We start from the raw sequence: 72,089 nt of genomic DNA, 5'->3' as shown, positions 1-72,089 counted from the left end.
CACCATCGTCCTAGGCTTGCTCATCAGGGACAATCATATAATTTTGATTCATACACATTTACATTTCATACAAACTTAATTCTTTTGATTGTGTAAAGCTGCTTTGTGATGATGTAAATCGTTAAAAGCGCTATACAAATAAAATTGAATTGAATTGAATCGAAAATTTTAAAGCAAACAATTTGCACACAGTAGTTACTATATTAAAGTCCTTACATTTATTTACCATACTGATTTTATTACTTGTGATCCATTTCAGATTAATGGGAGCAAAATGGCTCAGCTTTTACCAATTTACATGATTGTAGGACAGTCTATTTTAGTTGCACTTTTGGATGGTATGTAGTCAACAATCCAAGAGAGCCCCGCCTCTGATAAACCCCCCGTTATTTCTGCTGTTATACCCCTATCTCGCCTGTGCTGTTTGACTATGCGAGGACCGACGCGCAGAAAGATGGAAACCTAATTACAGCGTCAAAACTTGCGGTGATGACCAGCCACCGCATAGGTGAGATAGGGGTACTAGTAGTTAACAAATTATGGGCCAAACTTTGCTGAGTATTAATGGTAGAGTTATTATAAAGGTCGACTAAAACAACATGCATGAGAAATCACAAAGGAGTTTTCATTTTCTGCAATGGAAAAGTACTCTAACTAGTTACTTTTATCAGAAAGCAAATTTATCTGAATATGGCATAAACAAGTTAATTGATTCCATTCAGCTGAATAAAACCTGACCAACACATTTCATATACATTGATGTTATTAACATAGTGAATCTCCTTTAAACTCTTACAGATCTCATTTGTGATAAGATCAACTGATCAGTCAGTGCTTAACCAGCAGCCTAAAGTGGGGTCAAGGTCAAGGTCAAATTTATTTATATAGCACATTTACAACAGTTTGTGCTGCCCAAAGTGCTGTAAAAGCAGACAAATAAATAATAATAAAAAAAAACATGATCCACACAATAAAAATACAAAAATACAATCAAACTAGTTAAGAGACAATAAAACAATTTTGGAGAAAAATAAGCAATTAAGAGAAAGGAAAATAGTTAAAGTAAAATAAATAAAATAAGTAAAAACATCCAAGTCAACCTGTGCTAAAAGCCAGTCCATAAAAGTGTGTTTTTAATAATGATTTAAAATGCTCCAAAGTTTGTGCAGATCTGACCTTCAGAGGCAAACTGTTCCAAAGCCTGCCACAGCAAATGCTCTGTCCCCTCTGGTTTTTAGCTTTCTTCTTGAAGTGGTTAAAATGAGCTGAGTGCTGGATCTAATGGTTCTGGCTGGAGTATGCATAGACAACAGCTTAGAAAGATAAGAAAGAGCTAAACCATTCAAAGATTTAAACACAAGGAGCAGGACTTTAAGTTGGATCCTGTATGCAACAGGAAGCCAGTGAAGAGAGGCAAGCACCAGAGTTATATGCTCTTGCCGCTTGGTACAGTACCAGTCAGCAACCCAGCAGCTGCATTTTAAACAAGTTGGAGACGCTGTAATGACAACTGGTCTACGCTGTAATAAAGGAAGTTGCAGTAGTCCAGTCGACAGGTAACAAAGAGGTGAATAACCTGTTCAAAAACGTGAGCTGGAAGGTATGTCTTTACAGTGGCTAAGTTGAAAGAAACTTGACTGGACAACTGCACTCACTTGCTTATGAAATTTGACTTGTCAAAGAACACTCCCAGGTTTTTGACATGCGATTTGCAATACAAGGATAATATGCCCAAAGCACTATCCACTCCATTTGAAACCGCAGGATCACCAAAAAAGAAAGAAAATTAATGGACATCCACTGTTTAATTTCGGTAAGGCAGTCCATTAGGTTGCTAAAAGATCCTGTGTCTGATCTTAACGGCAAATAAATTTGTAGGTCATCAGCAAAGCAATGAAAAGTAATATTGTACTTGGAGAAGATTAACCCCAAGGGCAACAAATAAAGGCCAAAAAAGGTTGGGCCAAGGATTGAACCTTGTGGCACACCACAATTAAGGTGGGCTGCTTTAGAATTGTAAGGGCCCATATTGACAAAAAAATTATCTTTGGGAAAGGTATGAATGAAACCACTGAAGAGCGGTGCCCTTAAGGCCAACACACAGTAGTTCTAAGCGAGATAGAAGTATATTGTGGTCAACCGTATCAAAAGCTGCTGTTAGGTCTAACAAAAAAAGGGCAGCAGAATTGCCATAATCTGTAGCTAAAAGGAGATCGTTAAAAACTCTTAAAAGTGCAATCTCAGTCCTGTGCTATGATTTAAAACCAGATTTAAAAAAAAAAAAAAAAGATCTAAAATTTTTGAGAGCAAAGGCAGCTTCGAGATTGGTCTATAATTTGACATGACGGTCGGGTCTAGATTATGTTTTTTAATAAGTGATTGCACTGTGGCCTGTTTAAAGCAGGATGGAACAAAACCTGTAGCAATGGAAACATTAATTCATTTTAAAATATAGGGCCCAATAGTGTTAAAAGTGTTTTTTAAACAAGCTGGGTGGAAGACAGTCCAGTGGGCAATAAGAGGGTCTTAAGAAATGAATTAATTTAGATAATTCCCTCAGAGAAACAGGCTCAAACTGCTCCAAGACAGCTGTGCACACTGGAAGAGCACTGGGGTCTACAGCAGAAGTTAAAGAGAAAGAGGACCTAATTATTAAAACCGTATCTATAAAAAATGGCAAGAATTGTTCACACATACTAGGTAAGGGCACAGACCCAGCAGTATCACATGGATTAATAATATGATTAAATACATTAAAAAGAACTTTGGGCCTTAAGATATTAGCAGACACAATGTTAGACATAAACTGGATCTTAGCGGTCTTCACAGCATGTTAGTAGGTATATAAACACTCTCTTAATATTTGTAAAGACACATGCAACCTGTCCTTTTTTCATCTCCTCTCAGCGCGTCTACATTCGCGTCTAAGAGCGTGTGTACGCTTGTTCAACCAAGGCTCTGCCATTGGTTTAGAGAGCGCGGGCACGAGAGGAGCAATAGAGTTTAATATCAACACAGGTGAAATTAAAACGCTCAGCCAAGTCCTCAGCACTTTCACAGCCAGAATTGATTATTCGAGAGTCATTAAAAGCATCAGAGAACTTGGAAACGGTGAGGCATTCGTCTCCTGCGCGCAGGAGTACGCTGGTTATTCACCGGAGAGTGTAGCAAGGGTTTAGAGTCACAACAGAGATAAATATAAAAATCCCCAACAATTAAAAAGCGATCAAATTTAAGAGCAATGCCAGCCGTCAAATCATTAAACTCTTAAATATAATCTTTATTAAATTTGGAAGGTCAATAAACAAGTGCACACAGGACAGGAGTATTCAGGTACAGCTCAAAGAGCTGAAGTTCAAAACTGGAGACTGAATTCAGTTGGAATAATTGTTGACAGTGAAAACAAGAATTAAAAACTGTGGCCAAGCCTCCACCTTTTATCGAGGTCCGGTGAGAAGTATCAATGTGCAGTCTGGAGGAAGAAGTTCAGAAAAGGCTACAGACTCACCATCTTAAAGCCATTTTCAAAAACAGAAAATCCAACTGCCTCGATCTGAAGAATTCATTCAGTATAAAAGTCTTGTTTGCTATTGATCTAGCATTGAATAAAGCCATCCAAAGGGTACGGTCCTGAATGCGTAACATCCGTCCGTGGATTCGAGGCCGCTTGGGGAGGCCGACCGGAGGAAACTGATTGAGGCCTCCAGGGACAAAAGGCAGGATCCATGAGTGTAGTCCACTAACCCTACGTGACCAGAGGCACAAAGGTAAGCATTGGCTCTTACAGGCACACCGGCTTGCTTTCCACGCTTTCTCAAAAGGTGGGGGAGGAAAACTATACTCTTGTCCTCTAGCAACTTGTTTCAGAATTAGTTCATAAGATGCTTAGATGCTAAGACGTGGTGATCATACACAAGTAGTCCTGAGACATTTCCAAAAATTCCACATAGTAAAACAAACAATATCCAAATCCTGACAGACAGACGTGTCGCTGTAAACACTGTTAGCGCCATCTTGTCCGGGCAATCATTATATTTAGAATGTGATGGAGCCTGTTCATCAGGCATTATAAGATGGCTTAAAAAGGAAGTGCACCTCTTACATTAATCATCCAAGATGAACTTGGATCCATGGACAACGCAACTCTGTTTTTTATCTTGGATAAGTCACAAATTTCATATGGCAGATATGGTCAGATTATAAACATGGACTCCCTTTACAATTGGCTATATAATCTTGAGCCTGACTGGGCCAAACTGACCTGACGTAGGCATGCAAAGTGAGTACACCTGTGATGCAAAATGGGATGGATTGCACTGTGCTATAGGGCTTGCATGCAGGCTTTCCACAGGAAAGATTTTTCCTGAGGACCCAAGGATCCTTTGAAAGGATACATTGGACAAGTCCCCTGTATCACTCTGAACCTGTAAGTAGTTAATGTTGAGCATGTCTCCAAAGAAGTTACAGGAGATCATAACCAACAGAATGCTAGAGCCACTTGGTGGTTATTGGCAGACATACTGGTCCACATGTCAGCTGTATACAGTATAAATTATGTGTATACTATAGAATTATGTACAGTATATCATGGGAATGTGTTGTGTGTGTGGTTAAACACACAAAACCCCCAGTCTGAGCACAGTTTAAAGAGCATAGCTCCTGGAAAGGCTGTCGATGTTGCTGTCTTATGCCTCAGCTCTGTGTAGGAAGAAATAAGAATGGTCCTGTAGTGATAGAAACCAGCAGGTGATGCAAGGATTGGTATTTTTCACCCTCAACATTCCCTGCAGGGGGGCATGCTCTGTGACCAGGGACAAGTGCCATCCTGTTAGATAGAACCTGAGCTCATCAACCTGATAGCTACGGGTTCCTCGCTTGAGAGCAGCATACTTCTGCTCCAGCGAAATCAGGGTTGCGGAGGATGGAGGAGCTGCTAAGGTAGGTTTTTAACAGCTAAATTGAGTGCTCTGTCTCTTCCATCCACTACGAGTTGGTAATAACCAGCTAGGTCTAAGAATGTACACGCCTGTGCGTACAATACCGCTACCTTTTTTCCTGGGGATTGAGTAGACCGCTGCCAATTCGGTACCCTAGGTACTGCACTTCTGTCAGGCCAAGGTGGCATTTTTCGGGGGGTTCACTGTTAGCCCAGCTTTTCAGAGCTCTTCAAGGAAGGTGGTATAGATGATCTTCCCAGTTCCATAAAGTCAGAGAGGCCAGATTGAGGTGGTTTGGACATGTTCAGAAAGGTGATTGTGAGCATATTGGTTGAAACTTCCAGGCAGGAGGTCTAGAGGAAGACCAGAGAGGAGATTTATGGATGCAGTGAGAGAGGACATGGAGTTAGTTGAAGCGGAAGCAGAGGATAGGGTTACTGTAGGTGGCGGCAGATGATTCGCTGTGGCGACCCCTGAAGGGGATTAGTCAAAAGACAAAGAAGAAGTATACTGTATCAATCTGTGTCTCAGGTGTCTACAACTTTTAATTACACAAACTGTTAATTTCAGCGAGGTTGAAAGTACAGTGAAACCCCAGATTATAAGTAACGCAGTTTGTCTTGGTTTACGAGTACCGAATATCATGTATCACGCATGCGCTTGCGAGCGTCACGTGATCACAAATGAGCCAATGGTTTTTCTCCCTCTTGTGATGTGGAATTGTGGGTAATCGTATCCCCTGCTTAGTGCACGTCTCTTACAGGTATAATCAACATCCATGCATGCGTGTACTGTTTACTATAACACTGTGACCATGTGTGTGCACGTAAATCATATTTTATTTTGTGCCTGTATGCAAGTGTGTACATTCGCACGTGTAAAGCAAAAGCAAGTCTCATTAGAGAGGTTAAGATCCATTTTCTCTCTCTGCTTGAGGCTCAGCCTGCTCTTTGTGTCTGTGTGCGCACACTTCATTGAACACCATACCCCCACACAGACACACAGACACACACACACATACACCCCTCCTACTTTCGCCTACACAGACACACAGACACACACACACGCTTTCTCTCTGCTCTACACAGAAACACTGCTCTGTCATGATTCTTTTCAAAGGTGAAGTGCAGTTAAATTTGTTACATTTTTACTTTACAGCAGTGATTCCTTTAGTGTGTCACTCAATTGAGTGTCATTAGAGAGATTTCTTGTTTATTTTTCCAATAAAACAGTGTTTCCGTTGTGTGTCGGGATTTATTTTTACTTTTTTTTAAAGGTAAAGTGCAGTTTAATTTGTTTTATTTTTACTTGATATTTTGTATTCATTATTTTTATGTATTTATTTTTTTGGGCTGTGGAACGAACAATTAGAGTTTCCATTATTTTCCTATGGGAAAATCATATTTGGAATACGAGCCCGCTTCCGGAATGAATTATGCTCATAATCCAAGGTTCCAGTTTAGGTCTGTATGGTCCAGAATACTACTATTATTTACAATAATAGAGGACAGAGCATGCTGAAAACCACATTCAAAAGCAATCACAGAAGCACTTTAACCAAGACAAATCTGATAATTTATCAAATTGCAATTTGCTCTCCACCTCCGATCAATTATACTACTTTGGGTGTTTAAGACAATAGAATCTACAACCCTAATGCAGTAGCTTTTCATTAAACGCCATTTGGGATCCAACCACACAATATAGAAGTTAATAGAACTGATATTCTGAAATGGAATAAGTGGAACTATGAACATAAATTTAGAAGATTTACAGGACTGTCCCAAAATTCCATGTTTTATTCTCATCACCTAGGATTTTTCAGAATTTTACACTATTTTCATCCCTGTGAATTACACAAATTTTGGGTCACTGTCGGTCACCAGCTCTGCAAATCGGGGTTAATTTCGCCAGTCAGAACAGCCATGCTATATCCAGCAGTACACTACATTAAGTGTGATATTTCTTAACTATATACACTACTGTTCAAAAGTTTGGGGTCACTTTCTAACTCCATGATGGTTCCTGATTTTTATTTCTTTCTACATTGTAAAGGAATGCTGAAGGCGTCCAATGCTCTTTAAAGACTTCATAACGCCTCTAATCTGAGGTGCTATTAATTGGTAATTTGTCAGGCTGATAACTCTAAATGAACTTCTCGTCTGTGTCAGAGGTAGGTTTTGGTCTCGCCCTCCTGTGATGGTCTTCATGAGATCCAGTTTCATTATGGTGCTTGACGGATTTTGCAATTGCACTTGACGATACTGTTCTTGCAAGAACTATTACAGAAAGGCTGACCTCTGTGTCTTAAAATAACAACTAACTGTTGTCTTTGTTGTTACGTAATTACCTAATTCCATTTGTGTTATTTTATAGTTTTGAAATCCCCAGTATTGTTGTAGAATGTAGAAAATAAATCACTAAAAAAAAACAAAGACATTTGCAAGTGACCCCAAACTTTTGAACGGTAGTGTAAGTGTTGTTTATATTCCTTTTCCATCTATCATGAAGAACTTTAAGGGACAAGTTTTAGTCACATTTTCTCCTTTTGATTTTCAAGAAATCATATAATTTTTAATAAAAACAAATATTATAATAAAAATTATTAACTATAAGAAAATAGACAAACAAACCACTATCTTGTAATAAAATATGGTGTATAAGCTCTTTTTAAATACTTTATAGCCTAAACAAACAAAATATCACAGAAGTGTCATTAAACTGTCTCATCTCACTTCATTCTTCTTTTTTTTCTTCTTCTTATTATTATTAAATAAACAATATCAACAATGATCAGTATTATTTGCCATCAGCTACATTTTATGATTTTTATTGCAGACATCACACATACCTGCAACTCCATTTTGATTATTCCCTCTCGACTTTGTTTTTGGCCTAAATAACAGTAAAATATAGGTCAGATTTTACAGTAACACATATTTCAGTGCATTTCTTTCACAAGATAACGTTTGTGTGACATAGATTTTAAAAAGATTAGGTCATAACATTTTTATGAACGCATGTATTTAACTTAAATTTTAGTAAATTTCCATAAACAGGTCCTGCAGACATGGAATCTCCATTTCCATCGACAGTCCCGACAGTCTCCATTTCCACCGACAAAAAATAAACAACAGATCATTCTTTCACAGCTAAAAAACAGGCCTGGGATGTGGTGGCTTTTGTATATTTTGAGATTCCCACTAAATTATTTGCTAACATTCATTTTCCCTAATGAGATTAATTAAAATTGTGTATACCTGGTTACAAAAAAAAAAAACAAGAAATTTATCCAGATTTTTACTTCTTATGTATTATAACTACAAAAAAAAACCTTCTGGAAAATTTAGTAGCTAAAATATTACCAGAAAAGAATGTGAATTCAACCTGCCTGTACCCGCCTCTTCACCTCCTTTCCACACTATCTATTGCTCTGGACCGTTGACCCTAAGTACTTAAAGTCCTGCACCTTCTTTACCTCTGCTCCCTGTAGCCTTACCATTCCACTTAAGTTCCTCTCATACAGACACATGTATTCTGTCTTGCTACGGCTAACCTTCATTCCTCTGCTTTCCAGAGCGTACCTCAACCTCTCTAGATTTTCCTCCACAGATTGTCATCTGCAAACATCATTGTCCACGGAGACTTCTGTGTAACCTTATCTGTCATCCTGTCCATCACCATAGCAAACAAGGAGGGGCTCAGAGCCGATCCTTGATGCAGACCCACGTCCATCTTAAACTCTTCTGTCACACCTACAGCACATCTCACCACTGTCTTACAGCTCTCATACATGCCCTGCACCACTCCAACTTCTACTTCTCTGCCAATCCAAATTTCATACAATACCACAGCTCCTCTCTCTGCGCCCTGTCATATGCTTTCTCTAAATCTACAAAGCCACAATGAAACTCTTTATTACCTTCTCTGTACTTCTCCATCAGCATCCTCAAAGCAATTACTGTATCTGCTGTACTCTTTCTAGGCATGAAACCATATTGCTGCACACAAATACTTACATGCCCATAACCTAGCTTCCACTGCTCTTTCCCAAACCTTCATTGTATGGCACATCAGCTTTATTCCTCTGTAGTTGCCATGGCACTGCACATCCCCCTTGTTCATTGTATGCAAACACATCTAGACACGCTAAAAGGACATTTTGAGAGAGATACTCTTGCAAATAAGTTGTTTCTGAAAAAAAAAAATATTTTAGATGTGAAATGAAGGAAGGAGAAAATATAACTGATCATTTGAAATGAATGAAATAATTAACTGATCAGCTGAGCGCGATAGGTGCTGTGATTGAAGAGGAGGATCAGATTGTAACATTGCTGGGGAGTTTGCCATCAGGCTATGCTACAATTGTAACTGCGTTGGAAACTAAATTGGACAATTTAACGCTGCAGTTTGTTCAGCAAGCATTAATAAATGAAGAACAAAAGCGAGTGTCTGCTGATGGTAACTATGTCGGCACTGTGTCTAGTGGTACTGCGACCAGTAGTGTGTCGGCGATGTCAACGTAAGTTCGCGGTGATACACAGTCCAATTCCAAAACAGTGAGAACTGAAAGATCCAACTCGTGGAGATGTTACAAGTGTGGAAAAGAGGGACATATGAAGCGTGACTGTCCAAATAAGAAAGGCAAAACATTTAAAACCCACAAGGCCAAAAATGTAACATGTGAACATTCAGAAGACTCATCTGAGAGTGCTTTTATTGTTAAAGAGGCAAAGCAGGATAACTTGATGAAACAGATCGATTGGTTAGTCGACCCTGGAGCCTCAAAGCACATGACATGTCATTAAGAAATCCTCCAGAACTATCAGCAATTTCCAAAACCACAGTCTGTGAAACTTGGTGATGGCAGAGTGGTTGACGCCATTGGACTTGGTAATGTTAAACTAAGAATGACATTCGAAAAGGGTGGTGTCAAAAAGGTAAATATGCTAGATGTGCTGTATGTTCCCAAATTATCAGGGAATCTCTTCTCGGTGGGAGCTGCTGTCAGTCGAGGAAATACAGTGCAGTTCAAGAAGTCTCGCTGTTACATTCGCAGTAAAAACGGAAATCTCAAAGGAATAGGAACGGAAAGATCTGATGGTCTGTATCAGCTGGATGTTGAGGGAAGTCCACCAAACTGTCACTTTGTGTTAAGTGCTTAAGCAACAGCCAGCTTGTGGCATCAGCAACGAGGTCATACCACCGAATTATAGGAACTTAAACTAGTGATAAATGGAGTAGACTTTGCCATGGAGAAAGAGGTTTCTTTCTGTGGAGCCTGCATGGAAGGCAAGTTGTCTAGAAAGCCACACAAATCAGTGGGAGAAATCCGTTCCAAACGCAAGTTGCAGTTGGTCCATAGTGATGTCTGTGGCCTCATGCAGACAGAATCTATAGGTGGGTCAAAGTATTTTGTGACTTTCATTGATGACTATTCTAGATGTTGCAAAGTATACTTTATGAAACACAAAAGTGAAGTTCTTAGCAAATTCAAGGAATTTGAGAAAGCATTCTGTAGCCACTGCAGCTTATACACAGAACAGACTGCCCACATCTGCTCTGAACCAAGAGACACCTTATCAGAGATGGTGCAACAAAAAGCCAGATGTAAGTCATATGAAAGTGTTTGGTTGCATAGCTTATGCACATACTCCAGAAGTAGAGGGAAGAAAGCTGGAAAAAAAGTCTGTAAAGCTGTGATTCGAGGGTTATGCCAACAATGCAAAAGGCTATCGATTGTTTGAAAAAGAAAAAAGAAGGATACTAATTCGTCGAGATGTGATCTTCAATGAGTCAAATTTTGACTGGAAACAAGGAGAGGACACACCTTGTATGGAGAATGAAGTTGTCTTGAAAACTGATAAGCAAACATCTGTCGATGTCATTGACAATGAAAGTGCTAAAGAAAGTGTCAGAATCAGAAAACCACCCAAGAGGTATGGATATGATGAGTATGCTGACCTGGTGACTGCTCATTATGCTAGTGTTTGCTGTTACACAGAACCAAGCACTTTGAAGGAGGCAATGATGAGTGCTAATGCAAAAGAATGGCAGGAGGCGGCTAATTTGGAATATGAGTCACTGCTGGAAAATGAGACTTGGGATTTAGTGGAATTACCAAAAGATCGAAAGGCCATAGGGATGAGATGGGTGTTCAAAGTCAAACATTAGAATGTTTGACAAGTGGAAAGATACAAGTGCAGACTTGTCGCTAAGGGATATTCAGTACTGTATGGTACTGACCATAATAAGACTTTTTCACCTGTGGTAAGATTTAGCTCAAATCATACTTTGTTTTCCTTTGCTGTCCAGAATAACTTGCATGTGCATCAGATAGATGTTGTAACTGCTTTCCTAAATGGACATTTGGATGAGGAAATCTACATGGAACAGCCTGAGGGATTCGTCAAAACAGGAGAGGAAAATCTGGTGTGCAAACTGAAGAAGTCAATCTATGGACTAAAACAGTCTCCTTGCTGTTGGAACAAGGCTTTCACAGAGTTCATGAGAGACAATGGTTTTCAACAGAGTGCATCAGATCCATGTGTGTTCGTGAGATCTCAACAGGAGCTGGAGATATTGGCTGTATATGTTGATGATCTGATTTTAATTACAGGGTCAATGGAAAGCATGGAAGAACTTAAACTAGTTCTTAAAAAACGCTACAAGATGAAGGACATGGGAGAGTTGTCCTATATCTTGGGTATTTTGGTAATCCAAGACAAAGAGAAGAACTGTATATACCTTCATCAGAAGAATTATATTGAAGCCATTCTTCAAAAATACGGCATGCATGATGCCAATCCCATTGCAACTCCTGCTGATGCAAATGTAAAGCTGAGAAAGAATGACGGTGTCAGTAAGCCCGTGAACTCGAATACTAAACAGTCCATGGTAGGTAGTCTGCTGTATGCTGCAATGGCCACATGACCTGACATAGCACAAGCAGTGAGTGTTGTATCAAAGTTCAATGCAAACCCAAATGTATCAAAGTTCAATGCAAACCTTGCACTCAAGTATGAGCAGTCAGAGTCTGGAACCTTAATCGGTTTTTTAAAGGCTGACTGGGCTGGAGATCAGGACGATCGTCATTCAACAACAGGCAATGTGTTTTTACTGAGTGGACAAGCTGTGAGCTGGCTCAGCAAGAAGCAGTCAACTGTTGCTTTAGTCAAGCAGCTCAGAAGAGTACCTGGCTTAGGAGACTACTACATGATCTTGGAATGGATGTTACACCTGTGGTGATTCAGGAGGACAATCAAGGAGCAATTGCAATTGCAAAGAATCCTGTTGACCATTCACGAACCAAGCACATTGACATTCGTTACCATTACATTCGTGAATGTGTGTTGAATGGACAAATAGAACTGCAATACTGTTCTACAGTTGACATGAAGGCAGATATATTGACCAAACCACTGCTAAAATAGAAGTTTGAATATCTTAGAAGTCAGATTGGACTTTGTTTCATTTAATTTTGTGTTTAGCCTAATATTTAACAGGCTGGACTGTGTTTAGTGTTCAAGTGTTCAACTGTTCATTCTGAGCATTTAAAAATTAACATGGTAAAAGAACAAAGGAAAAGATTTTGTGGTAGTTCTATTTTTTTTTAACAGTAATGTGATTTACTATAACTAGGTTTAATGCTATTGGAAATTAAGTGGGAGTGTTGTAGTACTGTAATTTACCAATAGGTGTCATTGTCGTATTTTTTGTTTGTTACGACGGTTCTTTGGTTATTATTCCTTCTTCTTCTTCTCTCTGTTGTGTAAAAAAAATAAAAAACTCTAACAGTTTTTATTATAGTCCAAGATAATTATTGGCTTTTTGTCACTTGCTGATGACACAACTGCATCTTTGTGACAAGTGGACATAAGTATCACACTCTGGTGTTTTTTTGGACAATATGAAACAACCGTGGTGGTGTCTGTAAAAGCAAATTTTGAAGAATATCCTGTCCTTCACCTGCAAAATTTTGGCAGGCAGCTCAGGTATATATATTTTTTTACTGTGCCCACCATGGTAAGTTTCCACCTGAGAAGTTCTGGTCCAAGGTCATAGCTGGTAAAGAAATTGTCACATGTAATATTGTGACCCCGCAGTCCAGTAGTCATATCAAGGACGTTTTCCCTGATTTTTCTCAGAAATGCCACTTGCATGTTTGCCTGTGTAAATCTATAGATTCCATGCATAGCTGCCCCGTAAAACGGGTCGGTGCTGACCCTAACACAAAAGGAAGATTATCGGAGATTATTTAAAAATTACTTAAATCTGGGATGTTACTGCTTTTTTATTTAATGCATAGAACAGAGCACAAAGTATAAATGGGTGTGATTCTGAATTTTAAAGTAAAAAAAAAAAAAAAAAAACAGGTGTGCTTTAGGAAACTATAATAATAATAATAATAATAATAATGAGAAGAAGAAATAAATAATCTCCACAAACTCATGCTGTAAAACTTTAAAGGAAAGTTAATTACCTTTATTAGCTGACTTTGATGTAAATTAATATTTACAAAAATATATATATAAAAAACTCATTAACATATTTGAGTTAAAGTTAAATATAAAACCTTATCATTATTAAAAAGGAGATCTTAAATGTTTGCACTTAATAAATATTTAAGTATTTTTACTTGTAACAAAGTGCTTTTAGGTTCTACTTTAAGTCATCGAATAAAAAAAAATATGATGCATGAACAACATTTTATGGAATTATTTCATTATCATACAGTATAAGCAAGTACAGTAAAAGCAGATCCGTGGCATATTATAAAATATTCATGGATATTTCTCATTACATGCTGGGTAAACACTATATACAGTAAAATATGGGACATCTCACCAAAATTTTAAGATACAGTTAAAATTACAAAGAGAATTACAATTTATAAAGCTCACAGCAAATTACTATATAAATGTTTTTAAAGCTGTATCTTCTGTGTACAAGGAAGTACATTTAATTCTAAACCATCAGATGCACATCCTTTAACACATCCTGTTCACCCTTTAATTTTTAATACAGAAATACTGTACTTAGGAAATACAAAATCTTCTTTACAGCTGTTAGTCAGAAATGTGGGAATGCATTGTACATTTTGTTATTTTTATATTTTAGTTTTTTATTTGTCGCCTAACCTGTGTAATTTAGTCAAATTTTAACCAAATATGCACTGTCTCTTCCATGTCCCTGTGTAATTTAGTCAATGTTTAACCAAATATGCACTTCCTCTTCCACATCCTCAGGGTCCTCTGAAAAACATTAATTCCTGTAACACATCCATAAAGTCATTGGAGTTAATGTGTTTTAAACTGAATTATAGGCAAAGAACTCAAAAAAAATATTTGTGAACCTTAATCCTGATCAACATTTACAAATCACACATGCACAAATCCTAGACTAGAATAGCTGAATTCTGGTTAAGGGAAAAAAAGATGTGTTTTTAAAACTACCAACATCACTAACAAGGAAGTAGGTAAGACCAAAGAGCATGGAACAGTAAACACACAACCGCTGTATGGTTATAAAATGCATTAATAATTAAACCTTATTAAGAGCAATCTAAGACATAAAAGGTCAAATGGAAATACTGCCTCCTGAGGACAGTGAAGGAATCAAAAAAGACCCAAAAGACCCCCATTTCAGTACTGTACAGATTGGATGAGTTTTGTGGTCTGTTGTGCTTTAAGTAGTTTGGAACTTCTTTATGAAAGAAGCTCATAAAATAAGTTCACCAAATACCTCCAAGCAACACTGACAATACAGATAGAACTGTGTGTTGTAAGTCTAAAAGAGTTCTTGTGAATAATGAATGATGCATTTCTGAAGAAAAGTTTAGTTTTTACAGTATATATGTAATATTATACCACACATTTTTTTATATGATTGAACTTAGTTTACACAACATTTAGTTCTGGTCTGCTAATTTAACTTGACAAGCGATACTAAAAGAGTGACACTATTTTATAAAACAGCTCTAGAGCATTTACGTTTTTATCACCCCACTCATTTTCAAATAATTTCCAATTTAACACTAGAAGCGCCGAGCAGCGGTCATTTGACCGCAAGGGGGTAAAAAAAAAATACTTCACACTCGATCAAATTCCAGGACCCTCCTTTCATGACTTTTCCTAGTTCTGTAAGCTTAATCACCCTGTATGCTTACATTTTCAAAATCGCACCAGTAAAAGCCAGTATAAAGCTATTTTGCTGTTATTTACGTGAAATCGCTGACAGCTGTGCGGTTTCATTCCATATATGCAGTTTATTTTATATATATATATATATATATATATATATATATATATATATATGCTTCCGTGAAATATCGACAATTCACCATTCATTCTGGCGTTGATAATCAGCGATATTTTATAAGGACATTTAGGGGATTTCGCTTTACTTAATTTTATAACGTTTTGAGAAAATTCATTAGTTTGTTCATTCTGTTAGAAGCTTCCGTGAAATTATCTCTAAAACAATGTAATGACCCCTCCTGAGGATATAAAGCCTCATTATTGTGTTTGAATAAATCAGATCTACCACAGCAGATAATAAACTATGCTATGTCATAACCGAAGCAAACACCACGATTATGCCTCGTTTCGTTCAGTGTTGCTAGGCAACGAACCACGCGCCTAATCGGCGGGAACGTGGTGATTTCACTGCTTATGCTCATGTAATAAAAGTGGGGGAAATGTGGAAGTAATGTGTGGCCACTCAATGAGAACTAAATCAAAGATTTCGATAACTACACTGAGTGTAACATCTGCATAGTGACACTATGGCATCCGTTTACCTCTGAGAAAAAAAAGCTGTATTTCGTTTGTTTATATTTAGAGTAACACCTTCCAACCACCTCTCATAGTCTATTGTTAGTTTTAGTTATTTGGCAGAAACTAATTATCACTACATAAGTACCCCAACACCATTGATCAGGAGGTTCAGCTGAAACTAATTCTATACATGCAACAGAAAATGTAGATGCAGATTCCAAATGTATAAAGATGCATGGTATACAGTGGTGTGAAAAACTATTTGCCCTCTTCCTGATTTCTTATTCTTTTGCATGTGTGTTACACTTAAATGTTTCTGATCATCAAACACATTTAACTATTAGTCAAAGTTAACACAAGTAAACACAAAATTTAAATGATGGTTTTTATTATTTAGGGAGAAAAATACTCCAAATCTACATGGCCCTGTGTGAAAAAGTGATTGCCCCCCTTGTTAAAAAATAACTTAACTGTGGTTTATCACACCTGAGTTCAATTTCTGTAGTCACCCCCAGGCCTGATTACTGCCACACCTGTTTCAATCAAGAAATCACTTAAATAGGAGCTACCTGACACAGAGAAGTGGACCAAAAGCACCTCAAAAGCTAGACATTTCACAATTCAAGAACAAATGAGAATAAAAGTAATTGAGATCTATCAGTCTGGTAAAGGTTATAAAGCCATTTCTAAAGCTTTGGGACTCCAGCGAACCACAGTGAGAGCCATTATTCACAAATGGCAAAAACATGGAACAGTGGTGAACCTTTCCAGGAGTGGCCGGCCGACCAAAATTACCCCAAGAGCGCAGAGACAACTCATCCGAGAGGCCACAAAAGACCCCAGGACAACATCTAAAGAACTGCAGGCCTCACTTGCCTCAATTAAGGTCCTAGGACTCCACCATAAGAAAGAGACTGGGCAAAAACGGCCTGCATGGCAGATTTCCAAGGCGCAAACCACTTTTAAGCAAAAAGAACATTAAGGCTCGTCTCAATTTTGCTAAAAAAAACATCTCAATGATTGCCAAGACTTTTGGGAAAATACCATTGTGGACCGACGAGACAAAAGTTGAACTTTTTGGAAGGTGCGTGTCCCGTTACACCTGGCGTAAAAGTAACACAGCATTTCAGAAAAAGAACATCATACCAACAGTAAAATATGGTGGTGGTAGTGTGATGGTCTGGCAATCAAATTGTTTTGCTGCTTCAGGACCTGGAAGGCTTGCTGTGATAGATGGAACCATGAATTCTACTGTCTACCAAAAAATCCTGAAGAAGAATGTCCGGCCATCTGTTCGTCAACTCAAGCTGAAGCGATCTTGGGTGCTGCAGTAGGACAAACACACACCAGCAAATCCACCTCTGAATGGCTGAAGAAAAACAAAATTAAGACTTTGGAGTGGCCATGTCAAAGTCCTGACCTAAATCCTATTGAGATGTTGTGGCATGACCTTAAAAAGGCGGTTCATGCTAGAAAACCCTCAAATAAAGCTAAATTACAACAATTCTGCAAAGATGAGTGGGCCAAAATTCCTCCAGAGCGCTGTAAAAGACTCGTTGCAAGTTATCACAAACGCTTGATTGCAGTTATTGCTGCTAAGGGTGGCCCAACCAGTTATTAGGTTCAGGGGGCAATTACTTTTTCACACAGGGCCATGTAGGTTTGGATTTTTTTTCTCCCTAAATAATAAAAACCATCATTTAAAAAACTGCATTTTGTGTTTACTTGTGTTATCTGTGACTAATAGTTAAATGTGTTTGATAATCAGAAACATTTTATGTGACAAACATGCAAAAGAATAAGAAATCAGGAAGGGGGCAATTAGTTTTTCACACCTCTGTATATATTTGGTCTGTATCCACACTCAGCGGTCACGGAGTGAAAAGACTTTAAAACAATTTATATATTAATCTAAGCTTGAACCTATCAACATTGTTTCGTTCAGATTCCGCTTCAGTGTATTTCTTAATCTTTTCCCATATATATATATATATATATATATATATATATATATATATATATATATGTAATACTTTTCAAATAAAATTACTTGACCCTGAAGTTTAGTTTAGCACGCAAAAAAATGAAAAGTACTTTCTGGTAAATCAACTGCATATGTAGTTTATTTACAGCAATTTATGAAAAAAATGAATATACATTGTACAGTACAAAGTAAACACAAGAAAGATTACAAAATGAAAAAACAAACAGTGTCTACTTTATAAACAGCTTAGTATACTGTGCGTCGAGATGCTGAAATCCCTTGCATGTTGCCCCTCAATTTTGTGCTTCCATTTCAAGTGGAGAGATATTTGACCAACAGCTTAGAACAAAAGAACTGTAGGTGTGATCACAACCCCCTCCGAACGACCGTGCCATCAATCACTGACCACCTCAGAAGTTCCCTCCAATGTATGCTGATGTTTTGCAAGTATTTTTGCAAAACTATGGCACTCTCTTGAGAGGTGGTTGGAATGTGTTATTCATTTATTTATTCTCTACAAGGGCATTAACTACACAGACCAAACTGTTACCTTCTTGTACTCTTATAACAATTCTAAATATAAACAAACAAAATACAGCTTTTTTTCTGTCATCGCTGTGCTTGTTGTAACTGAAAAAATACTGCAACTGCTTCAGGGGAGGTGTGTGTGTATGTGTGTGTGTGTGTGCGCGCGTGCGTGCGCTGCAGCCTGTGAATGAATACGCACAGCAGAGGGACAGAGACATGAGGGATATCTAATACCGTATTGTGTAGTCTCCCTTTTTCAGCGGATTTTTCTGCTACCGCAGATCAGTTTATCAACTTGTAATATATTAATTTTAGGAATATATTGTAAGGGCCATATTTCATTTTTGTGATTTGTTGTTATGTTTATCTTATTTTAGTTTATTAGTTAAGCATTAAGCATTAAGTATCATACTTATAATTTGTATTGTGACATCATTTCATGAGTTGTTCTGTAACATCATCCCACAGTTATGCAGTTTCATGTTTATCACGCACGTTAGTTGTTAGTTGTTGTTAAGACACGGAAGGATACAGAAAGGTGTGAAGCACACAAGCTTTTGACCGTGAGACAGTAAGCTAAAAGGAATACAGTAAAATAAGTTGTTGTAACTGTAATCTATCGAAGCTACAGAACACAGCAAGTGACTTGTCGTGACTACAGTGGATTAATGCAAGAAACTGTAACAACCGTTGTACTTTGATGTTGAAAATAAACAAGCGACAAAGAAATCAACGAAACGTCTGATGTCGTCAGTGACACTGTGTAACAAAAGACACGCGTCAGAACTTGTGAATAACATGCACCTACACATATTAACATGTGCAGACATTTAGTTGAGGGGGCGCTGCCCCTCTTGCCCCTGAATAGAGCCAGCCTCGATTACACACACACACACACACACACACACACACACACACACATATAGCATGCATCTTTATACATTTGGAATCTGCGTCTACATTTTCTGTTGCATGTATAGAATTAGTTTCAGCTGAACCTCCTGATCAATGGTGTTGGGGTACTTATGTAGTGATAATTAGTTTCTGCCAAATCACTAAAACTAACAATATACTATGAGAGGTGGTTGGAGAGTGTTACTTTGAATATAAACAAACAAAATACAGCTTTTTTCCTTAGAGGTAAACAGAAAAGTGAAGTTGTTCAGCTGTTTAGTGTCACTATGTCATAAACAGTGAAACAACGTGGACTCATCGCTGTGCTTGTTGTTCCCGCTGATTAGGCACGTGGTCCGTTGCCTAGCAACACTGAACGAAATCGCTTATTTTTTAGCGATAATTTCACGGAAGCGAGTTCAGAACTAAATCGCTGCTCCTGCACCACCCGAGACGTTCAGAAGCTTCAAATAGAATAAACAAACTAATAAATTTTCTCCATACGATATAAAATTAAGTAGAGCTTTCCTCTTTGTTATAGTACGAAGCCCCTAGATGGACAAAGGAGGAGAAAAAACGGCAGAAAAAAGTCATGCCAAAAACTTTGGGTTATAATGCAAAACAGAAAGGTTTTCTCAGTTGAATATGAAAAAAAGATACCGCTGATTATCAACGCGGGAATGAATGGCGCATTGTCCAAGTGCAAGTTGATCTTGGAGCTAAACTATTTGCTTTGGGTAAAAGCGCCATCTAGCAATCATTCTGTGTCAGCCGCAGCTTCCCATTCAAAACAATAGGCGGTCAAATGACCTGAACCGCGTTATAAGTAGGTGACACAGGCGCGGCGCTTCTAGTGTTAAGCAGTAGTTCATTACATTGAAACGTCTCGGGTTACTTTGCTGTAACCCTGTTCCCTGAAAAAGCGGGAACAAGATGCTGCGTGAAAACGCTCTGGGAACATCATTCTGTGTTGCCAGTTGTGAAGCATGTGTGTATTAAACACGCCAAATCTTGGCATATATAACCTCGGTTAGGTGACGTCATCTGATGAAGCGCACCTGCAGGTTATAAATAGAAGTGAACCGGAACATTCCTCAGATCAATTTTGTCTGAAAGCACGTCCAGTCACGCAAGCAGTGCAGCATTGGAGCGCAGCCTCGTTCCCACTTTTTCAGAGAACAGGGTTACAGCAAAGTAACCCGAGACGTTCCCTTTCAAAAGCTACACTCAATGCTGCGTGAAAACGCTATGGGAATGAGAATACCAACGCCGCCGCACTGCAAGTGTCTGGACCCCCAAGGTTGTGTAGCGTGTGCACACAAAGACCAAGGAGGTCTCAAAGCTAGCTCTGGGAGGCTGACTCGAGGACCCGTGAGCCTGAAGTAGCATGAACATCCAAACTATAGAATCTCAGAAATGTGTGCGGAGAGGACCAACCTGCCGCATACACACTTGCTGCAGGGGAACACCTCTTGCCAGCGCAATAAAAAATCGTACACTGAAACTAAACTTGAAAGGATCAGGAATCTCCCTACGAGACAATGTGTGTGCGTAGATGGCCAGGTGGGCAGACTGGTACGAGCTGATAAGAAAGAGACACAGAGTCAGTTTTATAAATAATATATTTTAATTAGAGTAAACACCGAATAAAAATGTGTATCTACATGGTAATAACAAGATACAACAGTATAAGAGGCCCAACGTTAAATACAAAACATAAGGGGCCAGGGTAAGCATCAACGGAAATAGAATTACATATCAAACCTTCTCTGAGCAAGGACAACACCAAGAGGAAGGTCAGTGAGGGGAATAAAAGCAGAAATGCCATGATTTAACAAAGGGACAGGGGCCTGAGGAAAATCTGTTTGAGTGCCAATGGAAGTAGTCTCAGTAGTCTGTGTACTAACAGACACTTTAAAATCAGTTTAAGTACTAACACTTACATGGCACCCAGGTCCTCTGACGGATGGAGCTGGGGTGCTGGACTCTGGCCTCACTGGCTGAAAAGAACAATGAGGACTCTCAAAATCCAAATGCCGTCTCTTAGAAGTACAGGTTTAGAATCATCCCCTTTAAAATAAGTTAGTCCTTTATCTCGTAGATACTGCATCAGAGATCCAGACAACTCAGAATCAGCTCGGACAGGACTCACGGCTCAGTCGGGTTGTAGTCCGCAGAAGGAACACGATCTGAACTGTTGTGGCTGTCCGAATCATCCCAAGGGATGAAGTCATCAATGGAGAAGTCGAAGTTAAAACATTTATTTTAAATTCCCGAATGTTGCCTCCGGCAAGTCACGGCACGCCGCACGCTAAATTGCGGCATCTTGCGGAAAACACGCGCAGTCTTAATGGCGATCTGTAGCTTCCACGCTGCCAGTTTCTTTGAAAGGGGGAAAAGGTCCACGGTCCTGGGGGAATGAGCCTCAAGACTTCTTCTTCGTGAAGAAGACAGTACGTAGGTCTGACTTCTTCGAGGCGGATTGCAAAGCGTCGCACACCGCACCCCAGTCTTACGAGGGGGTGCCTGGCTCATAACACTCTCTCTCTGTGCTTCACGCCTCGCGAGAGTCAGACCCGGTCGGGACTGGGTGGCCAACAATCCCCACTCTTAAACACGGCGGGGAAGGAATTTCCAGAAGGCTTGTTCATATAATTTCGCCTCCCCAACCAAGCGGCGACGCTAACGACGTCGCCAAACAGGCCGGAGGGCGAGATGGGGGGATGAAGGATAAACGCACGATCCTTATCCTTGATTCCTGTGAGATTTAGCCACAGGTAACTCTCCGCGGAGCACCATTGCAGCCATAAAAACAGCCGATAGCACGGGCCGTCTGACGGAATGTTCCGGTTCACTCCTATTTATAACCTGCAGGTGCGCTTCATCAGATGATGTCACCTGACCGAGGTTATATATGCTAAGATTTGGCGTGTTTGATACACACATGCCTCACAACCGTGTAGCTTTTGAAAGGGAACTGTTACTACACTGACTGCAGATGTCAGATAATGCATTGACAAACATTTGGTCATATTGCGTCTGAAATGTCAATTATTCAGTATTAATTTAATGTTCACAAAATTATTGTATAATCATCAATCTTGCTGCTGTAATAAATATTAGCACTCGGCCTGCAAGCTCAGGTCCAAAGTCAAATTACAATATCGTGCTAATATTCAGAATAAATGCAAAATTGCTTAACATGCTCATGAAATATTGATTTATTACAACTAGTTTTTGGTTATTGGGGAGGAGACTCCATATTAATGTTATTTCTGTATTTTTCCACCCAAATATTCAGAGTTAAGTTATTACCTACAGTAGTTCCAAATTAATTTGATAAGATATACCTTTATTCCTTTATTTGTCCAACAGTGGGGAAATTTACAGCAGCAAAGAACAATGTGCAAACATAAAGTAGTGTTTAATGATAATGCATTCATTGTTCCGTGTAAAAAGACAAAAATAGAAAAATAGACATAATTAAAAATAAATAAATTATTTATACACAGTACAAAGGAAGAAAAAAAAAAACAATACCATACAGTATTTACACTTTCAATCAAATCAAATTGCACTAGCTTTAATTGATGTAAAGCTGCTTACCTCATTATCCTCAAACAGGTGTATACGTCCCAAACCTGGACAGATATCTGCTCATCAGTTTTCATATATTGGTTCCTAGATAATGAGAAAACGAGAACTAATAGAATCGAAATGACTGTATTTGACAAAGTGTTAGTATAGCAATAGCTAACTTTATCAACATTGGGCTGAGATTAAACTAAAATTGGATTGCAAATAAACTAAATAGACTGCTTACATCATCAGGTTGAGCGGTGTGACCCATCTGGGTGTCCGTTCTACTCATAGTCATATTTACATAGTGTGAATCCTAATAATAAAATAAAGTGAATTGGTTAGTAATCAACACATTAGGGAATACATCCAATAAACTGCATTAAAAATGATGAATGCATCATTATGACTGATTAGCTGACTATTAGTTAGACTAATTATGGTAATTAGAACTTCTGCATGCTGTAGGGGAAATATAAAATTCTAAGGTAAATATCTCATTGTGTAGCAATAGTATAGAATAACTACAGTATGTCTTTCTGGGAAGAATTATGTAAATTCAATGAAAAAAGTGGGTCTTACTGAGAAGAGAGCAACTGTCTGCTGAAAATCACATTCAACCCACTTACAGAAGTACTTTCACCCAGAATCTGGTAACATTATGTTATCTTAAAAACACTTTGACATTGATACATCAGTGCAGAAGGGTGGCATTTCAGGTATGCCTGGCTGTGTGGAGCATACCGGTATAGTGACTATTGCCAGAGAGAACAAAGGCAACCTGTCAGTGTTATGGCTTTACCTAGCAAATAGCTCCATTCCACATAAGTTAGTCCAGCTTACTCTGATAAAGCATCATGTTCCAAACAGGTGCAGAGACCTCATATTTGACTACTATAACAACTTTAGGATGAGTGTCTCTTCTGGAACAACTACATCAGCTTGGCATAGGGTGGAGATAGGTATCTCTGTGACGCTGTTCTCCCTGGCCATGAATATGCTCACCAAGTCCGCTGAGCCAGAGTGCAGAGGGCCCCGAATGAATTCTGGACAATGGCAGCCATTTACCAGGGCGTTCACAGATGACTTAACAGTTACAACAGAAGCAGCGCCAAGCTGGCGTTGGATTCTGAAGGGACTTAAGAATCTAATGGAATGGGCCCGGATGCATTTCAAACCTTCCAAATTAAGATCTATGGTGCTAAAGAAAGGCAAGGTGGAGGAGAAGTTCTGGTTTTACATTTCACGTACAGCCATACCATTAATCTCAGAGAAGCCAGTCAAGAGCTTGGGCAAGGTTTTTGACAGCTCTCTGAGAGATTTATCATCTATCGAGTTAACTTGTGCTGAGTTGGATGACTGGATAAAATCTGTGGATAAGTATGGTCTACCTGGAAAGTTCAAAGCCTTGTTCTACCAGCATGGCATCCTTCCTAGAATCCTGTGGCCCCTCCTTATCTATGCTGTCCCAATCTCTATTGTTGAGATCTTAGAGAGGACAGTCAGCAACCACCTTCGGAGTTGGCTTGGGTTACCAAAAAGCCTGAGAAGCATCGCACTTTATGGGCGCAACAACATACTGCAGTACAAGCGTTGCCGTACGGGGACCCTAGTGATCCAAAGGTGGCTGAAGCTGGGAATCAAGTGAAGACAGGCAGGAAGTGGAGGGCAGAGGAGGCGGTTTAGGAGGCTGAGGCAAGGCTGCAGCATAGGAGCATGGTGGGAGTGGTCTCAAAAGAAAGAGCCGGCTTAGGAACCTTTCTAAGTTCTCGAATAAACATCAGAGGGAAGGGGAGGTGGCGCCTTGTTCAAGAGGAGGTAAGAGCAGCAGTGGAGGAGACGAGATCTTGCAAGGCTGTGTGACTAAGCCTACAAGGGGCCTGGACAAGATGGGAAAATGCAGTGGAGAGAAAAGTGAACTGGACTGAGATCTGGAAAGCGGAGTCTCACCGCATTAAATTTTTTATTCAGGCAGTGTATGATGTGCTTTCAAACCCATCTAACCTACACACATGGTGCATAGCAGAAACACCAGCATTCCCATTGTGTTCCAAGAGAGGCACCCTAGAGCACATCCTCAGCTGCTGCAGTATGGCACTCGGAGAAGGACGATACCGGTGGAGACATGACTAAGTCCTTAAGACTATCGCTGAAGTTATCAGCACGGGACTGGTGTGGGCAAAGCAGTTTTGTGCCTCCAAGAAAACAATCGCCTTTGTTAGAGCCGGGGAGCAGGTAGCCTAAGACAAAAGAACTACAGCAGGGATTCTGACCTCAGCTAGAGATTGGCAGCTTTTGGTGGACCTTGAACAACAACTGAAGTCCCCCAGCCACATTGCTGTCACCACCCTTCGACCAGACATGGTACTTGTGTCTGAGGCTACTAAGCAAGTTGTGTTGTTGGAGCTTACAGTCCCATGGGAAGATCGCTTGGATGAAGCCTTTGAGAGGAAGCTCACCAAGTACGCGGGACTGGTCAGTGACTGTCAGCAGGCTGGGTGGAGAGCGAAGTGCCTTCCAGTAGAGGTTGGATGCAGAGGTTTTGCAACCCATTCCTTAGCCCAAGCCCTAAGCAGTTTAGGCATCATTGGAGAGCGAAAGAGGAGAGCTATCTGCAGTACCAACGAAGCGGCAGAGAGGGCCTCAAGATGGCTGTGGCTTAAGTGAGGCCAACCATGGAGTCGTGGTAGCTAGTTAGCCATCCGGACACAAGCTGGGGTCTGATCAACCCCAGCTGGGTGATCTGGTTGAGGGTGTAAGATGTTAAAAAAAACATGCCTATATATACCCCACACCCATGTTTTATCAGTACAGAATGACCTTAAGTGTGATATTGCTTAAATATATTAGTTGTTTATGTTTTTTTTTCATTCATCAGGAAACCACTAAAGGTCGTTTTTAGTCACATTCTCTTCTTTTGATTTTGTTCAATTCATATTTTTTTAAAATAAAAAACATTATTATAATTATGTTTATTTATTATCATAAAGAACAGGACTTACTTGTTGTTGTGCATTGTGTGTTGCTTTATAGGAAAGAATAAAGACAAATTAACCAGAAGCTTGTAATACAATTTGGTGTATGAGATAACAAAATATCCCAGATGTGTCATTATACTGTCTCATCCTACTTACTTGTTATTATTCTCATATAGACAATATTAACAATGATGTCAGTATATTTTTTAAGCGATCCTCACACATACCTTTATTTTGCAGATTCCCGCTAGACTTTGTTTTTGGCCTAAATGACAGTAAAATGTATTAATAAATACTACTTATTTATATATTATTATATTATATTTATTTTGTATTATTATTTTAAGTAATACGTATATAAAACAGTAAGTAAATGAGAAATTAATGTTTACTTACATCTCTTTTGCTTTCATAAAATAGAAAATTAAACCAGCAGTTCCAGCGAGACCTAATAAAACTCCAATCACAATCCCAGCTACAGCTCCTGCAGACAGGGAATCCCCATTTCTACTTGCAGTTCCTTTTTCTGTTAGAAAATAAAAATACAAAAACCAGCAGATCATCCTTTTACAGCTAAAGAACAGGCTTGATATTTGGTAGCTTTAGTCGATTTTAAGATTTCCTCAAAATATTCTATTCACTTCAATTTTATTTGTATAGTGCTTTTATAAAAAAAAAAAGCACTTGTCACAAAGCAGCTTTACAGAATCACTCTCACTCACTTTGTCACTCATCTTCTATACCGCTTTATCCTGTATTTAGGGTCACGGGGACCTGGAGCCTATCCCAGGAGGCTTAGGGCACGAGGCAGGGTACACCCTGGACAGGGTGCCAATCCATTGCAGGGCACACACACACACTACGGGCAATTTGGGATCGCCAATTAGCCTAACCTGCATATCCTTGGACTATGGAAAGAAACCGGAGAACCCGGAGGAAACCCACCAAGCACAGAGATAACTTGCAAACTTTATGCATACTAAGCCTGGCCAGGAATCGAACCCGGACCCTGGAGGTGCAAAGCGACAGTGCTAACCACTACACCGCCTTTCAAAAGAATGGAAATGAGTATGGAATGTGTGAGAAAAATGATCAGTTTTTCCTCATGAGCAAGCCAAAGGCAACAGTGGCAAGGAAACCCTCCCTGAGATTTCAATAGGAAGAGGAAACAGCCTCAACAGGAAACCCATCCTCATTTGGGTGATAATAGATATCAGGAATTGTTTTGCAGTCACGCTGTGAGTTAGGCAGCTGGAAGTTCAGTAGAACAGTGTAGGGAATATTTGATTTTTAGTATGTTTCATTGTATTCTGTGTGCATGAGAACAGAGTGACTTTCTTCCTGTTCTCACGACATAAGCTGTGCTTTCAATAAACACATCCTATGGAAGTTTATGTCAAAGGTCGTAAAACTGTTAAACGCTCGTAAATGTAGAGCTACTCCTAAATTTATGTTCTTCCTTACCTTATCTGTTAAAAGCATTCCAGACTGGATGTAAACACTCCTGCATCCACCTTTTCTTTGGTTCTTTGTGTGTGTGCCTATATATACTCCTGTCTCCCACAATAAACTTTGAACGTCTCACTGAGCACTGACTTGTGTGTATCATTGAGGGGTTCCCTGGATCCAGGCGGGACAAGCAGAATACAGGCTGAGCACTGAGTAGACAAAAGGAGGTCTACCAAAATTCAAGAAATACTTACAATTTGGGGGCTCTGTCCGGGATACCTCTAATCAGGTGAGTGCTGCTTTTAAATTTTTTTCTCTATAAGCATAGAGCAAGCACGCTCCCTGGTTTTTGGTATCTGGACCATATACAGTACGGGGGAGGATTGTCTTGGGGCTTTTACGCCTGTTTAGCGCGCGCTCGCTTCTGAAAGGTTCCTTGAACTGAAGCATAGTGTGGAAGCTGTATTCTGTTGCCCGCTCTTTGTTATTGTCTTTGTTGAGCTCTTTGTTGTTGTCTTTGTTAAAGTATTGTGTGTTGTTTGTTGAAGATATTGGTTTTTTCTGTCGCGGGTTTATTCACATTTATAAAATGGGTAATAAGAACACAACTACTTATCCAAAGCCGGACCCAGAAGAGGTTCCGCGTGACTGGATGAATAGGTGTGGACTTACTTACTTTACCACACCTTGGCTTGATAATTTATCAGGGTGGACTGAACCACAATCTCAATTTTTAACCTATCCACGAGGAGGTACTTTTAAGCCTGAATATCTAGCCTCTGCTTACTCTCAGATATATGAGGGTATGGGTGATCCAGGTTGGGATTATCCTTACATGGGTTCATGTTATCAAAAATGGGTAGAAATGAAAGCTCTTTGGGATTAATATTTAGACATAAAAGAAACTAAAATACAGAAGAAAAAGATTCCAAAGGTTACATCTGAAACTAAATTCAAGCCGCCTGTTCACTCAACCTTTCCGATCCCTCCTCCATATCATGCTGACATAGTAACGTCAGCATCTAACCAACTAATTGTTGAGAAAATCTATCCTAATTTGAATCCCACTAATCCTTTTGTGAGCTGCCCATCTGTGCCTGTCTCCCCTGTACCCACAAAACCGTGCTCACCTTCGTCGGAAGTGTGTGCCTCAGGAAAGGGAAAGACTCCCAAGAAGGTGTCAGGACGAACTTCTGACAGCCCTCTATCGGATGATCCCGAGGATACTGATGGTGAGGATGATGATAATTCGGACGATGAAGGTCCGGATGAGAGGTCTCACCCCAAACCTCGACAAGAAAACACTGCGTCTGTTTTCTCTATGGGACCAAAGGGTCCAAAAATCCTTTCACCATCCGTAAGCACGCTGAAGGACATTATTAAGATGCTCCCTTCTCCCAACAAACCTTTGCATTTTGTTGATATGCTGATAAAGGCTTCTAGGCACTGTCAGCTCGTGGGTGCGGATTACTGCTTTATTTTGCAATCGGTTTTGGGAGATGGGTACGATGAGGCTGATTTGATAAAAACAGTAAAATGCTTAGATCCTGAAAAAGACACATGGACTGTAGTGGTGAAACAGGAAGATGTAGAGGGTGGGGGAAGACGGAAAAAGAAGGAATATGACTTTCATTGGGGTAATTCTAATGAGGCTATGAAACTTTTAAAAGATGAGCTAACTACTTATCTTCTTGCACGTCAACAAGCTAGTCAAGATCTGTCACAGGTAACTAATTGTAGACAAGAGAAGAGTGAGACTACATCCAGGTTTCTGGAGCGGTTTCGAGAGACCTGGACCCTTTTGGGTGGTATGCCCCTCCCTGAAGAAAACCCTAACCCACTTTTCCTTACAACGTTCTTGAATAATTGTCGACCAGAAATCGTGAAAATTGTAAAGTTTCAATTGTCAGATCGTTCTACAATGACTATTAAAAAATTAGGTGAGCGTGTGAGAACACTAGAAGGAGATGGTATTTTAGAGAATAAACAAGTGGCATGTTTGTTTGTGGAAAGTGAAGGATACAGAGATGAAAAGAAGGGAGGTAGAGGAGGCCGAAGAGGCCGTGGAAGAGGTAGAGGAGGTCTGCAGGGTCAGAGTGTACCCCGTAGATCTGGTTATTGTTATTATTGTTATAAAGAAGGTCATTGGGCTCGTGAATGTCACACGAAGGCCCGAGATGAGGGACGTAGTGGACAAAATGTGTATAATCAATTGAATGATGCTAAGGAGGTGTTTTCTCCTAATCCTTCCCAGCAGCCACCACAGCGAGTACAACAACAACAACAGCAATATAGACCCAATCCCTTCTCAGGGATGCAGGTAGGAGCATATGATGCATAGGGATGCCCGCAGAGTTCCAGCCCCGCAATGTTACTTTGTACTTTCGAGTCACCTCAGGTTAATGAGTTGCCCTTTATAGAATTATGTATAGATGGTTCCGTATTCTCTTTCTTGGTTGATACAGGAGCCACAATGTCGTCTTTGGGTCGTGATTACGAGGGGCCGCTCTCAAATAAAAGTATTAGCTCTGTGGGAATTGAAGGGGTTGCTCAACGGAATTATTTTACTCCCCAGTTAACTGTAACATGTCCTTTAGATAAGGGAATTCATCTTTATCATCGTTTTGTTTGCATGCCTGATTGTCCTTTTAATCTGTTAGGTCGTGATTTAATGAGCAGGCTACACATGTCCCTGACTTTTTCTGGAGCGAAACTCACTGTTGAAGTGCCTGATTCAGTTTCTTTCTCCCACCTTACAAATATGCGTGTAAATAATTGTTTCCTTTCTTCACAGAACAGCTCTCTTCCTGCTGCCCTTGAATGTGTGCCAAGCAGTCTGTGGGCTGAACATAAGGATGAGGTGGGGTTAGTTCACTGTGTGCCTTATAAAGCTAAATTAAAACACTTGCAACCTGTGTACATCAAACAATATCCACTCTCTGAGGCCAAGGCTTCAGGAATAGATAAGATTTTAAGCTCACTGCTCAAGCAGGGTGTTGTTAAACCATGTGTAAGTTCTTATAACACACCTGTTAACCCAGTCTTGAAACCTGATGGTACGTGGAGATTTACACAAGATCTAAGAAAAATAAATGACATAATTATCCCTGTAGCACCTGTTGTGCCTGATGTGCTGTCCATTGTTTCTTCTATACCTTGTCATCATTCACATTTTTCTGTTATTGACCTTTGCTCTGCCTTCTTCAGTGTTCCTGTGGAAGAGCAGACACAGCCCTTGTTCGCCTTCACCCACAGGGGGCGTCAGTTCACCTGGTCTCGTCTTCCTCAAGGCTGTGTTGATTCTCCGGCTGTTTTTTCGGCTGTAGTAAGAGATGCACTTGGTGATCTAACTCTCCCCACTGATTCTGTTGTCCTATCTTATGCGGATGATCTACTGGTGTCCGCCGCTTCGCCTGCTGTCTGCGAAGAAGCCACCATTTGTCTCCTGAAACACCTGGCACAGAAGGGTTTCAAGGTATCAAAGACTAAATTACAGTTTTGCAGAGACACTGTAAAATACCTGGGTTTTGAGCTCTCCCAAGGCCAAAGAAGGCTCTCAAAGGAACGAATCCAGGTTATTCTCGACACTAAACGTCCAAGCACTAAACATGCTCTGATGGCTTTCCTGGGACTGATCAACTACTGTCGTCAGTGGATTCCTGACTGCTCATTTCATGATAAACGCATCAGGACGGCCATCTCACACAACGATCCGCTCCAACAACCTCTGACTGCTGAGATGGTTGAGGCATACAAGGAACTAAAAAAGGCCCTATGTTCCACTCCAGCACTGGGCCTGCCTAACTATCAGAAAACGTTCCATCTATATGCGTGTGAGCACGGGGGCCCCGCCTCTGCTGTATTGGCACAGGAGCATGGGGGGGGGATGAGACCATGTGCTTTCTTATCTAAAACTTTAGATGCTGTGGCACAAGGTTTGCCTGCCTGTCTCAGGGCTGTGGCCGCCTGTGCGGTGATGGTACAAGGTGCTGAGAAGATTGTTCTCTCTCATCCTTTAATTTTGTATTCTCCACATCAGGTTAAACAAGTGCTACAGAACCTTCAAACACAACATATGACGGCTCAGAGACGGTCTGGGTATGAGATTATCCTTTGTTCTACAAGTAACTTAGAGATAAAATCCACCTCTTCTTTTGACACCCTTGGATATGCTCTGGCACGCTTGATCAATGCACAGGACGACACGTTAGTAGATACAGATCATGACTGCTGTTCAGAGATCATTCACTCCACTAGTATACGCCCTGATCTGTCTTCTACTCCATTAGCAACTGGTGATACTCTGTTTGTAGATGGTTCTTGTTCAAAACCGTATGATGGGAAATTTCTTTGTGGTTATGCTGTGTGTGCATTGCCAGATATAACCATTGAAGCTTACTCTCTTCCTTTCTCATCTGCTCAGGCAGCTGAACTTTTTGCTCTAACTCGTGCGTGTGTTCTTTCTGAGGGAAAAGATGTTACTATATACACTGATTCTCGTTACGCTTTTGGTATCGCTCATGACTTTGGCCGCATCTGGCAATCCAGGGGTTTTCGTTCGGCTGAGGGTAAGCCAGTTTCTCATTCTTCTCTAGTTCAGGATTTGATAGACGCATGCCATCTACCTAGTACTCTCGCTATTGTAAAAACTAAGGGTCATTCTTCTGGGGACTCTATGGAAGTGCGAGGTAATTCTCTAGCTGATCGTATTGCTAAAAAAGCAGCTCAAAAGCAGATTTTCTTTCCTGACTCTGGTTCTGATTTGATCAATACATCCTTTCTTGCTAGCTCTTTGATTCCTCATGTAGATTTATGGTCTTTGCAAGCTTCAGCTACGCCAAATGATTCTTCTTTTTGGCAAGCTCAAGGTGCCTATGTTGCTTCTGATGGTTTATGGTATTGTGCTGATGGTCGTTTGTGCCTGCCGTCTCATTGTCTTCCGTTCCTCGTGCGCGAGTTCCACGGTGTTACACATCGCGCGCGAAGGGGGGTTAAGGACGATATGAAAAAACTCTTTTGCATAGCCAACATGCTTGGAACAATTGATTTATTAATATCTAGATGTTTGGTGTGTGCTCAGAATAATGTGACAAAGGGTTTAGGTAAACATGAAAGTCTTCCATTACCTACTGCCCCGTTTGCAGAGTGGCAAATTGATTTTACGCATATGCCTGCATGTGGCACATTCAAATATCTTCTGGTTTTGGTAGACAAGTTTTCTAGGTGGGTGGAAGCTTTCCCGTGTGCTCATGAGAATGCAAAGGTGGTGACCCAAGTTTTAGCGAAAGAAATAATACCTCGTTATGGCGTGCCTCATGCTATTGACTCAGATAAAGGAACACCTTTTACATCTCAGGTAACACAGAATTTGTGTAAATATCTTTCACTGTCCTGGTATTTTCACATTCCTTATCATCCACAGTCATCAGGTATAGTAGAAAGAACAAATAGGACACTGAAAGAAAAATTGACTAAAGCAATGCAAACCATGGGAAGTAAAAACTGGGTTGATCTGTTACCTGCTGTTCTAGCTGAAATGAGAATGACACCAAGAAAAGACGTGCACATGTCCCCACATGAAATTATATTTGGCAGACCCTTTCCCGTGCCATGGAGGAAAGGTAAACCCGCGATAGGAACAACTGATCTTGATGTACATATTGCTGAATATTCTGCTGCTCTGATAGATACTCTAACTAAACATTATGAACAAATTGCTGATGTGACTCCAATACCCTCAACAAAACCCACACATCCTTTTAATGTGGGAGATACTGTTTTGGTAAAATCTTTGACCCCCAGAAAACTGGGAGATTGTAAATATGATGGACCAGCAGAAATAATCGCAATTACTCGTACTGCTGTCTTAACTGATCTTTTTCCACAGTGGATCCATGCTACTAGGCTGAAGAGATGTCCTGTCGGCGTGAGACCAAAGGATGAATAAATGTGTGTGTATTATTATCTTTCTGTCTCTGTGATTTTTGTTTCCTAGACTAAAGACGTGCTGCAGTGATGTCCAACCCGTGATGTGGCATAGAGAGAGTGACGTGACACAGAGGAATCGTCTGGGGTTGCCACTGAACGACTTTACTTCTGCTATTAGTGTAGCATTTCTGGTGGTGTCTTAGCGCCTCGTAAGGTGGGACGAGTGCAGATTGGGCGTGCCCGCACTCTGAGCACTGTATCGTCAAGAAAGGCAATAGTTTACCACTAGTAGTTATTTATGAGTTTGCACTCAACTTGTTATATTTCTGTGTATTTTTTTGATCACACTCCATCCTGTAGAGTTTGTAGAACAGCACTAGGAGTAGAGTGGAAACCTCTCCTGCCTTAGGATGAAGTTTCTTTTTGTCCTCCTAATCTTGAACAAGGGATTGTTGTACATAGTGCAACCTCATCCACATGATAATGTTTTTTGGAGATTCGCTAATTGGACCGCTAAGCAATATACCAATGAGTCTTGTTATGTGTGCCAACATTTCCCTTCCGCTGTAGGACAGACGTCACTGAGACCCCTACCTGGTAATGAATCAGCTCTCTTAGTAGCTGCACGAGTTTGTATTAGTTCCTACTGTCGAAATGGTACTCAGTATATTAACTCTAACCTGACACATAGCTTATTTTTGAATCAAACAGGGTCTGACTGGTGGTGCAGGCTGATGCACTACGATCATAATTTCTCAAACCCTTGTGACTATTCACTTAGTGCTTTAGATATTAGCCTCCTCCGCTTCAGCACGAGGAAAAGAGCTCTCGTCACTGCTTTCCAGGTCTTCACTTTGCCCAATTTTAAATATCCTTACTGCTTTATAGGAAATGGCTCTGTATTTCTTGGAAACATGCATCTAGATATGTGTAGTGAAGCATATTTTCCCTATTCTCCAGATCGTTCTTGTCCTGAAGGTAATTGCTCAGTAATCCACCCTGGCCCCCGTGGGACCATTAATCACTATTCAGATTGGTATTGGGTTTGTGATAAGGCTGTTTACATTTTCCTCCCTGCTAACTGGGCTGGAATTTGTGCCCCTTCTCAATTTAGAGGCTCTTTTACACTGGTCACACGAAACCCTCGTGGAACCCAACATCATGCTCGCCTTAAGCGAGATAGTGATCCATTCCCTCCCCCTGATCATCAGTTACAGATTAAGGCAGTTAAATTTTGGCATGCTTTTTTTCCTCAATATGGTGTGACTGAGTTACGGAATCAGATTGAGGTAACACATTACAGGTTAGCTACTTTTGTTAATGCCACTAATATTGCTGTAGAAGGTATTAAAGGGGAATTAACTGCTCTTCGACTGACCACGGTACAGAATAGAATGGCCCTTGATTTAATCCTCGCAGAGAAGGGGGGTGTTTGTGCTATGGTAGGTGATAGTTGTTGTACATACATTCCAGCTAATGATGATGAACATGGAAAGATTTCTACTGCTTTGGAAAAGATGCGCGAGGTTGCTTCTCAGTTAAAGGATGATGAAAAGGGTCAAGTAGGTTGGGGAGTTTGGTATACTTTGTTTGGTCAATGGGCTCCTTATCTCTCCCTTGTCGTACCGGTTTTGTTTATTTTATTGTTGTTGTGTTTTTTAGGTCCATGCATTTTTCGCTGTGTGCAAAATCTTTTGTACAAGTATGTTTCAGGTTATGTTCCTGCGCCGCGTCCGATGACCTATTATCCGCCAGCGACTTCTTGAAGGCTCTGAGTTTTATTCAACAATATTTCTTATGAATAAAAGGGGGGAATTGTAGGGAATATTTGATTTTTAGTATGTTTCATTGTATTCTGTGTGCATGAGAACAGAGTGACTTTCTTCCTGTTCTCACGACATAAGCTGTGCTTTCAATAAACACATCCTATGGAAGTTTATGTCAAAGGTCGTAAAACTGTTAAACGCTCGTAAATGTAGAGCTACTCCTAAATTTATGTTCTTCCTTACCTTATCTGTTAAAAGCATTCCAGACTGGATGTAAACACTCCTGCATCCACCTTTTCTTTGGTTCTTTGTGTGTGTGCGTATATATACTCCTGTCTCCCACAATAAACTTTGAACGTCTCACTGAGCACTGACTTGTGTGTATCATTGAGGGGTTCCCTGGATCCAGGCGGGACAAGCAGAATACAGGCTGAGCACTGAGTAGACAAAAGGAGGTCTACCAAAATTCAAGAAATCCTTACAAACAGAAAATGTTATGTTAAAATGTTTAAGTTAATATGTTCATTTTGTTATTAGAGGCTCAGCTACAAAACAGTAGGAAATCCAGTGCTGCAGTCACAAGTCCTCAAAGAGCACCTGTCTGCATCAGCTGAGGCCATGACCGTCTTCATGATAAAATGTAACTGTTTATGATCACCACATGCATCCCAAGCAGACAACACAGTGCCTCCATGCAAAGAGATCTCCAACCAGAAGCAGGGCTCCTGAATGAGACAGTCCAGAGGACAGAGGGGGTCTGGATCACTGGCGGCTCATGAGCAGCATGTGTAGCTCAGAGAGAGAGAGAGAGTGAGACAAAGAAGAGAAAAAAAGAGAAGAGATACACACACCTCTGTTTGCTAAAAATCTTATTTTCCCTAAATAAATTCATACAGATCTGGCAATTAAAAATGCACGTTTCGAGAAAAGGTATCCCGCGACTTGCCGCGGCTGCGCTCGGCAAGCTGTTAAATACCCTTTATTACCCGTAGGGGGCAGTCGTGTTTCAGTCTGAAGTATTGTGTGTCTACTGAAGCCGAAAATGTGTTATCTCTCTTAGGCACCCATTGACAGCAAGCGACAGAACTCATAAACGTGTCAAGCTCAAACTGTAAATACTGATTTGTATTTATTCTTTATTTTCTTTTCTCCTTCAATGATGATACTTATTTAACTGCGCTTTCTACATTCAGTTTTATTATTATTAGTAGTAGTAGTGCTCCGAATTTATTATTATTGTTATTATTATTATTATTATTATTGTAACGCACCCGCGCGTGTAAAAAGCCTCAAACAATATTGTTCTATTGTGTTCATGCACTTCAAATATACACTAAACAATAAACGCTGCCTTTTGCAAAGTGAAAGTCAGTTGCGCGTACGGCTTTTTGATCAAAAGGCTGATAAACGCGTGCGCAGGTATAAGCAGATTTATCGATAAAACTACAGACATGACATAAAACGAACACAAAAATATATGCTACTCGCTGAATACAACGCGACAGGACGCAGAATCCTCAGGCTTTGACTGCGCTTTGTCCATTCATAGTAGTAGTAAAAATGATGGGTTTCTGTTAACACATCGTTGGGTTGTTTATGCTGGGTCAAAATTCTGTGTTATTTTGGGTGCTTTAATCACACTGTTTGGGTTGCTTTTGCTATGAATACTAAAAGTGCAGCATGAGTAAACACAAAAAATGGAAAAAGAAACTTCTCCGTTTTCTCCCTTTTGTTCCGATGTTTATGCAGTAAACCTATGGGTGAACATGATGATTTAAGAATTTAATAAAATATGAACATATATATAAGTGCCATTTTAATTCAAATCCAACATTTTAATGGTTAGTAATTGGTGCATGGGCATCAACTAGCACGTTCTGTTATATTCCATTGTCATTCATATTGCTGTAGTTTTAGAGCCCTTTACTTAAGCATTCGCTAGTTAGTAAGTAAGCAAATGAAAGAGAAGTGAATAAATAGCTTTAAATGGTACTTCAGCATAGTAAAAGTACCCTAGCATGAGTTGATATATAATGAAAATATTATGTATAAAGAAAATCTAATTTATATATTTGTGTTTAATTAAATTCTTAACATTTTAATGGTTACTGTTTGTCTGCAAGAACATCCATGGCTTAAAAATCCACCAAACAAAGATAAAGTGTTTGTTGGGAGCAGGAGCAACACAACGCACAGGTGCTCAACCTGGTGAGACGCAGGAGGAGCCTGGCCCGGAGTCACCCCACAGTGCCCGGAACCTCCAAGTGCTGTCGACTAATCCCTTAAACATCAAGTCAAATCGGAGGCGGATTAAATGGCCTGCAGCCACCATGACGTCACTGTTGACCAAATGCTGGGGATAACAACAAAAGGAGAGGCTGACCGGAAACTTCAAGTTATGACTACAATCATTGTCAGCATTGCAGCTGAACGGTTTGGTGAGGAGGAGAAGCGAAGGACTTCTTACATGAAAAATCAGAGAGCAGCGAAGATACATGACATCAGGAAGGAGATGAAAGCTCTGAAGTCCCAGTATAAGGGGGCAGGAGAGGAGGGACGCATTGGACTTGCCCAGTTAATGTGCATCCTCCGGAAGAAGATTAGGGTTCTCCGCCGGGCAGAGTGGCATAGGAGGCGACGACGCGAGAGGGCACGCAGACGAGCAAGCTTTATTGCCAACCCTTTCAAGTTCACTAAAGAGCTGCTGGGGCAGAAGCGCAGTGGAAGACTTGGCTCTTCTCAGGAAGAAATTAACCATCACCTCACACAGATGTACAGTGACTCCTGTAGAATGCATGACCTGGGAGAGTGTAACACTCTCATAGATCCACCAGAACCAGAGGTGCAGTTTAATACATCAGATTTCCAGTAACGGAAGTCAGAGAGGTTGTACACAAAGCAAGGGCGAGTTCTGCTCCGGGACCTAGTGGCACTTCATACAAAGTGTACAAGTACTGTCCCAAACTCCTACAGTGTCTGTGAAAAATTTTGCGAGTCTTCTGGAGGAAGGGAAAGATCCCAGATCAATGGCGAGTGGCAGAAGGGGTGTGGATTCCAAAGGAGGAAAACTCCACCCATTTAGGCCAGTTCCGCATTATCTCCTTGCTGTGTGTGGAGGCAAAGATCTTCTTTAGTACCATTTCCAAGAGGCTGTGCACCTACCTTACAAAGAACAAATACATTGATACATCAGTGCAGAAGGGCGGCATATCAGGTATGCCGGGCTGTGTGGAGCATACTGGTGTGGTGTCACAGCTAATTCGGGAGGCCAGAGAGAACAAAGGCAACCTGTCAGTGTTATGGCTTGACCTAGCAAATGCGTTCGGCTCCATTCCACCCAAGTTAGTCCAGCTCACTCTGATAAAACATCATGTTCCAAACAGGTGCAGAGACCTCATAGCTGATTACTACAACAATTTCAGAGTGAGGGTCTCTTCAGGAACAACCACATCAGTTTGGCATAAGGTGGAGATAGGTATCATCACATCTCTGTGATGCTGTTCTCCCTGGCCATGAATATGCTGACCAAGTCCGCTGAGTCAGAATGCAGAGGGCCCCGAATGAATTCTGGACAACGGCAGCCATCCATCAGGGCGTTCATGGATGACCTAACAGTCACGACAGAATCAGTGCCCGGCTGCCAATGGTTTCTAAAGGGACTTGAGAAGCTAATGGAATGGGCCCGGATGCATTTCAAACCTTACAAATCAAGGTCTATGGTGTTGAAGAAAGGCAAGGTGGATGATAAGTTCCGGTTTTACATCAAAGGTACAGCCATACCAACAATCTCAGAGAAGCCAGTCAAGAGCTTGGGCAAGGTTTTTGACAGCTCTCTGAAAGACTCATCATCTATCCAGTCAACTTGTGCTGAGTTGGATGGCTGGCTGAAATCTGTGGACAAGTCTGGTCTACCTGGAAAGTTCAAAGCCTGGGTCTACCAGCATGGCATCCTTCCCAGAATCCTGTGGCCCCTCCTCTTCTATGCTGTTCCAATTTTTACTGTTGAGATCCTAGAGAGAAAAGTCAGCAACCACCTGCGGAGATGGCTTGGGTTACCAAAGAGCCTGAGCAGCATCGCACTTTATGGGCATAACAACATACTGCAGCTGCCCTTCAAATCCTTGGAAGAGGAACTCAAGGTAACGAAGGCTAGAGAAGTGTTGCAGTACAGGGACTCTAGTGATCCAAAGGTGGCTAAAGCTGGGATCCAAGTGAGGACAGGCAGGAAGTGGAGGGCAGAGGAGGCAGTCCAGGAGGCTGAGGCAAGGCTACGGCATAGGAGCCTGGTGGGAGCGGTCTCAAAAGGCAGAGCTGGCTTAATAATAGATTTATTTATTTGTAGGCGCCTTTCATAACACTCAAGGACACCTTACACACCATAATAAAAAAATAAAAAAAAAATATTAATAATAATAATAAAATAAAATAAATAAATAAATAAAAAAACAACGACAATAGTAAAGGACAATATACAAGCAATGCAGTGTTAAAAGTATGTCTGCCTAAAGAGATGTGTTTTTAAACGGGATTTGAAAACAGAAATAGAGTTACTATTCCGGATATCAAGAGGTAGTAGATTCCACAGGTAAGGGGCAGCGTAGCTAAAAGCTCGAGATCCCATGGTTGCCAAACGCATACGAGGAAGAACCAAATTTGGTGACGATGATGATCTCAGATTTCTTGAAGGAGTATAGGTTAGGAGAAGATCTGTTAAATATGACGGAGCCAGATTATGTAATGCCTTATAAACAAAAAACAGAATTTTATAATGTATGCGCTGTTGTACAATTCCAATTTAGTCTTTCTAATAGAATATTATGGGAGATGGTGTCAAATGCTGAGGTTAAATCAAGAAGTATTAAAATAGACAGAAGTCCTGAATTAGCTGCTACCAGAAGATCATTGGATATTCTGACAAGGGCAGTCTCAGTACTATGCTGAGGACGGAAACCTGATTGAAATTGTTCATATAATTTATTAATTGACAGGTGATCATGTACCTGTGCTGAAACAACCTTCTCTAGGATTTTTGATAAGAATGGCAGATTTGAAATTGGACGAAAATTATCAAAATTGTTTGGATCAGCACCTGGTTTCTTGAGTATAGGAGTTATTAATGCAGTTTTAAAGAGATTGGGGACGATGCCAGAAGTCAGAGAAGAGTGGATGATCTCAGTGATGAATGGTAAGAGAACCGGAAGACAAACTTTGACTAATTGAGTTGGAAGAGGGTCTAATTGACAGGTAGTTGGTTTCGATTTCCGAATAACAGAAGCGATCTCATCAGCTGTAGGTAGTTTAAAAGAAGAGAGAGGAGAGTTGAATACATGTGAAAGAGTGAAGGAAAAAGGAACTTGAAGAGGATTAGAAACGAACAGAGATTTCTGCCATTGTCTCCCTGTTTTACGAAAGGACATTGTGGCAAAGCGATCCAAAGCCACCGTAGTTTCATCAGTGACAATGATGTTGTGAAATTTTTCCTCTTCATTGATCCATGTCTGAGCTTGTTTTAAGACTAACACAAAAAACATAGACATGTATGCTTTACATCTACCAAATAGATGTAGTGGAACCTTGGATAATTTATTTCGGAAGCGACTCGTATTCCAAAACACTCGAAAACCAAATTTAATTTTAAAAACACATTAATGAAATCACTGCTGTAAAGTAAAAATAAAACAAATTAACCTGCACTTTACCTTTGAAAAGAATCTCGACAGAGCAGTGTTTCTGTGTAGAGCAGAGAGAAAGAGTGTGTGTGTGTGTGTCTGTGAAGGCAAAAGTAGGCGGGGTTTGTGTGTGTGAGGCACGGTGTCCAGTGACGCACGCGCGCACGCACGCACACACACACACAGCAGCCAAAGAGCAGCCTAAGCCTAGAGCAGAGAGAGAACGTGGATTTTTAACGTCTCTTATGAGACTTGCTTTTGCTTTACACGCACGCTGTACACACGCATACAGACACAAAATAAAATATGTTTTACGCGTGCACACACGTGGTCACAGTGTTATAGTAAACAGTACACGCGTGCACGGATGTTGATTATACCAGTAAGAGACGCGCGCTAAGACCCAGCAGCCTCTGCTATGTATCTTTCCTCTAACTCCGCTCGTATATTTTTTTTCTTTGCTTCGCCCTGTCTATGAGGTGCTGAACTCGCTAGCATCAGTGCGTGAGAACGAGTGTGTTTACTCCGTTCAGCGCTCAACTAAAGTTTTTATTTATTATAATCAAATGTCTCCGCGTCGTGCGACACAACGAATTGATTATGAAATTCGTTGCCAACGATTTTATTAATCGATTTTTATCAATTTTATCGATTAGTTATTGCAGCCCTATATATAATATTTCATATTATATACACACACACTCACATATATATACTGTGTATATATATATATATATATATATATATATACACAGTATAATCGTATATTCGTGTCTAATTAAATTCATAAATCCTCAAGGTAAACATTTGTGGTATTTAATAGCATTCACTGGTTATCAAGTTGATTCAATGATTACCAAAATCAAACATATCAAAGTACTGTAAGTAAGTAGGCATAATAATAAATAATGCATATTCATCGTGTTCCGGTGTTCATGCTATAATTTGGTTATGTTCACTCATGGGGTAAACAATGGTGGCATTTTAATTCAAATCCAACATTTTACTGGTTAGTGATTGGTGTAAACACTATTTTGTTCCTACAGATATTAGGAGCAACAGACATGTAGACAAAGATGTTTTATTCCACGAAGAATGTTGCCATTTGTGCGGGCAAAAAACAAAGGGTAAGAAAGCCTATTAATAATATATAGTAGTTATTTAGTTACCGATTTTTCTACTGACTTTATTTGACATTCAGATTTTGTTGTACTTGTATCCTAACTCTTTACTGTTTGTACAGCGTTCTGGAAAAGAGAACAAGTCGCCTCAAGGCACAAAAAAAAAAATGTGACCAACCGCCCGGCTCGTTAAAAAGAAAACGGTATATACAGATTTGGCCATTAAAAACGCATGTTTCGAGAAAAAGGATCCCGCGACCTGCCGCGGCTGCGCACGGCAAGCTGTAAAAATGCCCTTCATTACCTGTAGGGGGCAGTCGTGTTTCAGTCTGAAGTACTGTGTGTCTACTGAAGCTGAAAATGTGTTCTCTCTCTTAGGCACCCATTGACAGCAAGCGACGGAGCTTATAAACGTGTCGAGCTCAAACTGTAAATACTGATATGTACAGGGGTTAAAGTAAAAAAAAATCCTGAGCCTGAACTTTTTTGGGGGGGGGACTTTTTTATTTGAAGGACTTACTTCAAATATTGACAAAAATAACAAAAATAAAGTAACAAGAGCTTAAAGTGCTTAAAAAACTGCTAAACAATAGGAAGTGCTTAAAGTGCTTAAATAACAATGCAATTCCATGAGTGTAACTCGTATGTTGATTTGAAACCGACAGGCTAGTTAACGCTTTTTTGTCTTCTGCCAGCGAAATTCTGAATGACAAATCATGTCCTGCTATAAATGTGCACAAACGTATTTTTAAATCGCAGACACGGTCAGTCATCGACAACGGTGTGTCAGCTGTAACAGTTGCTCCCGGCAACGTCGTGGTAAGTTTGAGTGCACGGGCAGCGGCTCTATGACCGGAGTCTAAATCATGACAAGCAAGCACTTTCTTATCGCTGCTGGCATACAGTAGCTTCTTAGAGCAAATCGTGCAAAAACAAGCCCCGGGCTCTCTCAGTTTCTTGCACCAACTGCCAAAAGGCTCGCCATCTCTACTTTCTTCAATCCACGACCAGCACCATTTATTTTTGGGTCCTTTATCTATTTCTAGGACATCATCCCCAGGCTTCATAAACTTGCGCTCCATTTTTTTTTCTTCGACAACACTAACGTGACATTGACGTATGGGTGTCAATCATACCGTGTTACAAGGACCCGCCTTTCTCTGCTTCTGATAGGCTTGTAACGTTAGTTAAAGCTGCGTTCCTCTCATATGATTGGTAGGTGAAATAAATTGGCTCAAAAATATTAAACCACATGCGCAGGCTCTAAAATATTATAATTTTTTTCCCTCACGGCCGCACGCCAGAGATCCGGCACGGTGCCGGAATACTTTAAGCCCTGTATGTATTTATTCTTCATTTTCTTCTCGCCTTCTATGATGATACTTCGTTAACTGCGCTTTCTCCATTCAGTATTATTAGTATTAGTAGTAGTAGTGATCGGAATTTCATATTATTGTTGTTATTATTATTATTATTATTGTAACGCACCCGCGCGTGTGCAAAAAGCCTAAAACAATATTGTTTTATTGTGTTTATGTGCTTTAAATATACACTAAACAATAAACACTGCCTTTTGCAAAGTGAAAGTGAGTTGCGCGTGCGGCTTTTTGATCAAAAGGCTGATAAACGCGTGCGCAGATATGAGCAGATTTATCGATAAAACTACAGACATGAAATGAAACAAACACAAAAATATGCGCTACTCGCTGAATACAACGCGACAGGATGCAGGGCTTTGATTGCGCTTTGTCCATTCATTAGTACTGTAGTACACAAAAAAATGCTGGGTTTCTGTAAACACATCGTTGGGTTCTTTATGCTGGTTTATTGCTTTTGCTATGAATACTAAAAGTGCTACATGATTAAACTCAATGCAAAAAACAGTGTTTATGCAGTAAACCCATGGGTGAACACAATCCTTAAAAAATGTAATTAAACACGAATATATATAAGTGCCATTTTAATTCAAATCAAACATTTTAATGGATAGTGATTGGTGCATGGGCGTCAACTCGCACGTTCTGTAATATTCCATTGTCATTCATATTGACATTGTTTTAGAGTTCTTTACTAAAGCATTCTCTAGTTAGTAAGTAAGTAAGTAAGCAAGTTAGTAAGTAAGTAAGCAAATAAAAGAGAAATGAATAAATAGTTTTAAATGGTAAAGTTTCAGTACCATTTAAATGGTACTTCAGCGTAGTAAAAGTACCCTAGCATGAGTTTATATATAATGAAAATATTATGTATAAAGGAAATCTATTTTATATATTTGTGTTTAATTAAATTCTTAACATTTAATGGTTAGTGTTTGTTGCAGACATTTACACTATTTTTGAGGAAGAGATTGGCTTTTACAGGCTACTTTACACTGATCAGCAGTCGACCTCCCACCGTAACCAGCAGATCAAAGGAGCAGTTATTGGCTATGACACATAGCTTCTGAGTTAGGAGGCCAGGGTTGGTTGGTTGGTTGAAAGCATGTTTGAAGGAGAAGATAACGTCACAAACACACACACAAACTCTCTGTGCGCACACAGTTCTCATGGTATAGTTGTCTCCAATATAGAGATTTTACCTTAAAGTAATGATATAACAGACCATCACCTCCTGATATATACCCTACCTGTAGAACAGATTAGCTGTGTCTCCCCACGTTATCGATTTGTTAGAAATATGAATCCAACTACTAAAGACAGATTCACGAGTAATCTGCCGGATTAGACCGCTAAATGCAGACGATCTAGATGAAGTGACTAACAGCATGGGTACTATTTTAACCAGTACATTAGACACTGTTGCTCCCATCAGATTAAAAAAAGTTAGAAATAAAACACTTGCTCCTTGGTACAATAGTCATTCTTGCGCCCTAAAGAGAGCAACCCGTAACCTTGAGCGAAAATGGAGAAAAACTAAATTAAAAGTTTTTCGAATTGCCTTTAAAGACAGTATGTGCAGCTATAGACAGGCTCTAAAAACTGCTAGGACCGAGCATCTTAGCTAACTGATAGCAAGAAACCAAAACAATCCCAAGTTCTTATTTAGTACAGTAGCCCGCCTAACAAAACCTAAGATGCCTGCAGAGAGTACTCCACAACATTTTAGTAGAGAAGATTTTATGGACTTCTTTAATGAAAAAAATCGATAGCATAAGGAAGAAAATAACGGAACCTCTAATAGTATCTCATAATCTAGTTCAGCCTAAAGTTTCACATTTAGTTTTTCAGTGCTTTACAGGTGTAGGACAGGAAGAGCTTTATAAACTTATCACCTTAGCTAATTCAACAACGTGCCTGTTAGACCCAATCCCAACCAGATTTTCGAAAGAAGTGATGCATACGGTTGGAGAGCCACTTTTAAACATTATTAATTCTTCATTATATCTAGGTCACGTCCCTAAACCTTTCAAGTTGGCAGTTATTAAGCCGCTTCTTTAAAAATCTAATTTGGACGCAAATGAAATAACAAATTATAGACCAATTTCAAACCTCCCCTTCATATCAAAAATATTAGAAAAAGTAGTATCAGCTTAAATATGCACATTTTTGCAGGAAAACAACATCCTTAAAGAATTTCAATCAGGTTTCAGGCCCCATCATAGTACAGAAACCGCACTAGTTAAGATTGCAAACGACTTGCTTTTAGCTTCGGACCAAGGCTGCACCTCAATTCTAGTCTTGCTTGATCTTAGTGCTGCATTCGACACTATAGATTATAATATTCTCATAGATCGCTTACAAAATCACATAGGTATTCAGGGACAGGCATTAAAATGGTTTAGATCATACCTGTCTGATCGAAACCATTTTGTAGATCTAAATGGAGAACTGTCTGGTGTAATGCCAGTGAAATATGGGGTCCCACAAGGGTCAGTTTTAGGACCTCTGCTGTTCTCAATATACATGCTTCCCTTGGGTAACATCATTAGAAGACATGGTATTAGTTTCCATTGTTATGCTAATGATACCCAATTATATATCTCAACAAAACCAGACGAACTACCTAAATTGTCTAGATTAACCGAGTGTGTCCAGGACCTAAAAGATTGGATGACCAATAACTTTCTTTTACTAAACTCAGACAAGACAGAGATATTACTCATCGGCCCAAAAACCAGCACACAACAGGTTTCACAATTCAGCCTGCGTTTAGAAGGATGTACTGTTACTACTAGCTCAACAGTAAAAGACCTGAGCGTAATATTAGACAGTAACTTGTCCTTTGAAAATCATATTTCCAATATCACAAAAACAGCCTTTTTCCATCTTAGAAATATCACCAAACTTAGGAGCATCTTATCCGTATCTGATGCAGAAAAGCTAGTTCATGCATTCATGACCTCCAGACTGGACTATTGTAATGCATTACTAGGTGGTTGTCCTGCATCCTCAATAAACAAGCTTCAGTTAGTCCAAAATGCAGCCGCCAGGGTTCTCACCAGATCCAGAAAATATAATCATATAACCTCAATAGTATCATCCCTGCACTGGCTACCTGTTCAGTTTAGAATTAATTACAAAATAGTATTACTTACATACAAGGCTTTAAATGGTTTAGCTCCCACATACCTAACGCAATAATCCACCACGCTCCTTAAGATCACAAAACTGTGGACTTCTTGTAATTTCCAGAATTGGAATAGCCTTCCAGACAATGTTCAGGGCTAAGACACAGTTTCCCAGTTTAAAAGTAGACTCAAGACGCATCTCTTTAATCTGGCATACGCGTAACTCATCCCATAACCTCATACCTTAGTACATCTATCCTGAATGGCAACTACGCTAATTCTCTTCATCTGTTCTGTACTTTTCTACCCATCCCGAGGCATCCGGAGATTGTACCAGCTTCAGTAGACAAAGGCCAACCCTGCGAGGATCCTGAGGCATCCAGAGAAGGACCAGCTCCAGCTGAATTCTGCCTTATTATGGTTCGAGCTACACATCCTGCTCCTATGCTCCCAGTGATCCAGATCCCATCTGCCCTCTGCACCTACTGACTCATCCCTATGTTGAACTGGACTTCATGTTAATTTAAAGAATTTCTGTTATATTGTACTGTACTTTCAGCTGCATAACACACATGGTGTTATATCATCTCTATCTGTTATCACCCAGATGAGGATGGGTTCCCTGTTGATTCCGGTTCCTTTCAAGGTTTCTTCCTATTACCATCTCAGGGAGTTTTTCCTTGCCACTGTCGCCGTCACCCTTGGCTTGCTTATCAAAGAAATTTCATTCATTCATCTCGTAATTATCTTGACACATTTTTCTCACACATACACAATTTATTATTATTTTATATATATATATATATATATATATATATATATTTTTTTTTTTTTTATGAATTTCTTTCATCTTTGTGAAGCTGCTTTGAGACAATGACCACAATATAGCTATATAAATAAAATAAAAAAAATAAATTAAAAAAAAACCCCACACACACACACACACACAATCTCTCCGTGCAGATATACCGTGCAGGAAACAACTTCACTTCGTAATACACCCGGCCATAAATAAAAATAAATATTTAGGCCATAATGCTTTAGAATTCATCTAAAATTCATTTATCTGCGTGTATAAACCCACAGCCTTAACAAAAGGCAGCGTTTTGATCCGTGCATACACACCTACAGTACAGTATGAGACGCGCGCGCGGACACACACAACTCTCCGTGGACACACACACAATCTCTCCGTGCAGATACACCGTGCAGAAAACAACTTCGTAATACACCTGGCCATTAATTAAAACGAATATTTAGGCCTAAAAAAGATGCTTTAAAATCCATCTAAAATTCATTTATCGGTGTGTATAAACCCACGGCTCGCACTTATATAGGCTACTCGATAGATAAACTCTGGCTTTTCCAACACGCCAGCGCGCTCCAATGTGAGCCGATTTATTCAAGTCATATTTAGAGAATATATAGAGAGATAACAACCTAGAGAAAGCATAATGCGACTGTCCATACAGGAAATAAAAAGAAAGGTATAAAATCCAACTATTAAGTCTGATTTACACAGTTTGATAAATTCACACCTATCGTGAATGAAAGGTGAGAAGAGATTCCGCAGAATCTTCTGACACAGTGCTTGCTCTGAAGGACTATAGAATATAGAGAATAAGAATCATATTTATAATAAGATAATTAATTAAATAATAAAATTATATCAAATAAGAACTTTACCTAAAAGCCAGACCGACCAAATTTCTCATTTACTGCTGAAGTAGTTAAATATTCTTAGACTGTAGATACGTCGGTTACATTTTAAAAGTACAATCGCAAGTAACTTACAAACTGCATGTAATGTTGTAAAATGTAAATAAAACAGTATTAGACACAAATATATGATATGGTACTATATAAAATGAAAAAGCTCAATGAGTGCTCAAATGTAAAGCAAACGCATTTATTAATTTATTGTGTATATTTAACTTCATTCAGCCATTTAAGTTATATGGAAAATAACGTTCCTACCAGCCTACTATTATTTTCTGTTCAAATTTTTGCGTGTGCGCAAAAAGACGAATACAAAGAATACAATAGTGTATAATCTTTAATAAAGTTAGCCTAATACAATATTGTTTCTAATGCTGAAGCAAACATGATTTTGTTTAAATCTATTCTCTGAATACAACGCGACAGCGCTCTCCGTGGTGACACCCAGACCCCCCAGACCTTTTATTCACAATAGGTATGAAGTTTCCAAACCTGTTTTGCTGATGGGGAAATTCGCAGAAATGGGGGGTTTAAAACGATTTAACAAGACCGAGCAGACGTCTCTGCCTAAAATGTATTTCGCCAGCAAAACATAAAAATATTCTATATTTAATAAAACTGTATTGAAACAAAATTGTGTATTCTCCTTATTTAATATCGCTTCCGGAACATTGTTGTCCGAAAAATATGTATATGTATATGGAAGACAGTGAAACCTAAGCACAAACAGAAAGGAATAAAGGAATGTACAAAACATTAACACCTTTACCGTGTTCAAATAAATAGAGTTACTGCATTATGTTTCAAGACATCCTTAATTTCCATTTGTTTTTCCTAATTATATGTCTACAAATACTTTGATAACATACACTTATCAACTTATCCACATACACTTATCAACAAGTATCAAGAATGTGCATTTTATATGAATGTCTACATTAAAATATGAGACGCACGCACACAAACTCTCTCCGTGCATACACACATACCTGAAAAGCGCGCGTGGATACACACAAACTCTCTGTGCACGCACACACAATTCTTCCCGTGCGAAAACAACGCAAGTAGTCTATATACAGTACATGTATTTGTCTTTGGTGCATATCTGGCTGAGAATGTCTGCATTTTTATTGACAAATCGTGTGCGATTAGCAGCCTTTTGATTAAAACGCTGCTTTTTGTAAAGTGAAAGTACGAGCTGCGGGTTTCCGCACGGCAAAGAACAGCATTATTTCAGTCATAAATTCACAATCACATTCCAGCTCTTATTCCCAGCCGTGGTCAAATAGTGGATGAAATAATTATTTAATGCTGGACACAAACAACAAAAAACATGATGAAAAGCCCGAAGCACGTCATGTTTATAAAATAATATTTACTTAATATGATAAAATTTTCATGTCTTTAGATGATGGCGACACATTTTTGTGTCTACTATCACACATCATATTACCTGATTAGCCTACTATCAGGTAATTAAATTAATTACATTTTAAGACCATTTAAACAGAGGCATTGCCAGTTCTTTTATTTTTTTGTCCCTGTTAAGACATTACAAAAATTATATAAGAAACTTACTATGAATTTCAATGCATGAATTTGGGCATCTCATTTCATCCTTATGAAAATAATATGAAGCACATATACACACATTCATCATGAAAGATCTGTTGTAAAACAAAGGTAAATTCATGTTTGCTTCAGCATTGGAAACAATATTGTTTTAGGCTAAATAATTATACACAATTCTCTGTCGTACTTGGTCTGGCTTTTAGATAAAGTCCTTCCATGCGCCATCTGGCGGATATTCACTGAAGCACAACACATTTATTTAAATTCCCAAATGTTGCTTATGGCGCGCCAAATTGCGGCATCTCACGGAAAATCACGCGCAGTCTTAATGGCCACATCTGTAACAATAATATGAAATTAATGATAACCTAAATAAATTTAATATTTTTAATATATGTATACCTGGTTACAAGAAACCAAGAAATCTATCCAGAATTTGATTTTTCTTATGCTGATGTAAAGTAAATGAAGCACACTTCTGCCAAATTTAATAGCAAGAATTTTAACAACATAAAATCATACTGGACCAGGTTTAAAATCAGTCTAGTAAATGTCTACTTGAAATAGACAGCACCTATGTAAATATATAACGTTCCACAGCTTCATACTGTACATCACTGAAGATCTGTTTTTTTCTTTTCCAGATTGTCTTAAAATTATTTAGCCCTAGCGTTCTCCACATTCCACCTATAGAACTAAAAAGTGTGATTAAGCAGCCTTTTATTTAAATACAATAAATAAGGTTTTAGCTTAATTTAGTGGATCAAGCTTTTTGCTGCACATGAATTCAATAACTAAATTATAACCCACCTAGTACAGTGATGCCGATGGGTTCAGACGTGGAGTATCTCAGGCTCTGTTTGTTATGGGCCATGCAGTTGTAATTGCCGGTATAATTGCTCTGAATGTTGCTCAGTCTGAGCTCTTGGCCCATTTCACCAAGCTCTGTTCCATTCACAGCCCACTGAAACTCAGCAGCAGGACTGGAATCAGCTGAACAGGTCAATATAAGGTTTGACCCAGAGCTGTAGGAAGGTCCCACTGGAGCTGCTACAACTTTGACATTTTCTGGACCATCTGTAATGGAACAGTCCATATTTACTGCTTCAGAGCCATATTAGTCTTGTGGAGACTAAGTATATCAGGCAGGTTTGTTGAATAATAAGAGAGTGACTGTCAACAAGTCACATGATATAAAACAACTTACAGTAAATGGTGAGGCTCAATGAAGGACTCTTTGCATTGCTGAAACTGTTGGATGCTTCACATTGGTATGGACCTGTGTCACCTCTGATCACACTGGTAATGGTCAGATTGCTGTTGCTGTTTGTTAGCTGAACTCGCTCCCCTGCTGTTACCTCAGAGCTGCCATTCAGCCAAATAAATGAAAGAGACGAGCCAGACGCAGAGCAGACGAGACTTACAGTGCTGTTAAACTCAACCAGCTTTGTGTTACTTTGTGTTATGGTAACACTAGAGGCTGGCACTGGGGATTAAAAAATAATACATGGTTCAGGTGGACACAGTACAAATATGATCTGAATACTAATTGTGATAACATAAGCATAATCACTGTACCATATCTTTTAGCTGGCATGATTTTAGACAGTAATCACTATTTCATTCAACAATACTGACAAAGATAAAACTGAAATGTAAAAAAATTATGTTTTAATGTAAAAATGTATGTTGAAAGCAGAGGTGTCAAGTAATAAATACTTCGTTACCTTCCTTAAGTATAAATTTTGGGTATCTACCGTATACTTTACTGGAGTAATGGAGCGAATTTGATTGTGGTTAGATGAGAAGTATAAACATACCATTCCGACACCCTATTGGTTGGTACGCGATCCATCGCACCTGCACATGACGTCACGTCACACACTCCAGCAAGGACGTTTGAATAAAATCGCATTTTTGGTTGATAAGGTTGTGATAAGTAGATGAAGATGTTCATGATAAAGACTCAAGATACGAGCGAAATGTCACAACCAAGCACCAGCGAGGAAGGTAACAGAAATTATATATGTATATATATATATATATATATATATATATATATATATTTTTTTTTTTTTTTTTTGATCAATCACTTGGATTATTTGGAGCACTAATGTTTATTGTAGACAACCATACAAGGGTAATTGTTACTAAGCCTGCCCTGGGTACACTAATTTTCTTGTATGTTGCCCCCACAGATTCCTGCAGCTAAGCTTGGATGTACATTTACATTCCAATAAAGGTTATCGATGACATGTGTCTGAAGTTTGACTTTTTGCACCATTAAAATATTTATAGGCAACTAGTTATCATATCTTCTTCTCCATAAAACATGTTAATGCTCAGTGGTACACATATATGGTTCTTTAATGTATTTGCATTGTACTAAAATGCATTCCTTTTTAAATGGCCATATACAGTATCCCAAACCACTATGGCCGTTAAAAAATACAACAAAAAAAACAACAACACATTTTTCTTTTTTTTTATGAGGTGTTGGTGCAGTATACAGTATAGGCCCGAGGCCCAGCCTAAGCTTTTATCCTTATTGCTTTTTTCCCCCTCACGTTACTTTTACTTTTATACTTTAAGTAGTTTTGAAACCAGTACTTTTACACTTTTACTTAAGTAAAAAGCTTGAGTTGATACTTTAACTTCTAAAGAAGTCTTTTTAAACCTATAATATCTATACTTCTACCCAAGTAATGAACGTGAATACTTTTGACACCACTTGTTGAAAGAAAATAAATTAAATTAAAAACCCCTCCTGCCAGCTGACCCTTACAACAGTCAATCTGATATTATAGAACTACTGATTTTTATGTGGGCACCAGTCACCGGTGTTAAGCTATCAATCATTAAGCTCTCAAAAGGGGGGGATTTTACTTTACTATAGCAGTAATGCAGTATGGAAGTCGATCAAGCAAATAGGACAATAACACAACTGTTGTAGCCCACTGGTTGTGTATCACTTTATTTATAATATAATCATTAGAGAAATCTGTTACCAAAGTGATTCTAACGTTCTACAGTTTCTGTATTTTTATAGTTTTCTGTTTGCCATAAAATTTATATTGAGTTTTCTGCTTTTAATTTAAATACAATGTTAAATGTTGTATCAATGTTAAATCAAATTAAACAACTGAATTAAATAACACTTTGTTTTGAATCAGCTGAAACATCCAATGCATGTTTACCATCTACTGCTTGATTAGAATAGTAATGAAAATGCACTTCAATTTGAAAGATGAATATTCAGATTCAGCTGATGATATGATGGAGTTTCAATTAATAATAATAATAATAATGATAATAATATTAATAATAATAAACCTTCCTGCAGTTTTATAAAAAGACAGTTTTGTTTACTCACCAAGCACCTGCAGTGAGGTCACATTTGTGAAAGACTTTTCAGTAGTGTCTACAGACAGAGTGTATAGTCCAGTATCACTCTCAGTCAGGGTCCTGAGTTCCAGAGCTAAAGTCTTAGTGTCCAGATGAACTCTGTCAGTGTACTGTGGTTGTATTGTAATACTATCAGGAGGTCCAGCAAGAATGATGATGTCTGTGTTAAAGCTCCATTTGATATAAATATGTGTGGTATCAGGAATACTGATTGGGGTAATCACCACATTCTCCCCAACTGCTTTATTTATTCCCTCAGGTAATATCAGCTCTCGGCCAAAACATACTCCTGTGTGAAGAAATAAATATGACAGGCACAAAAAAACAAAATAAAAACCTTACATATAATGCAACAATAACAACAACAATAAGAAGAAGAGGAGAAGGATGAAGACAGGACACAGGTAGGTAGAGAGACTTTGTAGCTTTGACTTTAGACTTTGTTGTTTAATTATTTTTTAATACTGAAAAAATGCCCGCTACATTTACTAATCTATTATTTTTCATAACTATACGCGTATTATAGTGCTCACCTGTGCATGTCAGCAGAACAAGAGTGCAACATACAACGTGTAAATCCATCAGGAAAGATCCGGAGCTCCACCGCCGCTTCTCAGTAAGTTAAGTGTCTATACAGAGAGATTTGTACTGATGTGACCCGAAATGAAGAGAACAGTGTCGATTAAACCGAGTTAGAAAGCAAACGGCTGGAGAAGTGAACAGAGTGAGCACACGAGTGGGCAGGTCTGTAAGCAGGTCAATAAAACACACAGTCTACAGGAAAAGTACTAGAGTAATTATCTACCGGTTTTATCTCAGATCGTCACATTCAGGTTCCGCCCTTTAGCACGTTATAGTTGTTTCACTAACAAGATGGAGAAATCGGCTGGTTATAATTATAATACAATACTGTACGCATGGCATACAATAAGACAACAGCAATACTACTACGAGTAGTAATAAAAATAATTTTAAAAAATAATGAAAGAATTTAAAATATTCATGAAATGGACCATCCATACAGTCACAGTGGGACACAAATTATAATAAATATATAGTATAAAAATATAAATATAAAAAAGTTATATAGTTATATATATATATATAAACAGAAATTAATTTAATTAGTAAGTCTTATTATATCTTTAGTATGTATGTATGTCTTTTAGTTCTTTATAATCCAGGTAACTACTGGTCTCTGAATCTACCCAAAAATCCCCGGGACCTACGTCATTTCTTGTAAATAGCCACAAGGGGGTGACAAACAGCCATTAACATTATCTATATATACTAAACACAAAAAACAAAATTTAAATATAATAAAAATACATTTATTAACATTAACAGACATTAATTACTGTACACAAGAATTTTGGTGACAGCAATTCTAAATGCTAAGGCTGATTGGCAAGTGGTGGTCAGATGAGGATCAAAAGCTACTGAGTTTTTTTTTTCCAAGACATTTTTATGTTAATAGCAATTACTTACTCACTCACTCACTCACCGTCTATATACCACTTTATCCTGTATCCAGGGTCGCTGGGGGCCTGGAGCCTATCCGAGGAGACTTAGGGCACAAGTCAGGGTACACCCTGGACAGGGTGCCAATCAGCTAGCTTTTGAAACAGGGGAAGCTCATATTAGGCCTTGATCATAATATTCATTATGTTACTTGTACGTAAATTCTGCCCTCCGTTCCTTTTGCAGGAAATGGTCTGTGACCCTGTCGTACCAATTGCCATCTTTTTCAGGGACTTAACCAGTTTCCTCTCAATGGCCAGGAGAGCAAGGTTGCTCAAACAATCTTGGCCCATCGTGTTGCGGGTGAATGACTTGACCAGTTTTAAACAGGAGAAGCTCCTCTCTACACCTGCTGATGTAGCACCAATTGTTGCCACTAACAACAACAGCTTGTATAGCTGAGGCATTGCACTATTCAACTCCATGTCTCAAATCACACAGCTTACCCCTGCTCCTGTAAGTCATGATCGGAATATAGTACTTGAAGTTCAGATCGCAGTCTCCCTGAGTCAAAGAAATGGCCATAACTTTTCAGCACACTTTCAAATGCCTCCTCTGGAAACACTTGTCTCATTTCATCAAATTTCCCTGGATTGACTAATCCTAAGAAGCTCATGCTTTTAAAATTTGAAAAACGCTGAGAAATCTGCTCCATGAGATTGTCTATGATGGCCATGTACAAATTCCTGTAGCAGTCCTGGGGATCCTGTAATTGTGACAGACAGCGCTTTTTAATAGGTTTATTTGAAGGTCTGATGTGAGATTTGCTGCTTTTGAATAAACTGCTTGATAAGCCTCCTATGACCTCTTCTCCTTGACAAAAGCAAGGAGAGATCCAATTCTTTTTTTGCAGTAAAGAACATCCATAGCTCTTTGCTGAACAATATCAAAAACAACATCTGTCTCAGAGAATATTTGTTCATATGTGTACAACATGAACACAAACTCAAAATCCTCCAGTTTTATTATGAAGCCTTTGGCAGCATCTAATGTGTCATCATTCATGCTCTCATCCTGGGTAATCTTGTCAAAAGTCTGCAGGAGGCCATCATAATTGTTTGCCAATTGTTAGTGCTCACTATCCGTGATGTGAAATTCCATCGAGTAGGAGCATTTCTGGGCAATCTTGAAGACCCTGCAGACTCAAGAAAGACATCCTTTTTGTGGACTTTGAAAAAAAGGTGGTGAACCCAGAGAGAGATGCAAAAAATATTCTTGACTCAGGCAAGCATTTAGCACCCTGGGACAACACCAGGTTCAGTTTGTGTGCATTGTCATGCACAAACACTGCACTAGGGGCTATTACTTTAACTTTGGCCTGTAGGCCGTTGAGAGATGAAGCAAAGACAGCAGCCCCATCGTAGGTTTGTGCCACAAGTTTTTCTCTAAAACTGTAGCCCTACATGGTCTCATTTAAAACTTTAAACACAGACTGAGCATCTCGACCCCCTGACACATCCAAAAATCCAATGAAGCACTTTTGAATTTTACCTGCACTATCCACATATCTAACAATGACAGACAGTTGGGCATGGCAAGATATGTCAGTTGCTTCATCCACCTGCCATGCAAAAAAAGGAGCAGTCTGAATTTCACCTTTTATATAATCAGAAACAGTGGCTGCGAGAGCTGAGATCAAGTCATTTTGGATTGAGTGGGACATCCCAGAAAACACAGCTAATGACTGAAATTGTGTGGCCAAGACATAGAGTCATATTTAGCTAATGTTTCTGTAAATTCCCTGTAATTCCCCTTATTTGCTGATTCACTACTCTCATCATGCCCCCTGAATGCCAGCTCCTGATGGCCAAGCAAGCAAGTCACATCAATTAGACGGTTTAGGAAGGCCCTGTTTGTTTGTTTTTTTGACTGTTTCATTATGTTTTGCCACCTGAATGCGAAGACCTTCCTTGATTGCATGTTTAAACCTGACCCTGCCCAGACAACTTAACCTTGCACATGAACTCACATGTTCTTTGCCCTTTTCATGCCTTTTGTATGCCCTGTCAAAGTTAAACAGATCCTCAAAACCCACGTTTGACCAAACACATCCCATTCCCTGAGAAGGTTTCGTCAAGAGCCATGGCCAACAGTACATTTTCTTTGTCACAGCACTTCCAGTCAGCCAGTTTACCTTGTCATACCAGGAGAGCTGAAAAGACCTGTTATTTTTTCCTGATTTTTGCACCAGATCAATCTTGGGCATTGGTCGGCCCTGCCGTTTAATTCTGAGTCTCTTCTCGTAAGGAAGACTACTAAATGGTTTTGTTTTGCCAAAAGCAGGTCAACAATATTAGCACTGTCTGCGTCTGCCATTATGCACACCTTGATAGCTGGCTAGTTTCCCCTTCCACAAGCTACTTTAATTATATGAACAAACTAACTTTACAATGCTGAAACAAGGAGCAAAGTCAAGAACGCTATAATACGTTTTTTTTATTATTTAAAGAATGATTTGTACAAACAAATATCACCATATTTGTATAAAAAAATTTTGCTGGTTTATATCACCAGCAAACAATACAGAATCTCTGTAGCGCTGATGTATACTTAAGACATGCTGTCAATCAAAAAAGGGGTTCCGCACTATAAACAGCTCCTCCTCATCATGCAGCAGCCCAGCGTCCTGGCCCGCCCACTGCTCCATTCACTCCCAGAGAAGCTGAGCTTCCCTGGAAGTGACGATTTTGGTGCATTTATCCAATTACCGTCCAGCTTTTCTGCAGTAAAAAAAAAGCTCCTTTGTGCTTGCCCATAGAGATCCAGTGAAGCTGGGCTTCAGGAGGGTTTTTCAACAAGAAACTCGCGTCAAACAATCTACAATAAATACCTGATTCTAAATGAGCTAGTCATTAAGTTGAATGTGTTCTAGCGCACTTTTATTAAAACCAATATAAATACGACAGTGTCTTAGAGCAGCCACCACTGGAGCCAATCCATCTCAGGGCACATACTGTACACATACACACTCTTAAAACTTAGTTTTGAGAGAGAGAGAGAGAGAGAGAGAGAGAGAGCAATAATCGAACAACCTGCTTCATGTCAAAAACCTTGGTCCCAGGAACTTCTTTAATTGCTAAAACATGTGGAAATGACTGAGTGAGGGTAGGACTGTATGGGGATGTGGCTATACTGTAGTTCTCAGCCCAGTATCTGTAATGTGCAAGTGGTGTTTGTAAAGGGTTGTGTGTACAGTTCCACAATTTCCATTGCTTTGGTTAGTTGACCTAAAATATTTAAACTCCTTTACCTTCTGGGTCCGTGCAACTGAACCTTTCCACCATCCTCTGGCATTGCCTCTTCTCTCCAGTGCATCCCTCCACCTCTCTAGACTCATCACAACCTGCTTCCTGCTCTCGCTGTTGATCACAATATCATCCACAAACACCATAGTCCATGGGGACGCTTGTCTAAACTCATCTGTCAACCTGTTTATCACCACATACCTACAGTACGGCTCACCTCACCTTTGTAACGCTGTCCTTGTACATATCTACAGTGGTGTGAAAAACTATTTGCCCCCTTCCTGATTTCTTATTCTTTTGCATGTTTGTCACACAAAATGTTTCTGATCATCAAACTCATTTAACTATTAGTCAAAGATAACATAATTGAACACAAAATGCAGTTTTTAAATGATAGTTTTTATTACTTAGGGAGAAAAAAAAATCCAAACCTACATGGCCCTGTGTGAAAAAGTCATTGCCCCCCTTGTTAAAAAATAACTTAACTGTGGTTTATTCAATTCAATTCAATTTTATTTGTATAGCACTTTTAGCGATTTTCATTGCCGCAAAGCAGCTTTACACAGTCAAAAGAATTATTTAAGTTTGTATGAAATGTGAATTTGTATGAATCAAAATGGTCAGTTTGTCCCTGGTGAGCAAGCCGAGGGCGACAGTGGCAAGGAAAAACTCCCTGAGATGGTAATAGGAAGAAACCTTGAGAGGAACCAGACTCAACAGGGAACCCATCCTCATTTGGGTGAAACAGAAAGCAGTAAATAATCTGCATTTATACAGTGTGTTAGGTGGAAGGCAGTTCAGCTATAATAGCTGATGTTAATTGATGTTAATATGGAGTCCAGGTAGTTATTGAAGACCCAGGTAGACTTGTAAGAAGTTCCAGTCCTGAACTATCGAACTGTCAAGTCCCCAGAGAAACAGTTGCCAACACCAGTCAGGTAGAGAGAATCATCCCCAGACACCAGACGCAGCCCAGAGAGACACACGGGGCATCCATGTGACTAGATCTTCAGCCAGAAGCGGAGCACCAGGATGGGTCAGACAGGTCCGGAGGGCAGAGGGAGTCTGGATCACTGGCAGCTCAGGAACGACATGTGTAGCTCGACAGAGAGAGAGAGAAAGAGTGAAAGGGGGAGACAGAAGGAGAGAGGAAAGAGAAAGAGGGGGGGGTGGGAAGAGAAGAAGAGGAGAGATGGCAGTTAGGTATGGTCACAGTCACACAATGTACAGTGGTTAATCAATCGGAATGTAGGTCCTACCGTCGCCGCGCTCGGCGGTACCGTTTGGCTTTGTGCGTTTGCTGGCTTTTACCGTTGAGTGGCGCTATATAACTACAGGCTGACGCCTCACGCCTTAGTTCATTCTCTGCTGGATTAATGAGACACAGAGTTTTAGAACTGCACGTAGTAGCGGATAAAATCAAGTAAAACATTGTAGTTAAACAAATTTATAATCACAGAACTAAAATGACGATACAAATGTAGAATTTAAACTAAATTAAATCTTATTAGGATCAAATTTAAACAAAATAAATGTTAACACAGTGAGCCTTTAAATTTTATCACGTGTAATACCGCGGTGAAGTTGGTTTGACGTTGGATATTAGAGCTCCGGCGACCAGATTTGTAGCGGCGATTCGCTGATTTGTAGCGAGGATTCGCTAACAGAGTCCGGCGAAAGCACGTCGCCTACTGCGCGAGTTAGGGACCGTCTGCAAATTACTGTCCGACTGAAATACGGATAATATTAATATTATAAACATTGATATTTAAAACAAATAAACAAATTATTGCTTCAAAATCTAATCTAAAATGTGTGTCCACTTGTCCTGCAAAAGGCACAACCTTTTTATTTCAATATTATGACTTTTCATTTTGATTAACAATTAATATGTACTAATTCTGCATTTTACTTCAATAACTTCCAGGTCATGTGACATATTGCCTCAAAATCCATTCTAAAATGTGTGTCCACCTGTCCTGCAGAGGGCACAACCTTTTTTTGTCAATATTATCACTTTTCATTTTTATTAATAATTCATATTCAATAATTCAGCATTTTTCTTCAATACCTTCCAGGCTATGTGACCTATCTATTCCAAAATGTGTGTCCACCTGTCCTGCAGAGGGCACAAACTTTTTTTTGTCAATATTATCACTTTTCATTTTTATTTATAATTAATATTCAATAATTCTGCATTTTTCTTCAATACCTTCCAGGCTATGTGACCTATTGCCTTAAAATCTATTCCAAAATGTGTGTCCACCTGTCCTGCAGAGGGCACAACCTTTTTTTGTCAATATTTTCACTTTGCATATTTATTAATAATTAATATTCAATAATTCTGCATTTTACTTTAATACCTTCTAGGTCATGTGACCTATTGACTCAAAATCCATTCTAAAATGTGTGTCTACCTGTCCTGCAGAGGGCACAACCTTTTTTTGTCAATATTAACACTTTTCATGTTTATTAATAATTCATATTCAATAATTCAGCATTTTTCTTCAATACCTTCCAGGTCATGTGACCTATTGACTCAAAATCCATTCTAAAAATGTGTGTCCACCTGTCCTGCAGAGTGCACACCCTTTTTTTGTCAATATTAACACTTTGCATATTTATTAATAATCAATATGTAATAATTCAGCATTTTACTTCAATACCTTCCAGGTCATGTGACCTATTGACTCAAAATCTATTCTAAAATGTGTGTCTATCTGTCCTGCAGAGGGCACAACCTTTTTTTGCCAATATTTTTACTTTGCATATTTATTAATAATTAATATTCAATAATTCTGCATTTTACTTCAATACCTTCCAGGTCATGTGACCTATTGACTCAAAATCCATTCTAAAATGTGTGTCTACCTGTCCTGCAGAGGGCACAACCTTTTTTTGTCAATATTATCACTTTTCATGTTTATTTATAATTCATATTCAATAATTCAGCATTTTTCTTCAATACCTTCAAGGTCATGTGACCTATTGACTCAAAATCCATTCTAAAATGTGTGTCCACCTGTCCTGCAGAGTGCACAACCTTTTTTTGTCAATATTAACACTTTGCATATTTATTAATAATCAATATGTAATAATTCAGCATTTTACTTCAATACCTTCCAGGTCATGTGACCTATTGACTCAAAATCTATTCTAAAATGTGTGTCTATCTGTCCTGCAGAGGGCACAACCTTTTTTTGCCAATATTTTTACTTTGCATATTTATTAATAATTAATATTCAATAATTCTGCATTTTACTTCAATACCTTCCAGGTCATGTGACCTATTGACTCAAAATCCATTCTAAAATGTGTGTCTACCTGTCCTGCAGAGTGCACAACCTTTTTTTGTCAATATTATCACTTTTCATTTTTATTAATAATTAATATTCAATAATTCTGCATTTTTCTTCCGTACCGTTCAGGTCATAAGACCTATTCCCTCAAAATCTATTTTATAAGGTGTGTCCACCTGTCTTGCAGAGGGCACAAACTTTTTTTGTCAATATTATCACTTTTTTCATTTTTATTTATAATTAATATTCAATAATTCTGCATTTTTCTTCAATACCGTTCAGGTCATAAGACCTATTGCCTCAAAATCTATTTTATAAGGGGTGTCCATCTGTCCTGCAGAGGGCACAACCTTTTTTTGTCAATATTGTCACTTTTCATTTTTATTAATAATTCATATTCAATAATTCAGCATTTTTCTTCAATACCTTCCAGGTCATGTGACCTATTGACTCAAAATCCATTCTAAAATGTGTGTCCACCTGTCCTGCAGAGTGCACAACCTTTTTTGGTAATTAAAAAATCACTTTGCATATTTATGTGTCATATTTTTTTTGTCAGTGATTATAAGCAATATTTGTTGTTGTTGATTTTTTTTCTTTCCATCGTTTTACTTTGAATAAATTTTTGCAACACACATTTTCTTTGGAAATATATGCAGTAATTAAAATATATGCAGTAATTGGACAATTAAATACACTCTACTATATAGGCACGATATCAGTTTTGTAAACTGTTTATAGTATATGTTCTTCATTTGTGGATTATTTGCACACTCATTGTGGACTGTTTTAAGTAAATATTTAAAAATATTTTTAAAAAATAATTAAAAATATTTTTATTTTGTTGTTATATTACAAATATACTTTTTTATCTTCTCCCCTCAATCCAGCTTAAAATTGCAACTTGAAATGCAACCACGGGGGGGCGCAATCCAGTGTCTTCTTGTGCCAGTCCCAAGTCTGGATAAATGCAGAGGGTTGTGTCAGGAAGGGCATCCGACGTAAAACATTTGCCAAATTTGACCAAACATTAAAAAATGGGGTGACTCACCCGTGGATTGATGGGGAGTGGTGTTATAACAAAAGAGGACCTGCGGCAAACATGCTACCCAGTCTCTCTTCCGAGAAGCTGGTAACGCCCGCAGTAGATTGTGCAGAGTGCGGTTAAAGCGCTCACACTGGCCGTTCCCAGTCGGGTGGTACGGTGTTGTGCGAGACTTTTGTACCATATACAGGTCACAAAGCTGCTGGATTAACACCGATTCGAAATTCCGCCCCTGATCCGAATGGAGACGACTTGGTACACCGAACTTATAAAACCACTCTGTGATCAAGACTTGCGCCACGGTAGCAGCCCGCTGGTCACGTGTCGGCACAGCAAGGGTATATTTACTAAAAACATCAGTCATCACCAGCACATTCTCAAACCCTGAACTAGAAGGCTCCAACAACGTGAAGTCAACAGCCAGAATTTCATTTGGCCTAGAGGCCAACAGATGGCCCATAAAACTTTTAACCAAGGGCCGTGTATCTTTGCTAGACTGGCACCGCTCACACTCCTGACACCAACCTGCAATATCAGCTGACATACCTGGCCAATAACACCGCTGGCGCACCAACTCTGCAGTGCGCTCTACCCCCTGATGTCCGTGTTCCTGGTGCAATTGAGAAAGAATCTCAGATTTTAATACCACAGGCAATAGTAACTGTAGAGCTTCCTCCCCCCCATTGGGAGAATAAACTCTACAATAAAGTACACCATCCTGCTCTACCAACCGTTCCCATTGACGCAACAAAGTCAGGGCCCTAGTGGACATCTGCTGCCGCTCCTCTGGCCTAGGACGAGCCTTACGCCTCCAAAAGGGCAAAACCTCAGATATAATGGGATCTGCCTCCTGCAAAAACCCCACATCACCTAATGAGTAACCAGGGAAAGTGGTAATCATTGCCTGCTTTGCCTCCACCGATACTGCTTCCAAAACCTGCTGCAATGGCTTGGGCACCTCGCTCCCTGGAAGTAATCCACCCAGCACCCCACTCTCCGGAGTGTTCTGTCGAGAAAGAGCATCAGCATTTTTATTACTTTTCCCAGACCGATAACGAATGTCAAAATCAAACACAGCAAGCTGAGCAGCCCACCGCTGTTCTGTGGCCCCAAGCTTCGCTGTAAACAGATGACTAAGAGGATTATTATCAGTAAACACCACACATCGACTTCCCAAAAGGTACTCCCTAAACTTTTCAGTCATCGCCCACTTTAGTGCCAAAAACTCCAATTTCATAGAGCTGTAATTTGACAAATTACGCTCGGTAGGTCTCAAACCACGGCTGGCGTACGCAACAGGTCTGACCTTACCTCCTTGTTCCTGAGAAAGGACTGCTCCCAGTCCCCCATAGCTGGCATCCACTTCCAAAATAAATGGAATAGAAAAATCCGCACACGCCAATACCGGAGCGGTGGTAAGCCTTACCTTCAACTCCTCAAAGCCTGTTTAACACTGCTCACTCCAGGCCTCCACAAATTTCAACCCTGCACGTTTCTTCGGCAGGACCTTAGTTCCAGAGAACTTGGCTACCATCCTATGCAGAGGGGCTGCAATTTTAGCAAAGCCGCTAGCAGCCACTAGCCAAATCCAGTGTAGAAAACCAACGAGCACCAGTCAACATATCCAATGACTCCTCAATGCGCGGCAATGGAAACGCATCCTTCCTAGTTTTGGAGTTTAACTGACGATAGTCCACACACATGCGCAGACTACCATCCTTCTTTTTGACAAGCACTATTGGGGAAGCATAGGGGCTACAACTATCCCTAATGACCTGGGTCTCGAGTAACTGATTAATGTGTGCCCTCACCACCTCATACTCAGAGGGAGGAATACGCCGATACCGTTGTCGAATGGGGGTGTCATCAAGAAGAGGAATATTATGAGAGAGCAAATCAGTACAGCCAACATCGCCCTCAAACGCAGAAAATACCGATTGGTAGTTTAGTAGCAACGTCCTAACCTTACTCTGCTCATCACTTGACAGACCTGCCAAATCTAAAGCCTCAATCTGCTTTTGCACAGATGAGATCTCCACTTGAGAGTTAATGGAACAAACAGTCCCGGGGCATGGCCTGACCTCCGAAACGCCTGGAGGCAAGCTAATCACATGCACACTCGACAATGTGCCAATCACCCGCCGAGGAAATAAAAGAGCCTCAGTAGTACCTACATTGATAACTGGTATGTACACAGTTCCCCTACTCACCGTAACCAAAGCTGGAGAAATCAACAGCCCCACGGGGAGCCCAACGTCAGGGGGCTCAAGAAATGCAACCTTCCCAGAGAAGGAGTCCGAACAAGTGGCCGCCACCAACTTCATTACACCCCCAGGAATGCGAGTGGCTCGAGGGCCACGCACCTTCACCTTGCCTACACTCTCACCAGGAGGCTGAACACTTACCTGGTGACAATACTGCAATGCTTGGAACACAGCTTTAGGAGCACTAGACACAGGTGAAGAATGAAATAAGGAAAGTCCATGCTGTCCAAAAAGCTCCTGGTAGCATCGGCTCAACACATTCATGCCCAAAACACCCGGGGCCTGAGCACACACACCACCAGGAGGATCCCGAACCACCAATATGCCGCATTTCGAAACCATTTTACCACACAGTTCAACATCCAATTCGATATACTCCCAAATAGGGAATAGACAATCCATTGGCCGCCTTAAGCTGTAGCCAATGACAAGACCGAAGATGCTCCTGGCCCCATGGCTCAAAGTATTCCCGGAAACAACTTTCAGTAATGGTGGACACCATAGACCCGGTATCCACTAAACATGAAACAGACACACCACTCATTGACACAGCCAAATATGGGCATGATGACATTAAAGTCGACACGGGGCCAACACTGCCCAAAAGGTCTGAGCCGCCATTTTCCCCAACCGAATTGTGACTCAGCAATTCGGCGGGAATCAGTTTTCCGACGATGAACCGGAACGAGACTGTCTACTATTTCCCACCTCACGTGTAGTAGTTGAGGGTCGTAAAGAAGAGGGAGAACCACGCTCATAATTGCACTCTCTAGCAAAATGGCCAGGGTTCTGACACTTCCTGCATATCACTGAGGTACTACGAAAGGGGCGGGTCCGGAGAGACTGATCCTGTAATTTGGTTATACTTTGAGTAAGCTGAGCTAACTGTTGCTGCTGTAGTTTGAACATCTCTCTGAGCTCACACATTTCAGACTGCTGAAACGGATGATCCTCTCCCGAACCACTTTGGACCCCATATTGGAACCCATGTGCGACGGGAACCGAATGGCTACGACCTCTGGCCCCTCCTGGTGTGCCCTCACGCTCCCACCTAATAGCTTCGCCACGAACATCTAGTAAGGTAGCAGAAGGTTGACGGCGAACAAATTGTTTTAACTCACGGCGAAGGGTGCAATCCAAGACATGCTCAACAAATTGATCACGCAACACCACTTCGGAATTTAACATCACCTCGGGCGACTGTCGTCTAACCCTTTCTAAAAGAGCCCTTAAAGCAAGAGAGAACTCCAACAACGTCTCGCCATCCTGCTGCTTTCGAGAAAAGAAGGCTTCCTGCAACGCGATATATGATTGCGAACACCCGTAAACATCCTGTAATGCCGCAATAACTTTAACCGGATCCTCATGTTCTTCTCTCGACCGATATTTAATCTCTTCACGCGCTTCTCCCTCTAAATGATTAAACAAAAAGAGGGATTGGTCTACGACCGACAGATGACGGGCCTGCATACACGCCTGTACTTCTTCAACCCACTCATTAATCCCTATCCCGGATCGACCATTAAATTTTGGGCACTGCCTATCCCTCTGTATAAAAACCAAACGCTCGGTTAAAACAGAGCCAGCACCAACAGGTGGGGCTACAGATGGAGTCACCGATGGACCAGGTAAATCAGACTCATTACTACGACTGGGCAAACCAACCCCTTCTATCTCCTGTCTCAGCTTGAAATTATCAGCCCTTAACTGAGCTACTAACTCCCTCAATTCCTGCAGCTCCTCCTCCATGACAAATAAAAATATATAACAGGAGAGTACTCGAAAAGATCTTACCACCCTTCAGGAGACTCCTAAAAAAGAAAAAGAATTATTTACCCACTAACCAGCACTACTGTTTTGCTCCAGTCTACCAAGGAAAAGAAAAACAATGTATAAATAAAAAAAAATTATAATCCACGTCCCTAGTTACAAGTTGAGAGGATCCTGCCGATTACGCCAGAATGTGGCGGTGTGGTGGGTGTCTTTTCTCTATGTCGGGAAATTTAAACAGAAAATTCCTTTAGACCAACATTAAAAGACTAAATTACCGATTACGCCACCCAGGATTGGTTACCTGGGAAAAGTTTAAGACACGCAGGTTTGAATCTCTCAGTGAGAACACAGGGACATGGATACAAAAATACAAATTTTTATTTATACAGGAAATTTCCAGATCACGCAATATCAAAATGACCGTTGAAACAGATTAAAACATCCCCAGGAAAGAAAAGAAATTGGAGCTGGGAGATTAACCATTGAGAGGCAGGCTAGGTACAGGACTACACTCCTTCACGACGATAAATAACCACACGTGCACCAACCTCACACTAGTGAAAATGTAGTACCACTCTACACTTGGTAAACATGCACACCACTCTATAAGCAGCTAGCCTGCCTTCTCTCCATTCCCAGCTCCTAAAAAGAAAAACAAATTTAATTGTAGGTGCATGTTATTCACAAGTTCTGACGCGTGTCTTTAGTTACACAGTGTCACTGACGACATCAGACGTTTCGTTGATTTCTTTGTCTCTCGTTTATTTTCAACATCAAAAACAACGGTTGTTACAGTTTCTTGCATAAATCCACTGTAGTCACGACAAGTCGCTTGCTGTGTTCTGTAGCTTCGATAGATTACAGTTACAACAACTTATTTTACTGTATTCCTTTTAGCTTACTGTCTCACGTTATCACGGTCAAAAGCTTGTGTGCTCCAAACCTTTCTGTATCCTTCCGTGTCTTAACAACAACTACAACTAACGTGCGTGATAGACATGGAACTGCATAACTGTGGGATGATGTCACAGAACAACCCATGAAGTGATGTCACAATACAAATTATATTTATGATACTTAATGCTTAATGCTTAACTAATAAACTGAAATAAGATAAACATAACAACAAATCACAAGAATGAAATATGGCCCTTACATTTCCAGCCCCTAATTGACAGGCAGGAAGACTGACAATTACACACATTTTTTTGTTTTGTTGTTTTTTTTTTTTTTTACAATTGGGCCACAACATTTACTATTGGATTAAAATTTGAATTAACTTTCTTAACACTTTAGAATTAACTTTCTTAACACTTTAAACATTTTTTAACGGTTTAACTTAAGGTATTCATATTGCTGCGTACCAAATGAAAGGAACATGACTACTTCATAAGGTAATTAACAGTCCATTTCACATATCAGGCACAGCTTATCGATGGGTCTTTCCAGGGTACTGGTTTTAGTTTTGACCAGTACACGTCTCTCAAGTCCTTTTTTATCAGGGAACACTTTCGTGATCCGTCCGACGACCCATGAATTTCTTGGAGAAGACTCATCAATTATTAGAACTACGTCTCCAATCGAGAGGTTTTTTCTCACCTGAGACCATTTTTGGCGCTCCTGAAGCAAGGGCAAGTATTCACGCACCCATCGCTTCCAGAATAGGTCGGCAAGATACTGAATTTGCTTCCACTTGCGACGTGCGTAAGTGTCCTCTTTTTTGAAAAGACCAGGAGGCAAGTTTGGCTGTTTTTTCATCAGCAGCAGGTGGTTAGGTGTCAGGGGCTCCAGGTCTGTGGGATCGTCTGTAGCGGTGGTAAGGGGACGGTCATTTATTATAGCTTCCACCTCACACAGGAATGTGTGCAAGCTCTCATCGTTTAGTGTTTGTTCTTTTAGTACAGACCTCAAGATTTTTTTAACTGACCTTATCTGCCTTTCCCATATTCCACCGAAGTGAGACCCAGCAGGAGGATTAAATATCCATTGTATCCCCTTTTGCATGAGGACGCCTTCAATTTTTGACTGATTCCACTGTTGGATAGCTTTACGCAATTCAGTCTCAGCGCCTATGAAGTTTGTTCCATTATCACTTCTCATAACTGACACCTGGCCTCTTCTGCACATGAAGCGTCGAATAGCATTTAAGCAGGAGTCTGTATCTAATGACTGCGCGACTTCAATGTGCACGGCTCTTGTTGTCAGACAAGTAAACAATACGCCATATCTTTTAACATTACTTCTACCCCGTTTGACCTCGAAGGGTCCAAAATAGTCTACCCCTACGTTAGTGAACGGTGGGTGATCTGGTGTTATTCTATCGGGTGGCAGTTCTGACATTTTTTGTTCACTATTCTTCGCTCTGATCTTTCTGCATGTCACACAACTGGACAGAAACTTTCTCACAAGGGAATTTGCTGTCGGAATCCAGTATTTCTGCCGCAATTTTGAAAGCATATAATTCCTTCCACAATGTCCGACCTGTTCGTGAGTGTTTCTTAAGATTAAAGTTGTAATGTGTGAGTCTTTGGGTATAATGACAGGGTGTTTTGCATGCTCAGGCATTGCAGACCTACCAAGACGTCCTCCTACTCTTAGCACTCCATCCTGCAGTACTGGATCTAGTTTGGAGAGACAACTGTTTCCTTTTACGGAAGCATTACCCTTTTGTAACATGGAAATTTCGTCTTTAAATTTTTGGTTTTGAACGAACTTAATGACTTCGTTTTCTGCCCTTGTTAAGTCCTTAATTGATAGAGACTTATGGTTTTCTATTATTGAGTTGTTTGCCTGTCCCTTAATCCTTTTCGTTCTCTGTTTAAGCATGTCTTTAACGCAAAGAATCCAGGCAACGGATCTTTTTAACTTATACCAGTCGGAGTGATAGTTAATCAGTTTACTCACGGCATCTGTGCTCTCTGTAGTTTTTACGAGATTCGCTGAGGCTGAGTGTTTAATCTCAATGTCATCCTCTTTCGTCGACAGATCGTGAATGTTTTCAGGCCATTTACTCTCTGGTGTTTTAAGAAAGGGCGGACCATGGATCCAATTGTTGTTTTTTATGAATTTTTCACAGGAAACTCCTCTGGAAGCAGCGTCGGCTGGGTTTTTTGAAGTGTTGACGTACCTCCACTGCTGTGGCTTGGTTGACTCTCGTATGATGGAGATTCTGTTAGCGACAAAGGTTTTGAAGCGAAGTTTTTCATTAACAATGTATCTCAAGACAGTTGTGCTGTCGGTCCAAAACACAGAGTCCAGCAGTTCTATTTCCAGTTGACCTTTCAGCATTTTGTCGTTGTTTACGGCGACCACTGCCGCTGTCAATTCCATTCGGGGGATAGTAGTTTGTTTCAAGGGCGCTACGCGAGAATTCCCCATCATGAATGCACAGTGTGTAAGTCCATCAGCATTTACTAACCTAATATATGAGACAACTCCATATCCCATTTCACTTGCATCTGAGAAGTGGTGAAGTTGTGCTGTATTTGTGACTCCAAAGTCAACTGGTTTTACGCATCTTGCTACACTAAACTCAGACAATTGATGCAACTCGTGTAGCCAGGCCCTCCATCTTTTTATAAATTGTTCGGGAATGTCATCGTCCCAAGCGAGTCTCTCTTTACATAACTGCTGCATTAAGATCTTAGCTGGCAGTATGACTGGTGCAAGGAAGCCTAAGGGGTCATAAATTGAACTAGTGACTGACAAGATTCCTCTTCTAGTCACAGGCCGCTCTTTTAAACTAATCTTGAACTTGAGCGTGTCTGAATTAATACACCACAGCACCCCTAGAGCCCTCTCAACAGGGAGTACGTCTTTACTCAAATCTAAGTCCCTCATGTCTTTAATTCTCTCACCCTCAGGGATGGAAGCTAGCAATGTACGACTATTACTTGCCCACTTGGTGAGGTGAAACCCTCCACTTGCGCACAGTTTGGTGAGATTACTATATAGCGCAACTGCTTGACTATGACTAGAGACAGACTTCAAGCAGTCGTCTACATAAAAGTTTTTAAGTACTGTGTTGACTGCCTCGGCAGATGCATTGCTGCGGTTTTCTTCTGCTGTTTTCCTAAGGGCGAAGTTAGCTACACTTGGAGATGATTTTGCACCAAACAAATGAACAACCATTTTATACTCAACCAAGTCCTGACTCACGTCTCCTTTAGGCCACCACAGGAAACGCAACGAGTCTGTGTCCTTTTCCGGAACTCTGACCTGATAGTACATGGCTTCCACATCTGCCATCATAGCAACTTCTTCTTGTCTAAAGCGTGCGAGCACCCCAATGAGTGAGTTTGTCAGGTCGGGTCCCTGCAGAAGCTCGCTATTTAATGATATTCCCTGATAGCTAGCAGCACAGTCAAAGACTACCCTTAGCTTTTTCTTTTGAGGATGGTACACACCATGGTGAGGTATGTACCACACCTGCCCGTCTTGTCGACTTAGGTGGGGTGAGGGGACCTTGACTGCATGACCCTTCTCAAACATGTCATTCATGAAGTTTAAATACTCTTTGTGAAAGGAGCGGTTATGCTTAAACTTCCGTTTGAGGTTCAGTGCGCGCTGCATGGCTGCGCTTCGGTTATTGGGCATTTGAATAGCTGCTTTCTTAAATGGGAGACCGATGTAGAAGTGATTATCGGTAAATTGCAGGGAGTTAGTTACAGAGTCTAAAAACTGATAGTCCTCTTGTGACAACTCAGCTTTGTCATCACAGTTCCGTTCAGGAAAGTCATGGTTGTACTGTTGTATCAGCATTTGTTCCACACTTTCGATGGAGACTCTGTTGACTGCAACGCTCACTTGCTCATTGTCACATGTGCCTTCCTCGACCGACTCTCGAAGAGGTCCATTTATGGTCCATCCAAGAGCAGTCTTTACTGCATATGGCCCATTGTGCCTGCTGTTAATTACTCGCCATGGTTCTAGGAGCCTGTGCTCTTTGTTACCTATGAGAATTTCAACTCCAGCATTAATGTAAGGCAGTTTTACTTCGCTGAGGTATGGCCACTTATCAATGTCGTGCTGTTGTGGAATATTTTCCACTGAGACTGGGATACTCTTTTGTGTGAACACTTTGGGGAGTTCAACAAAGGTGTTTTCTTCCAGACTGCTAACCTCTAGATCAGTAAGCACATAGCTTTTTACTTGTTTCTTCGCGTTCAGGGTGCTTAACATGATGTCAATTTTTTTACCTTGTACGTTTAATCGCCTTGCTAGTGACTCTGTACAAAATGTAGCAGAGCTACCTGGGTCCATAAAGGCGTATACTTTTACTGTCTTGTTGCCTTTTTTGGACTTTATTTTAACAGGTACTATGGAGAGAATACAGTCATCTCCAGCCCCGATACACACACTCGTTTCGTGACTCGCTGCAACAGGCAATGTTTGAACTGGTTCGGTTTCGTCAGCCTTTGCGATCGCTTGAGCTGTGTCTTTTGCTGCAATGTGTAGCATGCGAGGATGTTTCTTTGAGCACAACTGGCAGGTAATTTTCTTCGTGCAGTCTTTGCTTAAATGTCCTTTTACTAAACAGCCAAAGCAGAATCCATTCTTTTTTAGAAAGTCCAATTTGACCTTATATGTCTCATTGTTAAACTTGTGGCATTCGTCTAGGGTATGATCTTGCTCACAGGATGCACAAGGTTTAGTGAAGGCACTAATAACTAATGCACCACTACTCTTTACTGTGATTGAGTCTCTATGATTTTTACCAACCTGTTTTACGCCGGTCGCAAAGCTGCTGCCCCTCTTTTCTTCAGTTTTTTGCTTGAATCCTGGAGAGGATTTGCTGCTGTGTTTTTTACCACTAGTCGTTGTACCACTAGTCGAAACATTCAGGTCTCCAAAAAGCGGGTTAGACATTGCCTTTGCTTCTCGTTCTACGAATTTCATCAGCTGCACAAACTTAGCTGTTTCTTCATTGCGCTCTTCGTACTTGTATACGTGGCTTCTCCATTTTTCACGCAGTTTGTAGGGCAGTTTTGAGGCAACACCTCTCAAGTTGGTAGCATTGTCTAGCTCGTCCATGTAGTTAATGCTTGACATGGTATTGTAACATTCTACTAGGAACAGGGAGAAAGTTTTTAGCGACTTTCCGTCCTCTGACTTTATTTCCGGCCAGTTGA

The 72,089-nt window shown here is 39.9% G+C and overlaps 1 protein-coding gene and 1 long non-coding RNA gene across 2 annotated transcripts; both read right to left on the bottom strand.

Annotated features, from left to right (window-relative positions):
• Positions 1 to 22,726: 22,726 nt before the first annotated feature.
• LOC128520027 (uncharacterized) lies at positions 22,727 to 26,193 on the bottom strand. Its single transcript, XR_008357903.1, has 5 exons — positions 26,075 to 26,193; positions 25,906 to 25,943; positions 25,703 to 25,725; positions 22,945 to 23,016; positions 22,727 to 22,802 (listed from the first exon to the last, which is right to left on the bottom strand). It is a non-coding gene; the product is annotated as an uncharacterized LOC128520027 (long non-coding RNA).
• Positions 26,194 to 49,600: 23,407 nt separating this feature from the next.
• LOC128520026 (carcinoembryonic antigen-related cell adhesion molecule 5-like) lies at positions 49,601 to 53,702 on the bottom strand. Its single transcript, XM_053494037.1, has 5 exons — positions 53,345 to 53,702; positions 52,780 to 53,100; positions 50,614 to 50,892; positions 50,217 to 50,483; positions 49,601 to 49,744 (listed from the first exon to the last, which is right to left on the bottom strand). The coding sequence occupies exons 1-5, from the start codon at positions 53,391 to 53,393 to the stop codon at positions 49,710 to 49,712; spliced, it is 951 nt and encodes a 316-aa protein (XP_053350012.1). The 5' UTR covers positions 53,394 to 53,702; the 3' UTR covers positions 49,601 to 49,709.
• Positions 53,703 to 72,089: the final 18,387 nt, after the last annotated feature.

Source organism: Clarias gariepinus, chromosome 4 (genome assembly GCF_024256425.1).
Source record: "Clarias gariepinus isolate MV-2021 ecotype Netherlands chromosome 4, CGAR_prim_01v2, whole genome shotgun sequence".
Classification (NCBI taxonomy): Eukaryota; Metazoa; Chordata; class Actinopteri; order Siluriformes; family Clariidae; genus Clarias; species Clarias gariepinus.
Note: the sequence above shows the minus strand (reverse complement) of the source record. Positions and strands in the feature narration are given on the sequence as shown.

Excerpts from the sequence above, each read along its gene's own strand:
- LOC128520026 (XM_053494037.1), bottom strand. The coding sequence starts at position 53,393 with ATGGATTTACACGTTGTATGTTGCACTCTTGTTCTGCTGACATGCACA. Across the intron at positions 53,101-53,344 it reads TGTTCTGCTGACATGCACAG|GAGTATGTTTTGGCCGAGAG; the intron begins GTGAGCACTATA and ends TTCTTCACACAG. Across the intron at positions 50,893-52,779 it reads GACCTCACTGCAGGTGCTTG|TGCCAGCCTCTAGTGTTACC; the intron begins GTGAGTAAACAA and ends TTTAATCCCCAG.